General features: G+C 44.4%; 1 protein-coding gene across 4 annotated transcripts; it reads right to left on the bottom strand.

Moving 5' to 3' along the window:
* Positions 1 to 16285: 16285 nt before the first annotated feature.
* On the bottom strand, positions 16286 to 51721 carry elmod3 (ELMO/CED-12 domain containing 3). Of its 4 annotated transcripts, none has more exons than XM_038785245.1 (14): positions 51636 to 51721; positions 43653 to 44399; positions 43002 to 43070; positions 35003 to 35080; positions 34797 to 34866; positions 32751 to 32816; positions 24423 to 24446; positions 23250 to 23338; positions 22655 to 22778; positions 21470 to 21592; positions 20383 to 20513; positions 19041 to 19117; positions 18340 to 18467; positions 16286 to 17908 (listed from the first exon to the last, which is right to left on the bottom strand). In XM_038785245.1, the coding sequence occupies exons 2-14, from the start codon at positions 43692 to 43694 to the stop codon at positions 17673 to 17675; spliced, it is 1257 nt and encodes a 418-aa protein (XP_038641173.1). In that variant the 5' UTR covers positions 43695 to 44399; positions 51636 to 51721; the 3' UTR covers positions 16286 to 17672. The 4 variants fall into 4 exon arrangements, with proteins under 4 accessions (XP_038641173.1, XP_038641171.1, XP_038641172.1 ...); XM_038785243.1 differs by having other exon boundaries at positions 17673 to 17908; positions 43653 to 44396; positions 51636 to 51698; XM_038785244.1 differs by lacking the exon at positions 51636 to 51721 and adding an exon at positions 50970 to 50990 and having other exon boundaries at positions 17673 to 17908.
* Between the last annotated feature and the right edge of the window lie 1004 nt (positions 51722 to 52725).

Here is a 52725-nt window from a genome sequence, read left to right as displayed (position 1 = left end):
AAAAGAAACATACCGTTGTGTTGCTGCCTGAGCCTGTGTTTGATAGAAACGGATGAGCAAACTCATGTGTTGCTCCACAGCTTTTATATTTACCCCACAGATTTTGTTTTGGAATGAGAATGCATTTGCACCCATCAAACCACCTAAAGGCAAGGCAACTGTGATGATGTGCATGAAGCACGTTTGTACATAATGTTATGCATGACCTCTGACCACGAGGTGACGCTGTGGCTGGGGAGTTGGGAGTAGGTTGTGCGAAGCGACATATTTTGCAGCAGCTCTACAGTAGTTAATTAGTGACAGTAGTTTATTATTTTTTCATCACACAGTTGTTCCTTTTTTTTCATAGAATTTACAGTGAAGAATGAGGCCATTCGGCCCATCGAGTCTGCACCGGCTCTTGGAAAGAGCACCCTACCCAAGCCCATACTTCCACCCTATCCCCATAACCCAGTAACCCCACCTAACACTAAGGGCAATTTGGACCCTAAGGGCAATTTATCACGGCCAATCCACCTAACCTGCACATCTTTGGACTGTGGGAGAAATCCGGAGCACCCGGAGGAAACCCACGCACACACGGGGAGAACGTGCAGACGCCACACAGACAGTGACCCAAGCCGGGATTCGAACCTGGGACCCTGGAGCTGTGAAGCATTTGTGCTAGCCACAATACTACCGTGCTGCCCTTAATAAATTCCACAATAAATTATTTAAATTAGATGCTTTGTAGTTCATCGTTTACCTTAGCCAGTCTACAGAACATGACAACAATGACTCCAATTCATGAGGAACCCAAGAAAGTTGGCATCAAAAGAGAGAACAAAGAACAAAGAAAAATATACAGGCCGTAGAGGTGGTGCAGCGGTCGGGGGGGGGGGGGGGGTGCGCATAAATGGAAATGGATTTTTTTTTGTGGGAAAAAATGAATTCTGAATATAAGAAGCCTTTTGGCTGTACTTTTTAATTTTTTGTTTACAAGCTTCATTCCAAAGTATTGAATACAATTAATTTTTCAGTTTTCCCAATAAATGAAAGTGGGCCTTTTGGGAAATCCTTTGAAGAACAAGTCTTCAGCCAAAGTCAAGTCTAGTAGCTCTGCTTCGAAAAAGTGTGAGGAATGGCCCATACAGCAGATTTACAGATCCTCTCAAGGTTGTATGAAGATGGTTCAAGTGGTTATTTGGAAGCTGCCACCCTTGTCCTTCTGGTGTGTGAAGGTCACAGGTTTGGAGGGTGCTGTTCAAGAGCCTTTTTTAATTATTTCAAAGGATGTGGGCAACAGTGAAGGGAAAACAATGTAGCTCCAAGTCAGGATGGTGTGTGAAAAACCTCGGGGGGGGGGGGGGGGTTCATGCAACTGCTGCCCTTGTCCTTCGAGGTGATAAAGGTAGCAGGTTTGGAAGGTGCTGTCAAAGAGGTACTGGCAAGTTGCTGCAATGTAGATGGTACACACTGCTGCCACTGTTCATTGAAGGTGGTGGATAAGGCACCAATCAAGTGGGCTGTTTTTCCTGCTTATTAATGAGTTTCTTGAGTTGTTGAGCTGCACTCATCCAAGCAAGTGTCCCATCACACTTCTGATTTGTGTCTTCTCGCTGGTGAACAGGCTTTGGAGAGTTGGGAGGTGAATTCACTTGCCGCAGAATTCCCAGCCTCTGACCTGCTCTTGTAGCAACAGTATTTATGTGGCTAGTCCAGTTTAGGTGATGATCAATGGTAACCTCTAGGATGTTGATCGTGGAGGATGAATAATGGTAATTCCACTGAATGTCAAGGAAAGATGGTTGGATTCTCTCTTGTTGCAGGTGGTCATTGCCTGGCACCTACCACGTATCGGCACAAATTTGAAGATTGTCGAGGTCTCACTGCACATGTGCATGGACTGCTTCATATCCATGGAGTTGCAAATGCTGCTGCAGAATGTACAATCATCAGCAAACATCCTCACTTTTGACCTTATGATGAAACACCTGAAGATGGTTGGGCCTAGGTTACTACCCTGAGGAACTCCAATGATGCCCTGAGGCTGATGATTGACCTCCAAGAACTCCAACCATCTTTTTTGTGTCAGGCATGGTTCCCACCCGTAGACACTTTGCCCAGATGTCCACTGACTCTTGTTTTGCCGGGGTTCTTTGTCGTCAAATGCTGCCTCATGGTCAAGGACAGCCACACTCACCTCACCTTTGGCGGCCGTCCTTTAGACAGACCAAGACTGGATGTGCCCAGCATTCAGTCGGGTGTCCCAGGTGGTATGGTGCCACCCTGTTCTGCCCAGTGCCCATCAGATGCCTCAGGGATTGGGGGGGGTGCGACAGTCACCAACACGGGCACCATCAACCCCATCTCTCTCATGGTGCCCGATGGTCCCCTGGGCTACTCCTTGGGACAGGGATGCGACTGGAGCTAACCCCTGAGGCTACCCGCTACCTGGTGCTGCCAGTCCTGTAAGCCCACTCCTATCTCGACCAGGAACTCAATGCACACAATGATGGAGCACAGGGATCAGGCCACCTACCTCTGGGACTGTGCCACCTCCCTCTGTGACTGGCTCAGGTTGGCCAGTCCCTGCATCTCCACTCTTGATGGGACCATCCTTTCCAGAAGCCAGAGATCCGTCCAGACGCAGGTAGACCCTGGGTCCGAGCTGCTCTACGGCGGTCCTCCCTCGGAGGTTCCAACCTCCTCCTGATGTACTGTAGAACTTGTGTGCTGCGCAACAACTAGTGCCCCAGGAGCCTCTTCACTAAAGTGCCCAACCCAGGTGAGTGTCTCTGGAGTGGTGGAGGTTATTGGAGACAGCTGACGGGAAGTCCCCGGATTGGTGCTCTGGGGATGTCTCGGGCTGCGGTTTGGGGGCTCCGATCGCTGTCCGTTGCCTCGTCATGGCTGGCATCCAATTTGGGTTGGGGTTGAGGAACACCAAAGGGCTAGCCTCATCCCAGGTGATTCTGCAAGACATAAGGCATGACGTACGATTGGATCAGGCATCAGGATGGTGGTGAGGGGGTGGTGTGGGGTTGGGGCTGTGGAGGTCATCCCACAGGTGCCATAGGGAGCTGCACCTCAGCAGAGTCTCACTTGCTTGCCCGATGCCGACCTCCACCCCACCTCAGCGACTGCCCTCTCTCCAGGCCCACCAACCAAGTCCAGTGCCTGCCGCTCCATGAGGGAGCACAGGCACGGTGGTTCCTTCCTCCGGTCTTCTCTCTTTCCCAGCGATTACACACAGCTCCTGAGAGAGGTGGGGGGACAGACAGGGCAAAGTGTCACACAGTCGGACACATGCAGCACAGGGGGTGGGCAGCTGGTCTCCGTGGCCGGGGTACACGGCCATGCCAGCCAGTGAGGATTGTGGTACAGGGTGGGGAGCTCACCCGGTGGGTGGGTCTGGTCGCCTATGGGTGAGGGATTACTTGTGTGTGGGATGGGGCTTAGTGCCAGGCGCTGCCTACTCACCCTGGTCATCCTGAGATTATGCAGCTGTTTGCGGCATTGCTGTCCGGTCCTGGCAGTGGGACCCATGGCACTCATGACCTGTGCCCAGGCATAGTGTACGGCGGTGGGTGGCAGCCTCCTTCCCACCCCGGGGTACAGGGTAGCCTGCCTCTCCTCCACGGTCTCCAGCTAGGCATCTGCAAACTGGGGTGCTGCTCTCTGTGCTGCCACCTTGTTGGCTGCAATGAGTGTGGAGAGTGGGTGCTAATATGCCGCTGCAGCTTGTCAGCCTCTCGGTTTTCAGTCCCGACCCCGGCGAATCGAACACCGCTTTTCATTGGAATCGCTCGTGTTCCATGTGGCGCCGGTGCTAACAGGTTCATGAATTGATCTAGGGCAGGCACCAACTTTGTTGTCGTAGAAGTCCACCGATTCAGTCAAGGCGTCTACACTTAGAATCTGAAACAGAGAATCCAGCCCATGCAAAATAAAGGGAAAGATTCAGTTCAACATCTTTAGCAACAACTACTTAGTAGTGTTGCAAATATCTAGTTCATGGTTCGTATGCTTTGGAATATACCTTTTAGTCTTAGAATATAACTTGCCGTTTTAAGGATTAAAATTTCAAGTGTGGAAAATGGTGACTGCAACATAAACAAGTTGGGAGGCCATTACACTTTAAATTGAAGAGATAGAGATATAAAACAAAAGGTGGAAAAAGACGAACAATGCATGACCGAACTGAAAATTGGAACTGAAAAGGGAAACATAAAAACCCTCCATGTTTCTAAGGAAACCAAAACTCAACCTAATATTTGGAAACAAAAGCTTCTGGGCAGAATGAAGCTGGTGGAGGCTATATAAAAAGGATGCAGAGCCATCCCAGTAGTTCTTGCAGCTTGATACTGGTGTGTGCAGTTTGAAGCTCACTGAGAAAAGATAGCCAAACTAAATGACAGATAGACCTACACTGCAGGTAGAGTAAAACATTGATATAATAATTGACCATATATAGAGTGTGGGTGAGGTTTAATCTCAATTTGAATTTTGGGAGGGAACATGCTGGAAGATTTTCGAATTTGAAATGAGTGGAAGAATGTACAGTGGTTCCCAGAGAGTCTTGTGTCAAAGGAAGTGTGGTGGTATGATTAGCATAGCTGCCTGCCATTGGTGCAGAACACCGGCTTGCCATTGGCCCTGGTCGGTCATGTGCCTCTCGACCGGTTGGTTGAGACCAGTCATGTGACGGCTCCCCGATTGGTCGAGAGGCTGAGTTAACCCCGCCTCCAGGGCGGGGTATAAATACCCAGTACTCCCGGCAGTCGTCCATTTACTGTAATCGACCGCAGGGCTAACATCTAGCTGATTAAAGCCATACTTTTGTACAGCAACTCGTCTCGCGTTCAATTGATGGTACATCAGGAAGCAACAGGCAGACTAGCTTAGAAAGTATTGGAAAAGTAACCACAACAAAGGACTGAGACATCCACAGTCAAGAGATTGTAAATTGAAGTTTTATCAGTGAGAATAGCTGGAGCTGAGGAGAATCAAAGTAGTCTCCAGAGGACTGCGGCATCCAAAGATATGCAGGTTAGGTGGATTGGCCATGATAAATTGCCCTTAGTGACCAAAAAGTTAGGGGGGGATTTATTGGGTTACGGGGATAGGGTGGAGGTGAGGGCTTCAGTGGGTCGGTGCAGACACGATGGGCCGAATGGCCTCCTGCACTGTATATCTATGTATGTATATGTATGTACTTATGGATGGTCCCTACAGAAGCATCTAACTTTAAGAGAGAGAGCACAGTGAACATTCAGTCTGGATGATTCTTCATCAGCTCTGACAAAGTGTCATGCAGCTGCCTCGCAACAGCAGTAAACTAATTTAACAAAACAAAATACTGCTGGGACAGCAGTATTCAGCAGGCTGCATTGATATGCATATCTCCCAATAATGAGATGAGAAGGCTGTTTCGATAATAATCAGGTGTGAATAGCTTATGACAAGAAACAGTTTACAGACAATTGGGAAAATCAGTGAGCATACCTTATCAATGTATAGGCGGGGAATTGATGTGGACAGACAGCCAAATACACAGAAGGCACATTGAAAGAGGAAGAAACGGACAATTGGCCCGACGATCAGAAGCCAGAGAGACAGTTAACATCTACAGTGAGCCGACAAGCCAGTTTCCAGCCACCAAGTCTGAAACTTAGTTTCCAGCTGGCAGCCGAGAGATCAAGTTTCCATTAAACAAGCCTCCAAGTCTGAGAGCCAAAGTAATGCAGAAAACCATTACAACGGCAATTTCAAATACCTTCGCTGGACCAGGAAAAGGTGTTTCCTCGACTTGAATATCATCCGTAGTGTGGTAACTATAAGCTGCTTATTTAATTTGGATGTTGTTTGCAAAAACAAGGAAGTCTTATGGATCTCAGGTATTGTAGATATATTTTGGAGCAAGGGGGACATTCTATATAAATTGAGTGTGTTTAGTGATTCATTCATTTTTTTTTTAACAATATTTTATTGAGGTATTTGAAATGTTTTATAACAGTAACATAGACAATGACATCAACATGGTAAAATAAACATCCCCCCCCCCCCCCCCCCGACACACCTCAACCAAACATCAATCCGCCCCCACCCCCCTTGGAATACTGCATCTGCTGACATTTTAATTTTCCCCGAGAACGTCGCGAACGGTTGCCACCTCCGGGAGAATCCTAACATTGACCCTCTTAAGGCAAACTTTATCTTCTCGAGACTGAGAAACCCAGCCATGCCACTAACCCAGGTCTCTACACTCGGGGGCTTTGAGTCCCTCCACATTAACAAAATCCGTCTCCGGGCTACCAGGAAGGCAACGGTCAAGACGTCGGCCCCTTTCGCCCCCTGAACTCCCGGATCGTCTGACACTCCAAAGATCGCTACCTCCGGACTTGGCACCACCCGTGTTTTTAGTACCGTGGACATTACCTTTGCAAAATCCGACCAAAACCCTCTTGAGCTTCGGGCATGCCCAAAACATGTGGACATGATTAGCTGGGCTTCCCGCGCACCTCGCACACCTGTCCTCAACCCCGAAAAACTTACTCATCCTGGCCACTGTCATGTGTGCCCGGTGGACTACCTTAAACTGTACCAAATAAGCCTGGCTCATGATGAGGAGGTATTAACCCTGCTTAAGGCATCCGCCCATAGCCCCGCTTCTATCTTTCCTCCTAGTTCGTTCTCCCACTTGCCCTTCAGCTCCTCCACCGGAGTTTCCTCCGCCTCCGAAAGCTCCTGGTAAATATCCAATACCTTCCCCTCTCCCACCCAGGTACTGGAAACTACTCTATCCCGTATCCCCCGTGGCGGCAGCAGCGGAAAGACCGGCACCTGTTTTCTCAGGAAGTCTTGCACCTGCAAATAACTAAACCCATTCCCTGCTGGCAATTTAAATTTATCCTCCAAAGCTTTAAAGCTGAGAAAGCTCCCCCAGCCTTCTAATTCCTGCCCTCTGCCAACTTCGGAACCCACCATCTAGCCTACCAGTTACAAACCTGTGCTTATTTTAAATCGGGGTCCAAATCAATGCTCCCTCCCCTCTCTTATATCTCCTCCATTGCTCCAGATCCTCAGAGCCGCCACTACCACCGGACTTGTGGAGTATCAGGCCGACGAGAACGGCAGAGGTTCTGTTACCAGTGCTCCCAAACTGGTGTCTTTACATGACGCCGCCCTCATCCACTCCCATGCCGATCCCTCCCCCACTACCCACTTCCTAATCATGGCTATATTAGATGCCCAGTAGTAACTGCAGAAGTTCGACAGCGCCAACCCACCCTCCCCCTGACTGCGGTCCAGCAACACTTCACTCACGGGGTTTTACTCGCCCACACAAAGCCCAAAATAATCTTATTCACCCGTTTGAAAAAGGCCTTAGGGATGAAGATGGGGATGCATTGAAAGACAGAAATCTGGAGAGGACCATCATTTTCACGGTCTCTACCTTCCCCACCAGTGATAGCGGGAGCATGTCCCATCTCTTAAAGTCCCCTTCCATTTCTTCTACCAACCAGGATAGGTTAAACTTGTGCAGTGCCTCCCATTCCCAGGCCACCTGGATTCCCAGATATCGAAAGCTCTTCCCTACCATTCTAAGCGGCAGCTCTCCCAGTCTCTCCTGTCCTCTTGCTTGGATCGCAAACATCCGCTTTTGCCCATGTTCAATTTATACCCCGAAAAAATTGCCAAATTCCCCCAAGATTTGCATTACTTCCCCTATCCCCTCCAACGGGTCCGAAATGTACAAGAGCAGGTCATCTGCGTAGAGCGAGATTCGGTGTCCCCCCCCCCCCCCCCCCCCCCCAAACCTGCCCTTTCCAGTTCCTAGAGGCTCTTAACGCCATGGCCAATGGCTCTATGGCCAGAGCAAACAGTAACGGGGAGAGGGGGCACCTTTGCCTCGTCCCTTGGTGTGGTTTAAAAAACCCGACCTTCGCAACACTGGACGAACTGACAGAGAAATTTCGGCTAGCCAGGGGGAACGAGCTACGGTACCTGCAGCTCAAAAACTTCTTACGAAAGGAGACAAAGACGTACCCACAATCGCCACGACAGACACTACTGGAAGACCTACTGGACGCAAGTATCCTAGAGAAAGGGAACTGTAGCGACATGTATGACCGACTGGTAGAAAGGGACGACACCGTACTGGACGCAACAAGAAACAAATGGGAGGATGACCTGGGGATTTAGATAGGGTGGGGACTCTGGAGCGAAGCACTGCATAGGGTCAACTCCACCTCCACGTGCGCAAGGCTCAGCCTGACGCAACTAAAAGTGGTACATAGAGCCCACTTAACAAGAAACCGTATGAGTAGGTTCTTCCCGGAGGTGGAGGACAGATGTGAACGGTGCCAAAGAGGCCCGTCCAACCACGCCCACATGTTCTCGTCTTGCCCCAGAGTTGTGGAGTACTGGACAGCCTTCTTCGAAGCTATGTCCAAAGTGGTGGGGGTGAGGGTGGAGCCATGCCCGATAGTGGCGGTCTTCAGGGTTTCAGACCAGCCAGATCTATTCCTGGGGAGGAGGGTGGACGCCCTTGCCTTTGCCCCCCTGATCGCCCGCCGTAGAATCCTGTTTGGCTGGCGGTCAGCAGCACTGCCCAGAGCTGCAGACTGGCTGCTCGACCTCGCGGAATCTCTCCAAATGGAGAAAATCAAATTCGTCATCCGAGGGTCAGACGACGGCTTCCACAGAACGTGGGAGCCATTCATGCAATTGTTCCGGGACCTGTTTGTGGCCAACGAACAAGAGGAAGAATAGTCGGGTGGCCAAGAATCAGGGGAAAATGGACGGGAATCAGGGAAAGATAGCCGGGGGGGTTCCTTATGGGGGTTTGTTCTCATGGTTTTACGCTTATTTATTTTTCTTGTTAATTTATTGTTTTTGTATTGGAGGGGAGGGGTTACTGTTTTTCTCTATTGTGATAAAATTTGTTGTTGAAGACTTGAATAAAAATTATTCCAAAAAAAAAGGAAGGACAAAGCCGCAAGCGACAGTCTGATGGCAAGCTAAGGCCCAAAACCAAATTGTAAATAAATGCCTATAAACATGTGCCTCGGCCATATTGGGGAATGTAAAATATGTATGCCGGTTAAAGGGGGCGGCCACAGTTATTATTATGAAGATGCTTACCTGTTAATTGTTAATACATGTTAATTTTTGCATGTTTTTTTCTAATAATTTGTAATTTGTTGGATATAAAATATGAAAACTCAATAAAAAACATTTCCAAAAAAAAAAAACCCCGACCTCAGCCGATTCGTACGCACACTTGCTACTGGTGCCTGATAGAGCAACCGCACCCAGTCAATAAAGCCCTCACCAAACCCAAACCTTCCCAGTGGCTCCCACAGGTAATTATTCCACTCCACCCGATCAAAAGCCTTCTCCGCATCCATTGCTGCCACCACCTCCACATCCTCTCCTTCTGAGGGCATCATAATAACATTTAGAAGCCTTTGAAAATTGCCTTGATTTGCCTGCCCTTTATGAAATGAAATGAAATGAAAATTGCTTATTGTCACGAGTAGGCTTCAATGAAGTTACTGTGAAAAGCCCCTAGTCGCCACATTCCGGCACCTGTCCAGGGAGGCTGGTACGGGAATCCAGTACGGGAATCCAGTCTAGTCTTCCCCTATCACCCCCAGGACACAGTCCTCTATCCTTGTGGCCAGTATCTTAGCCAGCAGTTTGGCATCCACATTCAGTAGAGAAATCGGCCTGTATGACTCGTATTGCTCCGGATCTGTCTCCCGTTTCAGGATCAATGAAATCGAGGCCTGCGACATTGTTTGGGGGGGGGGGGGGGAACTCCCTTCTCTCTCGCTTCGTTAAATGTCCTCACCAGCAGTGGGCTCAATACCTCTGAAAACGTTTTATAGAATTCCGCAGGGTAGCCGTCAGGTCCTGGGGCTTTGCCCGACTGCATGTCCTCCAGCCCCTTGATTATTTCCGCCTTGTGGACATGTGAAAAAAAGGAAAACTCCTTCGTCCTCAGCAGTGCAAACCTCCATGGGTCTACTTCCCCCATCTGTTGCATAAAACCCTTCAATTCCTTTGTCGCAGCCGGCCTCCTCCCTGTCCTGGAGTGATTCATTCATCTTAATTGCATGAGAGTAGAGCAGTCCTGATCGTGTGTATTTGTCTTTTCGCTACTTTAATAAATAGTCATTAATAATTGTTACACGATGACTGGATGGTTTATTCTCACTAGGGTTTCACTTGTCTCCTCACACCAAAACAAAATAAAACTGTACACCCCCACGAATCAGTGTTCTAAGTTGGGATACCCTCGCAGGTAACATCAGCATGCTTCGTGACAGAAGAGTCATCCAGGGTGAAACAATAGCTTTGCTCTTCTCCACAGATTCTGTCAGCTTTGCTCAGATTTTCCAGCATTTTCTGTTTTTGTTTCAGATTCCAGTATTTGCATTCTATTCTATTTTATATACCTTTAAGCTTGATGTGTCTTGCAAGATAATTCTTCAGAGAAGTAAGAAGTAAATCTGAGTCCATTACATATCATATTACAAAGCATATTGTTAAGTTAATAATTCTTGTTTTGTTTAAGTCTTTTACATGCAATGTAGTTTGTCTTTTTGTTTAAAAGTGTGAAATTAGGGGAGGCGGAGGCGTGGTGGTATTGTCACTGGACTAGTAAATCAGAGACCCAGAGTAATGCTCTGGGGACCCGGGATCATATCCCGCCACTGCAGATGGTGACATTTGAATGCAATAAAAATCTGGAATTAAAAGTCCAATGATGATCATGAAACCATTGTCAATTGTCACAAAAATCCATCTGGTTCACGAATGTCCTTTAGGGAAGGAAATCTGCGTCCTTACCTGGTCTGGCCTACATGTGACTCCAAACCCAGAGCAATGTGGTTGATTCTTAAATACCCCCATAGGGCAATTAGGGATGGGCAATAAATGCTGGCCCAGCTGGCGACGCTCACATCCCATGAACTAATAAAAAAAATCTTGCAGCAAGGTTCCTTTGTTCAAAACAAGGGGTGGGATTCTCCGTCTCGACAGCCGGCCTATGGGGTTTCCCATTGTGGGCAGCGCCACGCCGTCGGGAAATCCCCAGGCTGCCGGCAAAATGGACAATCCCGACAGCAGAGAATCCAGCCTCAGGTGTTTAGATTCCTCTTTAAATGTTCACGGGCCCTAACTGGATCATAAGAGTGATACTGTTGATACGTTGAGTAAGAGTTGCACAATTTAATTCTTGTTTTTGTAGTCATTTACGATGCTATGTCTACTTTGTATTTTTTACCTGCGCAGCAGATAACATTAAATTGCAGAGGATACAACCAGAAGACAGTCTTTTCAAATATGCCGATCTTGAAACGTTTTTCTTTATTTTGTGACAATAATGCTACTGAAACAGTTAATAGCTGCAGATTCATTTTTATTTTAAAAACATAAAATTTAATGGATGCAAAAATAAAGATGTTTCGTGCTTATACTACCATGACATCCAAATACAGTGTTAATATTACACCCTGAATACAGCCACAGTGCTCGTTGGTGAAATCCTGATGACGATAAACATCAGTTACCCCATTACTTTGTGCAAAGGAATACGACAGGATAACTGAGACTTGTCTGTAAAAAGTCAAACTTTTGAAACAATGCCACATTACCTGCAACCACCTCAACAGCTCAAAGATCAGTTGAAACAATTTGAGTTATTCACAGATTCCCAATACACACTTTGTTTCTACACAACATTGAGAGCGTATTTAGTCTCTACCGGGGCCTTTAGATCCATGTGCAAACTTGTTCAAACACAAAATCTATTTTAATCACTGAACTGACCAAGAGCTCATCTCCCAAAACATGAAGTGTTCTGACCTCACCTCAAATCTGGGCAATTTAAAGAAAGGTGCAGTAAGTAGCCTGCACAACTTCAAATCTCTCATTCTCAAATGGTGCTGTCCCAACTACTCTCAACCTCCTGTGGGCATTTCCAGTGTTGTCACCAAATTTAATTAGTTAATTTTGGTGCCACTGCCCTCCATGAAATTTCATGCAGCCTCTGAATACTTCAACTGTATGCGATAAGCTTTTTGTGGCTGCTATTAATTCCTTGCTTCACTCCGCTAGTGACAGTTCTGTATCTCACAGTTTTTCAATCTCATACAATCAAGCTCAAAACCCTGTCAGCAGTCAAGGCCAAGTTTGGAAGAACAAAATCTGTAATTTTACTGCTGAATGCCTCTTAACATGTCACACAGCTCCAATCACACTTAATAAATTCTTAGTCGTGTTGCTTTTGGTCAGATTGATGTCTCCACATACAAGTATTTCACAAACACTGGAAAATCCACATGATAGAGTTTCTTTTCACCCGTCATGGAGTGCACATTCCCCCCTGCAGGGACACACCCTGTTGAAGTAAATCCAGAGAATTTAAGTGCAGCTTGACCACAGGCTGAGCTTGGGAACCTCTCAGTGTGCACAGGCATATTGCTGGAGTTTAACCAACTCAAAGTTGCTGATTGTCTGGCCAGCATGAAGCTACCCATGAGTATGCTGACTTAAAGGGTTGTTTAGAGCAGTGTTACTGGCTTTTGGGAAGCGGGGACTTGTGGAGTAAGGAGTAGTGGGCTAATGGTTATAAATGTACCACTAAATGCTTCTGGATGTTTGAAAATAAACTGGTTGAAAAGAAACACAATTCTGAGCTTCATTAATCAGGAACTAAAGTACAAAAGCAAGGAAAAGTATGATAGTCCTCAACTGGACTTTTCTTTTGAATTTTAAGCTTTGGGATGTGAAGATATTGGAGAGGGTGCAGAAAAGTATTGCGAGAATGTTTCCAGGGCTGAGGAACTTCAGACATATGGATTGATTGGAGCAGCTCAGGCTGTCCTTCTTGGAGAAGAGAAGACTAAGAGGAGATTTGATAGAAGCGTTCAAAATCATGAGAAGTCTGGAGAGACTGTTACCTTCGGCGGAAGGATTGAGAACCATAGGATATTGACTTGACATGTCGCAAAAGAAGCAATGGGGACAGGGGAAGAAATGTTTTTATACAGCGAGTGGTCAGGATTTGGAATGCAATGCCTGAGAATGCAGGTTAGATGCACTCAAAGCCTTCAAAAGGGAATTGGATAATTATCTTAGAAGAAAAAGGTTATAGGCTATGGGGAAATCAATGGGGAGGTGGGATGAGGTGAGTTGCTCTTGCAGAGAGTTTACAAAGACAAGAGCTAAATGGCCTCCTTCTATGCTATACCATTCTTTGATTCTATGAAAAAAGAATGAAATTCAATACTTAAGAAGAAGAATCATTTAAGTGTTCAAACAATAACTTTGTTTTAGCAATCATTAGATATTGCATATTCCTATTAGACTATTATCATTTTTGGCACACAGACAATACAATAACAGGTAATCTCTGCAATGGTCATCTCCGACAGAGTCTTCTATGTCCATATTTAACAGCAATTTCCAGCTCCGAAAAGAAAATCTTCACACGCATAAGTTAACCAAACAAGTTACATCTTTGCTCCAGTTGATAATGTATAAGTACTCCTGAACCTTTTCTCCCTCCCCTACTTTGTTTGATGTGGAGATGCCGGCGTTGGACTGGGGTGAGCACAGTAAGAAGTCTTACAACACCAGGTTAAAGTCCAACAGGTTTGTTTCAAATCATGAGATTTCAGAGCACTGCTCCTTCCTCAGGTAAATGAAGAGGTAGGTTCCAGAAATATATATATATATAGACAAAGTCATCGATGCAAGACGATACTTTGAATGTGAACATTTGCAGATAATTAAGTCTTTACAGATCCAGAGAGACGAGTAACCCCAGGTTAAAGAGGTGTGAATTGTCTCAAGCCAGGACAGTTGGTAGGATTTCGCAAGCCCAGGCCAAGTTCCACACACATGAGTACAGCCTCAACCGGGACCTTGGATTCATGTCACATTACATTCACCCCCCACCATCTGGCCTGGGCTTGCAAAATCCTACCAACTGTCCTGGTTTGAGACCATTCACACCTCTTTAACCTGGGGTTACCCGTCTCTCTGGATCTGTAAAGACTTAATTATCTGCAAATGTTCACATTCAAAGTATCGTCGTGCATCTCTGACTTTGTCTATGTATATGTTTCTGGAACCTACCTCTTCATTCACCTGAGGAAGGAGCAGTGCTCCGAAAGCTAGTGATTTGAAACAAACCTGTTGGACTATAACCTGGTGTTGTAAGTCTTCTTACTATTTTGTTTGGTCAGTCCTTCTCAACAGGCCTTTCTGCCGGACCAATCCTATCGGTTCTGGCAAAGTGTCCATACCAAAAACATGCTTTTCTTTTTTTTAAAGCGAACAGAGTCATGGTGCAATTCTGCTAACTGCAAACTTTATTTCACATTTCTAAAATACTTGATTTTCATTTAATAACTGGTCTAATAAAGAAATTATGATACACGGCAGCACATTGCTGGTGGATATGCCAAATCCTACCTGATCCACCAGGGAATTACCTTCTGTTTATCTGGATATTGCAACATCACAACATACTACATCACATCAAGATCTCTGAGTTCCGCAAGAAAAACTAAACATTGTGTTGTGCAAGTAACATTCACCAAGGATCCTGTAAGAGCACATTACTGCTGTGTCAGAGAATACGCTTTTGCTAAACTGGCCGAGAATTATGTCATGGAGTTGCACAGTCTAAACATCCCTTCTCACAGGTTAGAGGGCTGTACTCGATGGCACTCTCAGTACGGCTGGCTTGAGATTATTAATGAAGATTTGGTATCTGATCAAAGTGGTGCAATTAGCCGTCACAGCAGACATACCTCTTTTCTTTATCATGACAATCAAGTCTTCACAGAGTCTAGCAATCTTCAACATGTACAATTTTCATTCAACTGATCCATTAACTCACAGGGGTAACAGCCCTAGATAACTACATAATTGCAAGTGAGGAAGGTAAATTAGTTCACCTTCAGTCATTCATTCAGAATGACCCTAAAGTATCCCCTCCAACTGCAACATACACCATTTTTTTAATGGTTCAAGTGCCTTCACCTCCTTTGCGACATCCAGGTTCCATGTGTTGGTTACTCTCTGCGTGAAGAAGCACTTCCTCCATCAATCCTAAATTTTCTTTTTACTGGTCTGAAGTTGTATTCTGTTCTTTTTTTAAAAAATTTTAGAGTACCCAATTATATTTTTTCCAATTAAGGGCAATTTAGCATGGCCAATTGACCTACCCTGCACATCCTTTTAGGTTTGTGGGGTTGAGACCCACGCAGACACGGAGAAAACGTGTGAACTCCACACAGACAGTGACCCGGTGTCTGGATCGAACCCGGGTCCTCGGTGCCGTGAGACAGCAGAGCTAACTACTGTATAGCACACATGCTGTCCTGTATTCCGTTCTTCTATGTTCACAATTGAAAGTAATTTCCAGGAACTACCATTTCTCTACTATTTACTACTTTCAACATCCTCAAGGTCACCATTCAAGTTCCTTCTTTCAAGTCAAATTTCTCCAGTCTTTCCTCATTTCTCAAATTTTCAACACAGAGGTTCTGCCTCGTTAATCGGCAGCCAGAGGCAGTCAAACTAATCACGGCACAAACTGACCATTGCCATCTGATCTCTATTTATTCTGATTTAATTCAATTTTCTATTGACTTTATTGTTTGCTGCTTTCCATTGATGCGGCATGTTCAATGTCAAACGGCATTTCTACTTTTCAATCAACTTTGTGATGCATCGCTCAAGAATGGAATTTTTTGAATGGAAATCTAAGGTGTGTAATGTAGTCTTGATTCAAGCATATTTGAAAAATCTTATAGACTTTTGCAACTCACCGAGGAGCCCATCACCAGACTCTTATGTTCACACATTAGTTAAATGCACCTTCCATACATGGTATTTCAGCATTAAGCTGCAAAAACAGTGAAGAGTATTAATAATTGTCACATGCTTGAATTCCATTTCTGACCTCAGCAAAGGGAGATACGGTGACGCAAAGTCCCTGTGGGAGTAGGTAACTGGAACACCATCATACACTTTGTACAGACAGGCAGACAGCAGTCAAATTGACTTCTTGCCCAAAGAATGACATGGGGTTCACAGGGATCCCAGAGTGACAAAATAGTAACTGTTAATCAACCATCTCACTCTCGAATGAGTCCTGCACTGCTGAGCTTACTCTACATTCGTCAGTACAAGATATCAACTAGCTCCGAACCAGGTTGTACCGCACTGCTGGGAATCGCTAAAATGTAGAATTCGTAACAGTCCTTTTTTTTTCCAGCTATGAATACCACAACCCATCTGTGTTGCTGACATCACCTATGAGAAATATCTGTGCTCCCTGGAGTCAATATTACAGACCGTGAACTGACCAGTAACTACACAGGATAGTGGGCTTACCACTTGGCTGAACATGAGGTTCTTCGAAGTAATTTATTTTTCAATAAAGAGTGTTGAAGGAAGGGAATAACAAGGCCAGTAGTTAAAAACCATTAGTTAAAATACAAGGCACATGAAGGACTAACAATTTGTCCAGGTAGATATCCGAGGAGTGTGTTTTAAAAGGAATCTGAAGGGATCAAATACAATAATATAATCTAAAAATTGGTCTGCGCACAGGACTATTTCTTTTAATGTCACAAGACTGGCATCAGCAGCCAACGATTGGACGTTAACTTTATTAAAAGCTTCAAATTTTTCATGGGTTTTAACAAGTTTTCTGACCATCAGATTCTTCTTCTCTGGCCCAAAGCTTACATTAAGAACAGGTTTTGCAGAATGTGAATTATAACAAAGCCCAGAATTAATCAGGTGCAGTTGAATCATGTCCAAAGACATGCAGGCTAGGTGGATTGACCATGCTAAATTGCCCCTTCGTGTCCAACGGTTAGGTGGGTTTATGGGGATAGATTGGGGCCATGGACTTTTCTGGCATGATCTTTCTGAGGATCGGTGCAGTCTAGGTGGGCCGAATGGCCTACCTCTGCACTGTAGGGATTCTAGAGACTGTCAGATATCATGTGCTTCCTGCATTCTTATATATCGCATAGATAAGAGTCAACTTACATGTGCAGTTAAGTTAAAATCAGGCAGGGAGGAAAATATCCCAAAGGAATTATTTTTCATTCAGCAGAATGACAACAGCCCAAGCCATTTATCCCACTCCCCTGAAAAAAAATAAGAGTGGGAGTGAACCTTTACACTCTCTGTATTGTTGCTCACAACACTAATTCAGAAATAAAGCGAATTGGCATCATTTAAAATGTAGAGTACAACCTATGTCCAGTGCAGACTGCACCACTGCAAAAGGAAACAAATACATTCTCTGCTCCTGAGTAGGGTAGTGAATTCCTGGTGAGAGTTTAGCACGACTGTTTTTAAAAGGTAGCAGAAAGTATTGATATGCAAGCATTATCTGGAAACAGCACTCAAGCTAGAGTAGCACTGAATATTTTGAGCGAGGACAACACGCTTACAACATTGACACATTTGCAAGTCACTGTTATTCGGGAAAGCTGAAGTTCTACAGATGTTGTCGTGTATGGTTTATATTGACATATAATGTCCAGTACTTGTGTAGTGCATGCCACAATCAAGTATCACATCCCTGCTACATGATGACGTTCATTATCTTTCTTTCTTACTTTCCATCACTCACATCAGTTTCAGATTAACTGCACCTCACCCTCAGGTTCTGGCTCCAGCTCACATACTCCCATAAAATTAATCTCTTTGGTGTTTGTGGCAGATGTTTGGTTTGGTCTCATCCCAGCCATAGTGTGATCTGAAGTTGAGGACAGCTTGTCTGCCGGCAAGACCGTTCCATTCTGACGTTCGGACAAGTATGTTTCCAGCCTTTTCAGGAGTTGCTTTGGATTCTTTTTGGCAAACATTTCAACCCCTACAAGGAAACAGGAAAAGTATTTGAAGCAGTCATGCAAGTCATGTGGAAATTGAAATGTAATCCCAAACAGATTTTAAAGGTATATCTAATCTCTTTGGTTCTATTTCAGTCTTGCTGCATCGTAATTGGCAACAATTTTTTTCAGATTTGTACAAAGTCTTCGATCTCGCGCTTGGGTTCTCATCATTTGTTACAAGCAGTTCAAGATTTTACAGTTGATGTCGATGCTTCCGATGTCATGTGGCCATAAGTCTTAGGAGCCAGTCTGAATACATCCATCGGATGCATATATGTAAGTGTTACTTTCAGTATTTTAGGTGTTCAACATAGAATCAAGCAAGTCTGACAATTCCCTTAACCCAGTAACAATGCTGTGTTCAATATAAGTTAAATATATTTCACAGATTACCTCGATCTCAATTTCTCACCTTTAAGAACAAGTCCTGAATCAGAGATGGTTTTGTGCTGTGTTTTCCAAATCTGATGAAGATGCAAGAATGCTGCCACATAGAAATCATTAAGGACTCCAATCACTTGCTGCCTTCGGTTACATTCTCTGCCACAAAACAGACATCACTTACACTATGACAAGAAGTGAACAGGGTCACAGCATTTTTTGGACCACATATTTCCAAAACCTCCAATTCCCTCAGCTCAACTTCACCTTTGTCCTCATTTCTTCCCCGGTGCACCACTCAGGCAGGCAAACATTCTGCCACCTATGTTAATGGAGCAGAGGCTGCTGCCTGTGTCTCCGGGAGTTGTCTGCCTTGCCACATATTTTAAGGATGGCCTGGAGGGCAGGCTTCACATGAACAATACTTTCACTGCAGTTTTCCTCATTCATTGGGCAGAGCTTATCATCCAAATGAACAGTCAACGTGAGACCTCATGAAATGCAATTCTACTGAGAAAAGCTTGAAACATAGTGGGTCTCAATTGACTCACGCAAGGATGTAAACGCTGAACCAAACTGTGCCCACTGGTACATTTTTTTGGAAGATGAAGAAGCATTTCATCTTACTCCCAAAAGTAGTAATATTCTTCTGTTCTCGTGTTTGGCTTCTAAATGCCATCTCATCTGACAGGAACAAATTGACATCAGTCATTCATATTTTATTTCACCTACTTGGATAAACATTCTTCCCTCAATGCCTGGATTGTGATTCTGGTGATGTTAATGGACATCAGACAAAAAGGGAAATTCTGCAACAAAATAAAGAAAATATGGTCAAAGTGAAAGTCAGCACTGTACAGATAAAATACTCATTATACACTGTCTCAGCAAACAGTAGAATCAGTTTAAAACTCTCACCAAAATGAAGTTCAAATTGCATTTAAATGAAAATGATTCAGAAGGTTTTTAAACATATTTTAATCTTACAATAATGTTTGATTTAAAAAAAACAGATGCTGGAAATACAAGAAGGCATACGGCATGCTTGCCTTCATTGGCCGGGGCATTGAGTATAAAAATTGGCAAGTCATGTTGCAGCTGCGTAGAACCGAAGTTAGGCCACACTTGGAGTATAGTTTTCAATTTTCATGTTGTGTGATCAACATGACCACCCACCTTATTTAATAAAGGGCTTTGAACTTGTAAATGTCGCATGTCGTGTTTTCTGTCTGCTTTTAAAAGCAAGAGGCTGTTTGCAGAGTTGCACAAAAAGCCATCAAACAGCCATGGTAATTAACAGCAAATTCCTTGAAAGTGAGAGAGATCCCACAGAGAGTCGTGCTCCTCAACCCCATTCCAGTTTAAGTTCATCTGAGAGCCAACCTCCTACTAATCTGACTACAAAAAAACCTAAAACGCTGCTGGAAATTCTTCACTTTGCAAGAATTAATTTCAATTTTAAAGCATCAACTTGATCTAAGATAGTCCAGGCCTGCCACAAGACAGACTGAGATAATTATAACATGACAGGAGATTATCTTCAACTATATCTCATCTTTGTGTGTGAGACGAATAAAGGAGGAGACCTGAAAATGGGGAGGGAAACCCTCAGCAACCCCATAGTAGGATGTCATCACTTTGGAGGGGTAGGGGGGATAATGCCCCTGTGCGCAGAAGATGACATTGCCCATGGGTGGGGGACCCTCATGCTCACTTCGGGATCGGTGCACCCTTTCAAAATGGTGGCCTGATCTCTGAGGAGCCGGTCTCGCTGGCGGGTTCAGCTCTCTATTACTGAAAATAATTCAAAGTGTGGGCTAGAGAAGGGAGAAACTCCCCAAGGCCCCAAAATATGACTTAAGGATGAATACCAGTGTGGATCTCACCCAAAAAGCTAGCAGGAAAGACCCAGCCAAATACGCCAAAACGGCACACAGAAATGTTTTGGTTAAATTGCTCCCCATATCTCTTACATACAAGCATACCAATCACAGGCAGTGATGAAAACACATAAATTCTGTCCATGACAAGGCTCCATCTTTTGAATTTCAAACCAACTGTTATGTTGACTAACCTGTATTGGATGCTGTGACAATTTGTAGATAGCACGAGCCAAAGGTAAAGTTTGCAAGTCCATCACCATGTACAACGTATGCATCAGCCCCAGGAATCCTGTCCCTCGGAGGTCAGTCCCTGGATCTGTACCTAGTAAGTTCAAAATTCATGAGCAAACATGAAAGTCAAACTTATTCACTATTTTGCCCGTTCACATGCGTACACTTAGGAAAGCACATTACGCAGCACCGCCCAGAGCTGCAGACTGGCTGTCCGACCTCTCGGAATCTCTCCAAATGGAGAAAATCAAATTCGCCATCCGAGGGTCAGACGACGGCTTCCACAGAACGTGGGAGCCATTCATGCAATTGTTCCAGGACCTGTTTGTGGCCAACGAACAAGAGGAAGAATAGTCGGGTGGCCAAGAATCAGGGGAAAATGGACGGGAATCGGGGGAAGGTAGCCCGGGGGGGGGGGGGCTACGGGTTCGTTATGGGGGTTTGATGGCAAGCTAAGGCCCAAAACCAAATTGTAAATAAATGCCTATAAACATGTGCCTCGGCCATATTGGGGAATGTAAAATATGTATGCCGGCTAAAGGGGGCGGCCACAGTTGTTATTATGAAGATGCTTACCTGTAAATATACATGTTAATTTTTGCATGTTTTTTGTTTCTAATAATATGTAATTTGTTGGATATAAAATATGAAAACTCAATAAAAAACATTTCTTAAAAAAGGAAAGCACATTACTGGGTTTTGTTATCTGTCAGACATAATTTGAAGACATTACAGCAGTTTTCTCGATGTAGTACACCTATCAGAATGTAAAACAGCCAGTTTAACAAGCCAACTGAAGTGTATCACTGCTATAACACTGTTCTTTATCCATACTTATTGCTGCCAGATATAACACTCTTGCGGTTGATTTGTTCAACCTCAGTGTAAACTCGCTGAACACACATTTTGCTACATTTCACACATTTAAGAGTGCCAACAAAATACATTTGTTCTTCGATAAAATTCCCTGTTGAACTCCTGCCTGAAAGGCATTTGGATCATTGCAACGTGAATAAACTGTAAAGAAGAATGCTTCCTTGCTCTGACCTTGAAATCCTAATTGTTCCCAATGTGATCCATATCGTGCACAGTCAAACTTCGCCCCAGTCAGTTTCTTGTAAATTGTCTGTAAAACCCGAATGTGAACTTTCTGATCATTGTCCAGGGAGCCTGCGCCAAAAGAACACATCAACATCTTCTACAATTAATGTGTAGCAAGTCATTTTTGTTCTTCATTAGATTTTATTAGAGTTTTTCATTAGATCCTCCAACTATCTTGTGATGTCAACCACCCTGTCTATTCATCCTGAATACCCAGTTATACCTACTAACTCTGTGCACACACTGCTAGCTCATTGAAGTGTCTCATGCAACTCATTACAATGGAGCACAAATTAAACTTTCAAAAAGAAAGACTTGCATTTAAATGGCACTTTTCACGACCACCGGACTTCACAATTGCCTTAGTCATTAAAGTACTTTTTGAAGGGCAGTTCCTTTTCTAATGCAGGACATGTTGCAGCCAATGTGCACAAAGCAAACTCTCACAAAAAATGTGATAATGGTCAGATAATCTGGTTTTGTGATGTTGATTGTGGGACACACATAGGCGGAAACAATGGGGATAACCCGCCTGCTCTTTGAAATAGTTCCATGGCTGAGTTTTCATCTACCCGAGCTAGCAGATGGAGCTTTGGTTAAAGTCATCCGAAAAGCGGCACGCCCAACGGTGTAGAACTCGCTCAGTGATGGAGTGCCAGGTTTGACTTTGGTGCCCAAGTTCTGGAATGGACTTGAACCCGGATCCTTGTGGCTCAGAGTTATATCCATTGAGCCACGACTGAAAGTGACATTGCTTCATGTGGGAAAACGTGAAAGAAATGGTTTCCAGGTAAAAAGAAACAAAAGCAGTGTCAAGTTGAGTGCCACATCCTGATTGTGGTGCAAAACACTGAGAGCAGGATTTTCTGGTCCTTCACGAAGACAGTATATTCCCCGGTCCCGCAGAAGGTGAGCCCCAGGCAGGTTCCCTAACACGGTGCGGGAGGGCAATGCACCCACCATAGACCTCAGCAGAACCGGAAGATACCGCCAGTGGCAAACGGCAAGTTGCCTCCGCTGTCAGAAAATCACAGTCTCAGTGTCTCCCATATGCCTCACAATAAAATGTACAACATATTGAAACAAGATGCAGTCTCACTTCAAATTAAATGAACTGCTTGCCATACTCACACTGGCCAATCGCAAACACCAAGTCCCGCTCCTCCTGTAATTCCTTGTGCAACCGCGGAGGGCCAAAGAGAAAATGAGTGATAGCAGAAAATCCTGTCCTCCGCACAGTTGGCTGGATGTTTTTCTGTAAGTGCAAATAAAAAGCCCGATCAAATCTGGAATGCTATCCACAAACATCCAGATTCTGTCATATCTGGAACACCCTGCCATTTAGTCTACACACTGCTGGCTAAGAATGCTGATTTTCAAATTGCATATACCATCACATATGAAACAATCTGACTTTGTGCTTTCAGATGGATCTGGTCTTGAGGATCCTCCAACAAGTCTCAGACCACCTCACATTGAACCAGTCTGCCAAAAGACCTCTGAAACTGTCACATATTTGAGCATTCTCCCCAAGGAAAATGTTGAGGGCAGCAGTCTGATTTTAGACGGTAGAGCATTCATTCACTCAAACCTATTGCATGACTAATGAGGTTTTGGGACAAATCTGCAAAGAGCACTTTGAGAAGTAATTTTCTTCAACAAACCATCGAAATGAACAAAAACTGAGTGTTGTCCTCTTGGTTTCCTTCTCTTATATTTTGCTTACCCTATATTCACAGAGATCAGCCGTTTGAAAATGCTGAAGTGCTTCATTGAAGGAGATGAGCGGGGTGCTTCCAGTTATGTCATTTGGACCTAGAAGAGAACAACAAATATTAATGGCAATTAATGACAATAACCTCCAGATGACCTTTACGTAAGCAGACAAAATCTCAAACTCTCTACCAGGTTCAGTTTCACTTCAAGTTTTAGAAGTTTATTCACAGCGGCTGTGATTGCAGCATGTTCATTTCACTGCAAAACACATTGTGGGACTGACAAGGTAACCATAACCAGGGTAACTTACTCAAGCCGCACTGAACCATTAATTTCTCAGACCAGTCTTCTGATGGTGAATTTTTGTCAGCTCCAGCACGGAGTTGATCGGGTGCAGGGACATGCTGCCAACTGTACTGGGACATTCTTCTGACGTTTCCATGCTATTTTAACAAGGTAACGAGCATGCTTAGATGTCATTCCAAATGTGTTTGCCATGTTGCTGTGGGGCGCAATTGTCTTCAAGGGTTCTGCTCAAGCGCACAAACATGGAACAGGCGGAACGGCACCCTGGAGTGTCTCCAGGGCCATCGGAGACTCCTGGGTGGCCAGGGTCAGTGCAGGATAGCTCCCTGGCCCTCCCCCTGTAACGCGGGCACCTCAACACTGCCAAGGTGCCTAAATGGCACCATCAAGCTGGCAGGAGCACTGCCTGGGTGCCAGTGCAAGGGTGCCCAGGTGCCAGGGTGTCACTGCCAAGGATCAAGGCCTGAAGGGGGGCCATGCAAATGAAATGAGGTTGGGGGTCGTGGAAGGGAGGGTTGCTGTAGGGGCCTTGTGGGGGACCCACAAGCTCACTTAGAGATCGGGGCACCCTTTCTAAACTGCAGCCCAATCTCTGGGTTCAGCTCCCCAGCGCTAAAAAAAAATTCTAAGTGTAGGCTAAACCGGTGAGAAACTCCCCAGGGCCCGAAAGAGTGACTAAGTGTCATTGAATAGTGGTGGGGAACCCGCCAACAGGAAACTCCCTGAAAAACCCGCCACAAATTAACTTTACATTTTTCTGGAGAATCGCGCCCATGGCATTTATCTTTGGCGATCTGAGCAATTGTGGAGTCACAATGTTGAATGTCATTAGCATACAACATAAGAAAGCCATGTGGCTCTGCAGAGAAATCCTTACCTTCCTGTTCCTCCAACGGAAACTCTGAAAGCAAAGAAAATCACTCAGCCAAAGTTGAAGCAAATACACAAAACTTTACTCATTGAATTAACATGTTGAATTTTCCCATTTATTATTTTTTTTTCATTCATGATCTCCCATTCAATATGTGAGGGAAAGAGAACTTAAAAACATAAGAAACAGGAGCAAATTGTGACCATTTGGCACCTCAAGTCTGCTGTCATTAAATACGATCATGGCCAATCTTTTGCCACAGCTCCTCTTTCCCTCCCACTTTCCGTATGCCTTAATTCCCAGAGACCAAAAATTTGTCTCCCTCTGTCTTCAGTATATTCAACAATGAAGCACAACACTCTGGGGCAAAGAATTCCGTAAATTCACAATACTTTGAATGAATAGGTTTCTCCTCATCCTATTCCGAAATGATTGGTCCCTTATTTTGAGACTACATCCCCACGTTCTAGATTCCCTCGCCACGGTGAAAAATAATTCTCAATGCCCCATCAAGTCCCTTCAGTGTCTCATGTTTCAATAAGATCACCCCTCATTAGTCTAAACTGCAGAGAATAAAGGTCCAATTTACTCAGTCTCTCATTGTAGAACACTCTCATTCCAAGAACTTACCGAGTGACCCTTCACTGTACCACCTCTCATGCAGTAAATGAATCAAAGATGGAGACCAAAACTTTACCTGGTACCATGGCACATTGGTTAGAACTGCTGCCTCACAGGGCCAAGGACCCGGGCTCAATTCCGGCCATGTGCGACTGTCTATGTGGAATTCCCACTTTCTCCCAGTGTCTGCTTGCGTTTCCTCTGGGTGCTCTGGTTTCCTCCCAAAGTCCAAAGATGTACAGGTTAGGTGGATTGGCGCATGGTAAAACTGCCCCGTAGTGTCGAGGAATCTGCAGGTTAGGTGGGGTGATGAGGAAAGGGCGGAGGAGTAGGCCTAGATGAATTGCTCTTTCAGAGGGTTGAAGCAGACTCGATGGGCCGAATGACTTCCTTCCGCACTGTAGAGATTCTATGATTCTGGGTGTGGTCTTTTGGGGGTCAGTTAGCTCAGTTGGCTGGATGGCTGGTTCATGATGTGGAGCAATGCCAACAATGTGGATTCAATTCCCATACTGGCTGAGGATATTCATGAAGGCCCCACTTTCTCATTGAGGTATGGTAACCGCCAGGTTAAAATGAGTCAGCTCTCAAAGGGGGGAGCAGCCTATGGTCCTCCGGGACTGTGGCAACATTTACTCACCAAAGCCCTGTGCAATGATAGCAAGACTTCCTTAATCGTGCACTCTCATCCTCGTGCAATGAAGGCCAACATGCAATTTGCTTTCCTAATCGATTTAGTGTTAATTGCACAAGTATATGCAAGTCTCTGAACAGCAAGATGTATAAGATTTCATCTTTTAAAAAAAGTTTTGCTATTCTATTCTGTAGAGTACACAATTCATTTTTTTCCAATTAAGGGGTAATTTAGAGTGACCAATCCACCTACCCTGCACATCCTTGGGCTGTGGGGGCAAAACCCGCGCAAACACGGGGAGAGTGTGCAAACTCCACACAGACAGTGACCCAGAGCCGGGTTCGAACGTGTGATCTCAGCACCGTGAGGCAGCAATGCTAACTACTGCGCCACCGTGCTGCCCTTGCTATTCTGTTCTGACTACCAAAATGAACAACCTCGTACTTTCCCGCATTATACTTCATCTTCCATCCCTCTTACCCATTTATCTCACCTGTCTATATCTCGGCATCAGAATTTGCAAATTAATTTCCGGGGCAGTTAAGCGTCAACCACATTGTTGTAGGTCTGGGGTCACACCGAGGACAGACGGCAGATTTCCTCAAGGATATCAGTGAACTAGATTTTTAGTGAATGTAAATTTCACCATCCACCCTGGTGCATTACCCTAGGTCTCTGGATTACCAGTCCAGTAACAATACCACTGTGCCACCTTCTCCCTTATGAGATGGGATGTGGGTATTGCTGGCTAAGCTAGCGTCTATTGCTATCTGTAATTGCCCTTGAGAAGATGGTAGTGAACTGCCTTCTTGAACTGCTGCAGTCCATATGGTGTAGGTAAACCCACAGTTAGCGAGGGAGTTCCATGATTTTGACCCAGCGATAGGGAAAAAAACAGCGATATCTTTCTAAGGGTGTTGAGTGGCTTGGAGGGTGATGGTGTTCCGAAATACATGCTGCCCTTGTCAAGCAGTCGTGGGTTTGGAAGGTACTGTCTGAGGAGCTTTGGTGAGTTGCTGCAGTGCATCTTATGGTACACGTTGCTGCCACTGTGCATCGATGGTGAAAGGAGTGAATGTTTCTGGGTGGGGTGCCAAACAGGTGGTCTGCTTTGTCCTGGATGGTGTCAGGTTTCTTGAGTGTTGTTGGAGCTGCACTCATCCAGCGGAGTCCTGACTTGTGCCTTCTAAATGGTGAACATGCTTTGAGGTGTAAGGAGGTGAGTTATTCGCCGCAGGATTACTTGTCTCTGATTTGCTCTTGCACCGCAGTATTTATATGCTAATCCAGTCACTCCCTGGTCAATGGTAATCACCAGGATGTTGATCTCAGCCCCACTGTTCCCGTTTAAGGAAACAAAATTAATATGAAGTCTCCTTCAGGCCAACAACTATCTTAGTAACCTGCAATTAACTATGTAATCAGTTGCCTTTACTGTCTACCATCGCCATTAAAGGCATCATGCAGACAAAAATCATTGTGGGTCACAAAGTCCAAAGATGTGCGGGTTAGGTGGATTGGCCATGCTAAATTGCCCGTAGTGTCCTAATAAAGTAAGGTTAAGGGGGGGTTATTGGGTTACGGGTATAGGGTGGTTACGTGGGTTTGAGTAGGGTGATCATGGCTCGGCACAACATCGAGGGCCGAAGGGCCTGTTCTGTGCTGTACTGTTCTATGTTCTATGTAAAATGCATGCGGAACAGAAAAAAGAGCATCATCATTATGCAATGTCACTGATGGTGAACTTCCTCTTGGGAGGGTTGGGTGGGGTGTGACGAGGTTCAACAGATGACAGCAAATCCTCACTAGCCAAATAAGATTGGGCTCGACAGGGCAGAAACTGAGAGGTTGTTTCCCCTTGTTGAAGAATCTAGAGTATGGGGCACAGTCATTCCAAGGTATGTGAAGCCAGGATATCTGTAATCCCAGTCAGCACTCGGATTTCTTTTTTGTGTAGGCACAACTAGAGAGCCAGTGAATTACTTGTAATTCCAAATCTTTCAATTAAGTCCTTTATTTTCTTTGTTTGTATATCAGCCTGAATGCATTCTGCAAAGTTCCCATCTTTCCTGATCTGGCTGTTTATTTTTCTCTGAATCTACTTGCATTCTGTGGACCATATGTGAATTGTGAGCTTTCTCTATTATGACCATCTGCAAAGCAGAGAACTCAAATATTCACTCCACTGGTACAAAAAGATCATCAGTTTGGTTAAGCAGGAACAAATTACACATACAAACACTAAAAAAGAGCCACGTTTTGTTTAAACAAATGTTAGGTGGTTCTTAAAGTGGAATAAGGCCACTGTGATATTGGACTGATGAGGTGACAACTTCACTGGCTCTGCAGCCATGTGTAAACATGATACCACTGCAAAGCTGAGTTCACTAGTCAATAAAATGAACTGAAAAACATTTTGTTAATGACTTGGGTGCGTAGTCAATAAAAAGAATGGCCCAGCCAAGAACTTCCTGTTGGCTGAAGAATAATTCAGAGAATTATTGACCCAACTCTAATTTTTTCACAACACACACACTGGACTTTGTAGAATGGGCCTCATTTAAAAAAAGACTGGCAATGAACTGGAGTTATTAATGTCTAACTCCAACAATCCTGGAGCTGAGTTGACACGCAGAGTGCTGATGACTGTGGTTCCACCCCTCCCCAGTGAATTCTCTCAGCTTATAAATAACCGGACATTTCTTTCTGCTGAACTGTAACTGGGAGCACAATTGAATCTGAATATTCAAACTCATCTGTGCCCACTGCAAGTTGCATAAAATGATAAGAAATAGGAGCAGAAGATTATTGGCCCTGCTCAACCAAGCAGTATGATCAATGCTGATCTGACTGTGGCTTTAACTCCACTTTATAGCGGACCACCACCCACCCACACTAGTAACCACCCTCCACCCCCAGAACCTTTAACTTATTTGTCAATCAAAAATGATCTAACTCAGCCTTTAATATATAAATTAATCCAGCCTCAGCTTCTAATTGGGAAAGAGGATTCCAAAGACTGACGACCCTCTGAGAGAGGAAATTCCTCCTCATCTCCATTTTAATTGCAAAACTTCCTGGGTTCAATTTTCTGCGGTCGGGACTCTCCGTTTTGCCGGCACCCTGAGGTTTCCCAGCGGCCTGGGCTGCCCCACAATGGGAAACCCCAATGACCAGTCGGCGAAACGGAAAATCCCGAAGGCGTGCTGAACCAGAAATGTGGTGCGGCAGGACGGAGAAACCTGCCCCTTATTTTTAAACCATGCCCACTAGTTCTAGATTCTACCAAGAGGAGAAACATCCACTTTGCAGCTACCCTGCCAAGCCTCCTCAGAATTTTATTTATTTAAATAAAATTACCTCTCATTCTTCTAAATTCTGTCATGTGAATGTCCCTTTCAGAAATATTTTTGTCTTATCATATGACTTCAATGACGTCATTGTGTGGGTGGAGCTGGGCTGTGGCTCTGTGAGTTTTTACTTTTGTTGTGGGTTGGGAGCTGGCTGTGGCTCTGAGTTTTACTTTCGCTTTGAGTTTGGACTGGTTTTGTACTGCACAGGTTGAAAAGAAGTATTTCTCTAACTTCATTTTAAAAACTGTTTCCAGATTACCTGATAGCTTAAAAGAAATAACTGCTTCCGGAAGGAATTCAAACCTCATGTTTTGAAAAGGGGAACAAAGTATCAATATCAAGTCTTAAAGACAGTAAGAATGCTGTGTGCTGGGCTACACCTTTGAAAAGGTTTTTTTTTGGCTTATGTGATCTTTTTATTGAGTTGGAACAGTTAAAGGGGGAATTTATTAAGGGTTATACATAAAGGGTTACTGGAGCTTTATGCTTGTAGTTGATAAAAATGTTTACTGTGTGCGTTTATAAAAATGTTAACTAAATTCGTAGAATAAAGTTTGTTTTTTGATTAAAAGACCTCTGTTGAATAATTGGATTGGATTGGATTTGTTTATTGTCACGTGTACCGAGGTACAGTGAAAAGTATTTTTCTGCAAGCAGCTCAACAGATCATTACGTACATGGGAAGAAAAGGGAATAAAAGAAAATACATATTAGGGCAACACAAGATATACAATGTAACCACATTAGCACCGGCATCGGATGAAGCATACTGCTTCATACAGAATAACACCTGAAAGGCAGGCTCTTGTGGTCCGTAACCAAAATCAATAAACAGTTGTAGGTCAGGTGAAACCATGATATACTTTGGAGTTTTCTAAACCCTGGCCCATAACAATTCCAATGAGTAGAGGCTCTCCCTGCTCAACCTTTCATCCTAAGACAACTGCTTCATCCCAGGAATCAGCTTAGTAAAGCTTTTCTGGCTTGCTTCCAATGGAACTATATTCCATTTAAGCACAGAGTACTATAGATGAGGTCTCACCAATGCCCTCTCCAGTTGTGGTGATACTTCCTGACTTTATTGCAAGGGGCATGAAGCACACAAGACCAACATTCCATTTTCCTTCCTGATTAGTTGCTAAGTCTGCTTACTATTGCTTTGTAATTCATGTTCAGGGACATTCAGATCCTTCTGTATAGAAGCAATATTCAGTATCTCGCTATTTATACAATATTCTGCCAATTTTATCACCCACTCACTTCACCTATCCATATCCCTTTGTCCCTTTGTACCCTTCTCACAACTTGCTTTCCGATCTATTTTTGTATCATCAGCAAATTAGCTAAAATACAGTTTGCCATTCATTCAACTCATTTATAAAGATCGTGGATAGTCAAAGCCTTTGCATTGATTCCTGCAGCACTGCCAAACTGAAAATTATCCTTTTTCCCAACCCTTTGTTTTCTGTCAGTCAGCCAATCCTCTGTCCATGATCATATTCATCCCCAACAACACGAGCTCTCATCTTGTGCAGCAATCAAATGTCTGATCAAAATCCAACACCTACTGGTTCTCCTTTATACACCCTAATTGTTATATTCTCAAATAACAATTATAAATTAGTCAAAATTTCACTCTGCCTTATTGTGTTATGATTTTCAAAATGCCCTGCCACTATCTCTTTAAGAATTAGTTATAGCATATTCCTCATGACAAATGTAGACTAAATGGCCTGTAATTTCCTGCTTTCTGTCTCTTTCCTTTCTTGAATAGCAGTGTTACATTTGTAGTTTTCCAATCCGCAAGGACTGTTCCAGATTCGAGGGAATTTTGGAGAATTACAAAAATGCATATACCATCTCTTGTGCCACTTCTTCAGAGATCCTCGAGTGAAGGCCATTAAACTCCAGGGAATTTATTTCATTAATTTTCCTGGTACTTTTTTTCCAGTGATCATGATTGTTTTAAGTCAGTGGTGAGCACTGCTGCTTCACAGCACCAGGGACCCTGGTTCGATTCTCGGCTTGAGTCACTGTCTGTGCAGAGCCTGCATGTTCTCCCCGTGTCTGCGTGGGTTTCCTCCGGGTGCTCCGGTTTCCTCCAAAGATGTACAGGTTAGGTGGATTGGTCACGCTAAATTGCCCCTTAGTGTCCAAATGTCAGGTGGAGTTGCTGTGTTACGGGGATAGGATGGAAGTGTGGGCTTAGGTAGGAGTGCTCTTTAAGGTGTAGACTCGATGGGTCAAATGGCCTCCTTCTGCACTGTAAATTCTATGAATTCGATGATACTTCCCTCCCTTTTGTCTCTTGATTTCCTACTATTCTTCAGATGCTTTTAGTGTCTTCTCACGTGAAGACAGTTACAAAATACTTGTCCAAAGTCTTTGCCATTTCCTTGTTTCCCATTATCAATTCCCAATCTCACCCCCCCCACGGGACTAATACTTACTTTAGCCAATCTTTACGTTCTCATATCCTTCTAAAAGCTTTCACTTCATAGCTTACTCTCAGCCTCAATTTTCTCCCTCTTTATTATCTTTTTGGTAACCTTTTGTTATTTTTAAAAATGTTTCCAAGCTACTGGCCAACCACTAATTGTTGCAGCATTGTACATATTTTACTTCAATTTGATACAATGGGAGGGTTTCACTGGACGTTCACGCCAGCGGGATATTCCAGTCCCACGCTGGTGCAGAGTATTCCTGGCGACAAAGGGTGCAGCCAACGGGAAATACCGTTCACAACAGTGGGACCAGTAAATCCCGCTGGCAGGCCCCTCCCCCCACCGAAAAACATGCAGTGGGTTGGTCGGTAAATCCCGCCCAATATTTTCCTTAAAAGGCTAGTGCATCCTTCTCATAGTGTCTTATTCTCTCAGCGGAGTTTATCTTTGTTGAGAGTTTTGAAATATCTCATGAAATTTCTGCCATAATCTCTCTAACATCTTAACTTTTCAGTTATTTTCCCATTTCACTGCAGCTAACTCTTTCTTCATGTCCTTGCGATTATCTTTATTTACGTTTAAGACATTAGTTTCCAAGGGCGGCACAGTGTTGGAGTGGTTAGCATTACTGCCTCATGCGCCGAGGACCCAGGTTTGATCTCGGCCCCGGGTCAATGCCCGTGTGGAGTTTGCACATTCTTCCTGTGTGCGTGAGTCTCACTCCCACAACCCTTAAAGATGTGCAGCGTAGGTGAATTAGCCACACTAAATTGCCCCTTAATTGGAAATAAAAGGATTGGGTACTCTGAATTTATATTTTAGAAAAGAGACTAGTTTCAGATCCAAATATCTCACCCTGAAACTAAAAAATTAATTTGATCATGTTTTGTTCACTCTGACCTGAAAGATCCTTTACAATTCAGTCATTAACCAATCCTGTCTCATTATACATTGCCACGTCTAAAATGATCATATCAAGGTTCTTCTTAATACCTATTCTTTAGCATCACACTATGTGAGGAGAGACACTACTGACTGCAACATCTAACGTTTGGTGACTTTTGAGATTGCAAGTCTCTGTTGCCCAAATCTTTAATTTAAATCACAATGAAAGCAATTTATGACAGGATGTGGGATCCAACAGAAGCAAGTATTTTTGATTGAACATGTTAAGGATAAAGAGTTAAACATTATTGATCAGCCAGTGATATGGACTGACAGATACTGTGTATATCTACTGTCTAATTTAAAAATAGCAGAACCTGAAAGATTAATATCTCACCTCTGTGAACTGTTTCCAAAGCCTCCCATTCTGCCTCTGCCTGCAACACCTCCAAAGTTACCTCGACTGCATAAATAAAAAAGAACACTCAGTTTATTAAGGTTTACAAATTCCTTCTTTTCACAGCTCAAAATCTTCTCTTTAATTACACAGAGGCAGCTATCTTCCTAATTCAGATTTTACACTTGCTCCTCAGACTTAAACTTGTTTTCAGCAGATTATCTAAAATAAATTACTTTTCCGTCTCCTGTTATCATCTAATAAGAACAAAATAACGGCATATTGTGGTACTTCAAACTGCTTTTGCCTTAACTAATGACTCTTGTCCACCAACATAATTCTTGCTTGCATCAAATTCTTTGATATCCATAAATTATTGCAGTAATAACATTGAAGATGTACCATCATAAGAAAATGGCAGACAGGAGAAGACTCACTGATCCATTCAGCCGAACCCTCACAACTCCAATGCCTTTTTAACCACAATATATGAAAAAATCCTACCTTGCCCACAATCCAGATAATAATCTGGGGAGGTGAGAAAGCAGATGGAAACCCTGGCCAATTAGGAAAAAACATGGGAAAAATTCCCATTTGACCCCTTTAGACAGCAATACTAGTCCAGGAGACCATCTGGCTCTCATTGATGGCATACTATACCTGTGTTTATTTGAGCTGATCTCCACCTCTACCATACAGGTGCAGCTCCTATTTGAAGGATTTAAGTATTCAGCACACATGACAGCAGCCTGTTCCAAGTGTCCACTCTTCTCTTAAATGTACCAACATCAAACCTAGTTCATATTTATATACTTTAGATTATAAACTTTGATAAAATACCCAAGAACGCTTATTTTCCTGAAGTGTTGAGTCCGTACTGTTTTGAAGAGGTTGGTTTGCTCAGTTAGCTAGAAGGGTGGAATGTGGTACAGAATAATAGCAACACACAGGTTCAATCCCTGTACCAGCTGTGGTCGTTCATGGAAGGCTGCCTCTGTTTTGCCCTGTGGTTGATGCAGAGTGGCGTCACTTAAGCCAGATAAACATTGGTCTCTTTCTAACAGAAAGGGATGCCTGCAGTCCCTCATGGACTGTGGTTAATTACTTTACCCAGTTTTCTTAGCCTACCTTTGCAACTAAAATACATTTAACTGAATATTAATCTTTTGACTTTGCTCTTTGCTGCTGACAGTATTACCCAGCATTTTAAGAGACCAATACCAGACACTGTATTTTAAATCTCCCAACAAAAGTCTTGTGCAAGCTCAGATTAATAATCAGTGAATCTATAAATACACTCTATTCTCTCCAACAATCACTTCATGGCATTGGGCACAAACATTTTGTGATCTTTGGAGGAGAACACCCAAATCTCTTTTCTTTTCCAACAGCTTAAATACTTTTCATTTCCATGTTTCTAATTCATACTGCTGACTTGCAAATGGTGCACTTTTTTAAAGTTAAACAACATGTCTCACTTTTCTGAAATACCAACTAGCCCACCTCCATTCTGATCATTCCTCAAGCTTTCACCCACAATGTGTTAAAAGAATATCACTTGGGTGAAGTGCAGTTTCTGCAGAAATCAATCGTTTTTTAAAAAATAATTTTTATTCAAATTTTTCAACAACAAATTTTCTCCCAACAGTTAAAGTAAACAAGGTGTAAAACTAAACAGAAACAGAGAAAGAAATCCCCCCAATACAAAGTAATAAATTAATAACTAATAACAATACAAGAAAGAAAAAAATAGCAAACACACCGTCGCAAAAACAAACCCCCTTAACAAACCCCCCCCCCAGGTTGCTGCTGAGACTGACCACCCTCTACCCCTCCGCCAGGAAATAGAGAAAAGGCTGCCACCGCCGGAAGAACCCTTGTACCAGGTTCCCGCTCAGGGCAAACTTAATCTTTTCCAGCCTGATGAACCCGGCCATGTCATTGATCCAGGCCTCCGGGCTCGTGAGCTTCGCGTCCCTCCGCTGTAAGGCAGAAATCAATCTTTACATAAACTAAAACGTGCCCACACTCTGAAAACAGACTCACCTTCATGTTTATTTTCATCCGCTCCAGCTGTAAGAGATTGTAAAATGCCATTTTGCTTCAATGTAGAAATCTGGAAAGAAACCAACATTGATTCAAAAACCAAAACCTTGCAGAGCTCCTAATGTGAGCATTTACAGTTGAAATACTCACATATCTGATGGACTCTAATACTTTCACTATTAATCGGCAAGGTTCTTACTACTCACAGGTATTGATTTCAGCACTGCATTCCCATTGCAAGCATCGTCGGTCACATGTGGGCGCAGACACATACCAAGTAAACCCTGAAAAGCAGTACAACGGAGAACATCATTGACTGCAGAAACAGTCCAGCACAGAGAGAGATGAGGTAGCTGCTCTACCAAACAGCAAATTTCATTCATTCACATTCATCTCCTATGACTTTCTTATCAAAAGTATTTTATAAAAGGTGATGTGGAATCCATGCAGCACAACACTCATCTTGCATCAAAGCTAACAGGCCTCTTGTTAAACTTAACAGAAACCCAGGCAAAGAATAGACATCCTTTTTAAAATTAAGAAATCAGTCGCTTGATATAGCCACGGCATTGCGCCTGCTGCAGATCTGGGCACGCCGGTTAAATAGTGGGAAGGCCAAAATCAAGATTTACGCCCAGTTGGCCATCTAACCGGCTCGCTCCTGATGACAAATTCCGGACCTCGCCCAAAAATGGTGAGCACATCATTAGTTCCAATTTGCATTGATTACCATCTCATTAGTGAGATTAATGTCATAGAGTTTGACAGCACAAAAAAATGCCCTTCAGCCCATCGTGTCTGTGCTGGCCATTGAGCACCTTTCTTATCTATTGTCCAGCACTTGGTCCAGAATCTTGTATGCTTTGATATTTCAATGCTCATCTCAATGCTTCTTAAATGTTGTCAAACCTTTTCTTTTTTAATAGCTATAGAAACTCTTAGTATGTCTTTATTTCTAGCGATCTTTCCCTCATTCTCTAATTTTTCCTCCTTATTAATTTTTGTGTAATTTTTTGCTATTTTTTTAATATTTTGCCCAATCTTCTGACCTGCCACTAAGCTGTGCACAATTATTAGCTTTTACTTGAAGTTTGATACTATCTTTAATTTTTTTAGTTAACCACGGGTGGTGGGACCTCCCCTTGGAATTTTTCTTTCTCAATGGAATGTATCTATGCTGTGTATTCTGAAATACCTCCTTAAATGTCTGCAACTGCATTCCGATTGGTCGAGTGTAATGGCCTCCCGGAAATTAACTGGCTCCCCAGCGAGAAATCACATGGACATCGTTTAGTACACCTTTTTGAAACCGTGCAGCTGGCGCAATGGCTGCTGAGGAGAACTGAAGTGGTGAGTAGTTACTTCCATTTTTGGCCATTCAACTCAAGGGCACAGGAGCTGTGTCCCAGTGCTCGGGGAAGGTGGGGATCCCTTAGGGGGGATAGCCTTGGTCAGGGACTGAAGCATACCAGGGCAGGGGTCACCCCTGGCACAGGGAGGGGTGGTAAGTGGCTTTCCATCTGTGAGGCATTAAAGTCATCTTTAAATATTGTGGATACCCATAACAGGGGCAGCTACAGCTGCTGCCTGTCTGTCCAACCAAACACTTCCAGGGCCGAGCACTGTTCTTGGTTAGATGCTCACAGTCACTTTAACAGCCTTTGACTTTGAGCAGCCTCTAGCTTCACAGTTGAAGGCTATTGCTAATAAGGAATTAGCCTTATTAGTTGTGAAAGCACTTCACAGCTGCAGGTTGCGTTTTCTGCTTGTTCCTGCTGGTGGTAGAAAATGCCTGGAGGCTGCTGTTGCTGTTTTCTTCCTTTTCTGCAACCAGAAAGAAGGAAAATATTTTCTTAAGATACCCGGGACCTTGAACACCGGACTCAGGGGTACGTATTAGTCCAGAAGACAGTCCGGTTTGAAGCACCAAAATGGCGCAGGAACTGGTGAACAACATTGATCCAAATGGGCCACCTGATGATACCACTGGAGAACTGATTTTGCAGATTGCTGATGCTTTTGCTGCTGGTGTACTGAGTGCTGCATGTAATTGGTACGTCACCACGGGTTAAACACGCCGCAAGTCGAGGATGTTGAACTGCACCTTAAGCGCCAATGGACTATCTGGATGCCAGGATTTGGTTCCAGTGAGATTGGGCAGTATCGGAAGGCCTGCAGAGCTGTGGCTCCTGGATGGAGAATGGCATTGATATGTGGAACAAAGCATTGATGGAAAGATAGCACTGGACATGATAGCACATTCACAGGCTTATCCTCCATTTCTGTTCAGGACCTGCGAGGAGTAATACCGTGTGTTTGTATTTCTTTGTGAAAATGAGTCGTTATAGCTTTGAATTGTTCCAATATGGAATGATGACATTTCATTTTGTTCAATGGTTAGTGTGATATGTGGAATATTAAGTAGTTGATTTTAAAATCTTTGTTACTGTTGACCATTTAATAAATTAAATATTCTCAAATCGTGCCACAAGTGCTGTCTGTTGATTGCTCCTGCTTGTAACTGCAAATGCCTGAAAGTTGTGTTATTTGGTGCCGCCTCTTTTCTTTCGATGGTCTGGTGTAAGGAAAGGTAAGTGCGCATTCAGGACTCTGACCTTCCTGTTGCTTGCCATTTTAACAAAAGATCCTGCTCCCATGCCCACATGTCTGTTCTTGGCCTGCTGCAATGTTCCAGTGAAGCTCAACGCAAACTGGAGGAACAACATCTCATCTTCCGGTTAGGCACCCGACAGCCTTCCGGCCTGAACATCGAATTCAACAACTTCAGATGATCAGCTGTACCGTACCTCGACCCATTTGTTTTCATCCCATCTCAGTTTAACTTTCTTTTACTATTTTTTTCTTTCTTAATATATATTTAATTCCCTCCCCCCCCCCCCCCCCCGCCATCTTATCCACCTTTCCTTAACCATTCTCCTCTTTGCTTCCCCTGTCCCTCCCCCCACATCTACAGTTCATCCTCTGATGTGTTTCCCTGCTGTTTGACCTTTCACATCTTTGTTCTCTCTGGGGTTTGCCATTAGCACTCTTTCCCCTTGGTTTCTGTGGCCATTAGCGGTTTCCCTGGGTTTCTGTGGCTATACTTATCTTTCATTCTCACTCCACAGTATAAATACTTCCCACTTTCTCTGTTTGTTAGATTTTACAAAGAGTCGTCAGACTCGAAACATTAGCTCTTTTCTCTCCCTACAGATGCTGCCAGACCTGCTGAGATTTTCCAGCATTTTCTCTTTCATAAGGAAAGGGAAGATGTAATGTGACCTGCTGCCGGTGTTGGAGAGGGGGAAGGATTGCTCATTCTTCCTTCTGGCGTGCCTTTCCGGTTTGGCTTCCACTGTTGCGAGTCTAATACTGGGAGCTGCAGGAGGGAGAGAGCGGTGGATTGATCCAAATGCAGCTGCAGCTGCCTGGAGGCTCTGTGTTTATTTGTTGCCAACGCCTTTGCGTTTGTTGCCTGGAGTAAGGAAAAAGAGGTTGTAAGGTGACCTGCTGCCAGCGCCGGAGAAGGGGAAGAGGAGTCTTTTTCCCTTCTGCGGTGTGACTTTCTGGTGCTCGTGACCCCGAGAGACTTTCCACTGTTGAGAGTCTACTGCTGGGAGCTGTGGGAAATGGAGGGAGAGGGGCAACCTGATGAAGGTGTTGAAGAAATACTTTTGCAGATTGCTGGTGATCCTATTGTACTGTTGATTGTTTAATAGTTATGTGAACTGCTGTATCTTTGTGTTTGTACCAATATTCTGAAGTGAAAAGGTACTTGTGTGTATGGCACAGTGCCTTTTCCCTTTTGGTTAATTGTTAGTATGATTATGGACTGTTAGGTAGTTTGTCGTCGCTTTTTTGTATCATGGTACAGTTGACCGGTTAATAAACAAAATATTCTCAGGTGGATTCCGACGTGTACATGTCTCAGATGATGATTATTGCATTACTTTTCAATTAAACTTTGAAGCCTGAACAGTTTGCCTGACCTCGAGAAGTGTCAGCATCATAGAAATAGCAGCCAACAGTCAAAGAGTTGGGCTTCAGCACTGCGGATATCCTTGCAACCATGGGAAAAGTGTGAGGATCAGGGGAGGCCACCTGAGCAGTGTCTCCCTAATGTGAGTGTCTCCCTAATGTGTCCGGCAGGCGTCTGGGATCTAGGGGCTCCTGATGTGGCCGGGGTGAGTATGCAGAGCGAGGTTCTCCAGCACAACTAGCTCGCTGAATGGCACTCTGAGAGAAGGTGGGACACGTTAGGTGAGGGAGACTTGGGGGATTTGAGGGTCCTGGGGTGGAAGCCCGAACTGATTGTCAGTCCCTCTCCTTCTCCAATTCCTTACAGATACCAAAATGGATGGTGTCAGTCCCACAGAGGAAAGACGGCAAAGACGGCAGCAGCGTCGACACAGGCTGTAGGTGGCACCTCATGTGCAGTGAGCCAACGTACACCCTGAAGACCTGGCTGCCAATCAGACCGTGGAGGAACCCAGAGGGGGACACCAATGCTAGCCTAAGGTGTACATATGTCATTGGCCTTTCAAGAGGATGGAAAGCATGAGCCACAGGAGACTCTGTCTCAACAAAGAGACAGTGCGGCATCTGTGCCATGTCCTCGCGGACTTAGCACTTTGTGGAGGACACCCACTTCTGGTGGTCGTGAAGGTCACCGCAGCCCTGTACTTCTATGCCACCAGTTCATTCCAGGGCTCGAGTGGGGACATGCGAGGCACTTCACAAGCTACAGCCCACAAATGCATCCTTGAGGTCACGGACGCACTGTGTTCCCAAACATCAGAATTTATCAACTTTGACCTGGACCAAGCCCATCAAGGTGTCCGGCTGCAGTATTCTCCGCCTTCGCCGGAATGCCCCAGGTCCATGGGGCATTTGATGGCACGCATGTCGCCTTGCGTGCACGGGGGCATCAGGAAGTGCCCTTCAATAACAGGAAGGGGTTCCACTCCCTGATCAACTCCTGTACAGCCACCAACTCCGGATAATGCATGTGTGTACATGCTTCCCAGGGAGTATGGATGACAGATGCATCGTGGGACACTTAGAGATCCCTGCCGTTTTCGAGGACTACCCCAGGATGACAGGTTGGCTCTTGGGGTTGTAGCTGATGATACCAGTGCAGGGGCCACAGACCGAGGTGGAGATCCAATATGTCGAGGCCCATGTTGCCAGCCTTGCTGTCATTGAGTGGTGCTCAAGATGCAGTTTCAATTCCTGGATTGGTCTGGTGATGCACTGCAGTACACGCCCCAGACAATCTCCCGCATTGTGATTGTCTGCTGTGCCCTCCACAACCTGGCACAGTAGCAGGGAGACATGCTGGAGGAGGACAAGGAGGAGGATCTTCCGGCCTAATCTGAGGAGGAAATGGAGCAGGAGACGGTGGAGGACGGGCCCGTGGAGTATATGCAAGAGGAGCAGGAGGATGGAGAATAGGCGGCTGCAAGGGTCTGGCATGGCCAGATGACCAGGGAGGTTGTCATCCTCACCCAATTCTCACAGGACAAGGCATTGTCCAGCAGCTCACCACCCCCAACCCATTCCCTTCCATCCCCTCCTTCCTCCCCCCTCAGCTCCCCCCCCCCCCCCACAACCCTTGCCACTCTCCCAGGGTATGTGCATCATCACCCCAGGGTCTGTGTCAGCACTGTCATTGGGTCAAAATACAAGGGAGTAGAGTGACGATAATGCAGTGTCAGGTAAGCTCTGGTGCTTCTCAGTTTATGTTAAAAGTCTGACTCCTGTCTTTCTACTGACAGCGCGCTCACACCCATCCTCTGAATGGGATCTGCATTGGGTGCGTTTGATCTTGGACCACTGTGCCCTTGGGGCGGGGAGCGGAGGAAGGTGGCAGGGAGGCCTGCTGTGAAGATGTACGTGACAGAGGCTTCACATGTATCACATGTATATGTTTAATTGTGAACATTTGTCAGTTCTATTTCCCCTAGCTACAGATCGTGATGTCACACCCCACTCCCGCCCCATGCACAATCAGTGATCCTCAATCTTCATGACCTTATCTGGTCTACTGCTACGTCTAGCTATATTCCTGAGATGCACATCGAGACAGCCTGCTACTTTTCATGCCTTGTGGCCTTTGATACCCTTCGTAGACGTTCTCTGGAAGGCCTGGAGCCAGAGGGCCCCGGCAAACTTACCAGTGTCACTGGCTTCGCCGTGCCACCCTCTTCTTCCCGCTGCCCTTGAGATGCGCTGGAGTCAGCAAGGGAGGGATTCGGAGAACTGGAGATCACCGTTGTCTTTTTGGCAGCAGGCTCCGGGTTAACCTCATAGTCCCATGTTACGGCCCTGTGGGTCCTCATGGGATGGAGGGGCAGCTGGAGTGAGCTTCAGAGGTCTCTGTGTCATCTTGCTCTACCAGCCCTGGCCCCCTCCCCGTTATCTGCACCATGGTTTTGACACCCTCCGCGATGCTCCTCAGTGAATGGGCCACACTTTGCAGTGCCACGGCAATGTCCACCTGGATCCGGGACATGATCTTCAGCAACTGGAACATCATGTTGAGGCCCTCAGCCATGATCGTCACAGATTGAGCCATGCTTTGGACACCACCATTCAAGGCGATGACCTTGTGTTGCAGGCTTTCCACTGCGGTCACCACCCTAGCAGTATTGGCCTCGGTGTCACACATTGTTGGCATCATTTCCTGCGCAGTAGTCTTTAGGAATCCGCCAATCAGCTATGTACTTATTGGAATGTCGCTGACATCCCCTCCTGAATCTCACGGCCGTGTCCTAGCATTTGCATCAGCTCTGGAATAACCTTGTCCAGAGACTTGGCACCTGACTGAGACTCAGCTGAGCTCGGCGATCCAGCTAACGTCCCCGACCGTTGGTTCCTTGGATGTTCCTGCCTCAACATAATGTGCATCAGCAACTGTGTGGTGCTCACCAGATTGTGCCTCAGAAGCCTGCCCACTAATGTCGCCTATTACTGTCTGCACTGGTGGAAGATGTGGATGACAACTGTGACACCTCGATGGTGGTCTCGTCGGAGAACTCCTCCGAGGTCATCCCTTGGGTGGCAGAGGGAGGATGACTCCAGATGGCCCGGCTGCATTAGATGCAGATCCTGCGAGCAAATGGACATGTGGTCAGTGAGATGGAAGAATTACTTTGACATGAACAAATCAATTGAGACAGCTCATCTGATTGAAGGGGCAGTAGATCCTCACCTCCGCAGCACAGGCCAACCTCGCTGTCGGTGACTGCTCTCTCCTCTGCCAACCCCACAATTTCCAGGGTCCGTCCTGAATAAGGGGAAAGGACTCAGATTTATGGCAGTCCACCCCTGTCTATTTTTGCTTATTATAGGCTATCTTCTCTGCGGGGACAAACAGAGGTCATTGTGAGACATGCACTTGATGGATCAGGGTGGGGAGGGAGGCTATAACAGGTGGCATATATGGATACCGTAACTGGACATGAAGGGGCTATGCTGGTGGATGCCGGGGGTTCTGAGGAACAAGAATGGAGATCAGATGTGAGGAGGGTGCGAGGTGTCAGCCAGTGACTTCACGTAACTCAATTGCATAAACTTCCATTCAATTTTCCCTTGTGCTGTTCGAGTCTTCCCTTAAATGCATCCATGACTGTAATGTGGCAGCAAGTTCTGTATTCTAATCAGTCTTTGGTGAAAAAGTTTCTTCTGGAATCCCGATTCATTTGTTAGTGATTATCATGACCCCTACTTTTGGAGTTCTTTGGAATCATAAATGTTGTACCAATCAAAATTGTCAACATGTCTCCGCCATCAATTAGGTTACTCCTTCCCCTTCTCTTTTTGACAGAAAATAACTCCAGCTTTTTTAGTCTTTCCTGATAGTTGTAATCTCTCAGTTCTGGCCTCAAATTTGTGGATCTTTTCCATTTCCTTCAGTGACTCAAGAAGTTTTGTGATATATTTTTGTCACTTGCTCGTGTTTAGTTTAAGAAATGACTAATACTTTTGTTCTGAAACACAGGAGGTTTTATAAGTTCAGTTACTGGATGCCTATCTTACAACGACAACTGTACGTACCTTCAGAGACAAAGGCCAACAACCTAAATCATTCCCGTTGCATTCAGTCTTTCGTAACCTATTCACAGTCTCAGCTGAAGACATTTTCACTGAAAAACCCCTCCCCCTACTACCAGCTGTGTTAAGGTGCAGAAATGTAAAACGTACATTTTTGTAACTATGCTGTTCTTGAAGGGTCCCAGGAGCACAATTTCCGATGCCAGGAAAGTTCAACACCTGCACAGAAAACATGTACTGTTACAACAGGACTCAGTAATTCATGTTACCTGGTCACGACAAAATTGGGGCAGATGGCTGGAATTTCAAGGCTCACCAGCTTCAGTAGCTGGTGTGGCAAAAATCTCCTCTTTTTGGCTTGTTTTGCTAAATTTCATTTATTTTCCAACAAAACAATATTGGGTACCATAACAATATGGACTACACCATTGGAACAGGAAAAATTAAAATATTGAATATGCAAGAACACGTGTTAATGGTGCAGGATATTCCAACAACGCAGGCAAGCAGGGTAGGTCATCGATGCAAGTCACTGAATTACAGAAAACCACAGTTGATGTACCCGCAGAATGGGACATACGCACAGCATGAGGTGCACTCACACGTAGGACACACTAACAGCATAGTGTACTGTGCCAGTATTAGCTCATACAACAGTCTCACTGTAGGATAGTGTAAGTTTAAGTTTATATCTACTCTAGAAATAAAATGGCAGGAGGTTTTACTATGAAATATTTGCACACAAAGCAGAACTGAAGCCAGTCATTGCCTTAGTCCAATTCACTTGTTTGTTTCACATACCTTCTCCTTCACCTCAGTTCTACAGTACTGGTCCCCATCCATTGTTTTTCACAAGTTCCAATGGCAATTGGTGTTGCTTCTTTTCAGGGATTCTGGGTAGGTGTTCAAACCATATGCTCCTCACTGAAACGCAGGTTGAAATCGGGAATATTTTAAGTCTTCAAATCCCTCAAGTGCTTAGGGTTCAGGGTGGCAGCTGAGCAGTACTGAGCAAAACCAAAACTCCACAATAACCGAGGTTTGGATTTGAGCCCAGATCAATTTGCACAACATCTTCACAGCCAAATGGTCCTGAGTCTTGTACAAGAAAGCACTATGATGCTTATGTGGAATGTTATTAACTGTATTAAGTGACGTTCTCCTGTTCAGTGGCTGTATCGTTAAGGAAGGTGCAGCTGGAGTTCCTGTTGCGTGTGCAGTGATGATAAGCACTGGCCAGCTCATATACAGCACAGGAAGCTGACAATGAATTTATTATAAAATGCAGCCATTTAATTTGATGTGTATAGTACAAAGGGAAATCTCTGTTGCAGTTGTGTGAGAAACACTATTCTTTGTATGCCAGCCATTGAGCCGCAAAATCTGGTACAAACATTTTTTTCGATGATGTTCAAAGCTGCACAGCTTGTGGCCTTACATTAATTGCTTTGTGCCAAAAGATTGAAGGATTCCTTAGTACACAGAGATTTTCAAGGAAGTGCTTATGCTTTCGAACATCGAGATGAAATTCAACGGAAGCAGAGTCTTCTGGGGAGGAAAATGGCACAAAAATATGAAAACTAGATTGAATAACAAACTTTTTTTCCCTGTTTGGCCTCTCCTGCTCCTTGTAATTCAGGAAAGAAGGATTAATCCATAAAATTATTCATGTTCCTCACCTTTTTTCTCCATTTCACCCACATGCACTTGGACACATTGGCAAGATAAGAGTTGCATGGGCACTACTCACACATTGACATTTCAAACAGCTGTTCAGCATTTGGGCAGTTACTAAATGTTCACAGGCAATCTGACCTCCGATATCGTAGACAAGTCAGATCTTGTCCTCAGACAATATCCACCCAAACTCTCCAATATGTGAGTAGGTGGTAATCGGGAGCAGAAAACATGGCTGAGATCCTTTGGGGATCTTTTCATTGACAATGGTCCCAGGAACTGAGTCCTGTTCATTCAATAACAACAGTTCAGCATGTAATCACTTGACAGGAAATGGATATTTTATAGTTTTTGAGTAAAAGGGCTCAATCAATAATGGGACAAAGCAATAAGAAAGATTTTATTGGGAAAGCATGTCTTTGCTGAAGAATTTCTGTCTTCTCAACAGCATGAGGGAGGTGGGAGTGGAATCACCACTTTTATGTGATTAAACAATGGAGACTCTTTTTTTCTACAACCACTAGCAGCTATTCAATTCCCATTAAACCCTCTGCTGTTCATGTCAAACTGGACTATGTCACAAAATAGAGGTACACAACAAGTCAATCGCTCCCTGAAAGAGAAAAGACAGGTTAGTGGTTCAGATAGACTCTTCCAAAGAACACTCTCAAAAGCCGCACATTCGCAAAACGATATTCTTTTCCAAGTGGTGTCATACCCAGAACTTACCATTGCTGGTATTTATTCCAATATTGGACTCAGAACCTGAATAGCAGATAGTAACTGGATACGACTCTCAGTCAAAGCACACTCTGTCTGACAGCAAGTCTCACACTCCACAACAATGAACTCCAAGAAACTCTCATTAAAATTTCACCATGACATGATTAACCTCAATGGAGAAGGAAATAAAATCTTAAGTATCCAGTTGAATCAAAGCTTTCATAAATAAAACAACTGTGGCTCTCACAGAGCCTGTTTGATTCATTTTCATAGTCTCGCATGTCTTCAGTACTGGACTCGATTCTTTTAAATTTCAGCCAAATTTCCAGAATCCTTCATTCTCAGCAAGTCACAGAAAAGTACTAGGAGAGCCCCTCGGCCTTCCTTCTCATCTGGGTCACAGTACACAACAGGTTGCAAAAGATAAAATTATCATGCTTTTATGAATATCATATCACACTTTATCAGACTGTTCCTATTGCAGAATTATGAGGAGGCAATGATGAAGTGAATGGGGAGGCTGGACTAGTAATTCAGAGACCCAGCGTAATGATCTGGCGACCCGGGCTCAATTTCCACAACAGCAGAATTTGAATTCAATACAAATCTGGAACTAGAAGTCCAATGATGATGTTGATTGGCGTACTAACATGGGAGAAGTTGCCCTGGAAGTCCCCAACATTGACTCTAGATCCCATAAAGTCTCATAGCATCAGTGAATACATAGGGAAGGAAACCTCCTACTGATTAACACGTACCGTTCTCCTCACCCCCAGCTCCCTCTCCCCCAGTTGACGAATCAGTATTCCTCCGTATTCAACACCACTTGGAGGAAGCACTGAGTGTGGCAAGAGAGGATTTCAATGTCTATCACTAAGAATGGCTTGGTAGCACCACCACAGACCTGACTGAGGCTTAAAGGACATAGCTGCTAGACGGAGTCTGTGGCAGATGGAGGGGAAACCAACAAGAGGGAAAAACATACTTGACTTTGTCTGAGCATCTGCCTGCTGTATAAACATCTGCCCATGACAGTATCAGTAGAGTGCCTACCACACAGTCCTTGTGGAGACAAAGTCCGTCTTCACAGTGAGGATACGTATCTTTTTGCCCACCCCTCCCCCCTATCATTTTGTGTGGCACCGTCACATGCTAAATGGGGGAGATTTTGACCACATCTAGCAACTCAAGAATGGACATCCCATGGGGCACTGTGGTCCATCAGCAGCAGCAGAATTGTACTCAACCACAATCTGTAACCTCATTATCCGCCATATCCCTAATTCTACCATCACCACCAATCCAGGGAATCAACCCAGGTTCAATGAAGAATGCAGGAGGGCATGCCAGGTGCAGCACCAGGCATAACTAAAAAGGAGGTGTCAACCTGATGTAGCTACAACACAGGATAGCATGCATGCCAAAGAAAATATACAGCAATTGATAGTACAGAGCTAAGCAATCTCAAAACCAACAGATCAGATCTACCTTCTGGAGTCCTGCCACATGCAGTCATGAATGGTAATGAACGACTAAACAACTCACTGGAGGAGGCTCCACAAATATTGCCATCTTAAGTGATGGAGTGGCCCAGCACACCAGTGCAAAAGAAAAGGCAGAGAAACTCACAACATTCTTCAGCCAGGTGGTTGACCCATCTCTGCCTCCTATCGAGGTTCCCAGCATCACTGATGCCAGTCTTCAGCCAATTCAATTCACTCCACTCAAGAAATGGCTGATGGTGCTAGATACTGCAACGGCTATGGACCCTGACAATATTCTGGCAACAGTACTGAAGACTTGTGCTCCACACCTTGTTGCATCCCTAGCCTAGCTGATGTGCTATAACTACAACACTGGTGTATGCCTGGCAATGTGGAAAATTGACCAGATATATCCAGTACACAAAAAGTAGACAATTCGAACACAGCTATTTACCACCCTATCAGTCTACTCCTGATCATCAGTTAAGTAATAGAAGTGGTCATCCACAGTATTATCAAGCAGCACTTAGTATTAACCTGCTCACTGATGCTCAGTTTGGGTTCTGCCAGAGTCACTCAGCTTCTGATGTCATTCCTGCTTTGGTTCAAAAATGGACAAAAGAGCTGAACTCCAGATGTGAGGTGAGAGTTACTGCCCTTGACATCAAGACAGCACTTGGCCCTGTGTAGCATCAAGGAGACCGAGCAAAATTGGCATCAATGGGATTTTTCATAGAATTTACAGTGCAGAAGGAGGCCATTCAGCCCATCGAGTCTGCACCAGCTCCTGGAAAGAGCACCCTACCCAAGGTTAACACCTCCACTCTATCCCCATAACCCAGTAACCCCACCCAACACTAAGGGCAATTTTTGACACTAAGGGCAATTTAGCATGGCCAATCCACCTAACCTGCACATCTTTGTGACTGTGGGAGGAAACCGGAGCACCCGGAGGAAACCCACGCACACACGGGGAGGATGTGCAGACTCCGCACAGACAGTGACCTAAGCCGGAATCGAACCTGGGACCCTGGAGCTGTGAAGGGATTGTGCTATCCACAATGCTACCGTGCTCCCTTTTTTTTTCTTGAATTCTGTTTAATTCCCTTTTCTTCCCATGTACTGAATGATCTGTTGAGCTGCTTGCAGAAAAATACTTTTCACTGTACCTCGGTACACGTGACAATAAACAAATCCATTCTGGGGGGGAATTCTCGGCTGTTTAGAGTCATAGCTAGAACAAACAAAGATGGATGTGGCTGTTCAAGGTCAATCATCTCTGTTCCAGGCCATCATGCAAAGGTTCCTCAGGGTACTGTCCGAGGCCCAACCATCTTCTGCTGTTTCATCAGTGGCCTACTTTCATCATAAGGTCAGAAGTGGGATGTTTGCTGATGATTGCACATTGAAAGTGTTGCAGGTCGAGTCAGTGTGGGAGTAGGGAGGAGAATTGAAAAAACAGGGAACCAAAACCTCTAGGTCATGTTTGTGGGTAAAACAGATGTGTTCAGCAAAATGGTCACCAAAATGCGTCTGGTTTCCCAAATTTGAGAAAGATCACATCATGAGCAGCAAATACAGTGCACAAACTCAAAATAAATACATCAAAACAGCTGCTTCAAATGGAAGGAGTATTAGGGCACTGGAGGATGGGAATGGAAAATTTAAAAGGGCTCATGTTGCATTCCCTGCAGTATGGGGGAGAGGGTGTTCAGGATGATTGAACAGTGACTAGGTGTGTGGAGGGAAGAATGCCATGCTGAAAGGGATGGGGAAGATGTGTTGGGTGCTGACATCTTGCTGGAGTTGGAGGATGACCGAATGAAGGTGAAGGTTGTTGTGGTGGAAGATGAGTCAAGGAGAACCCTGTTGGTACGAAGGCAGAGGTGCAGGAAATGGAATGCACATGGTCAAGGGCCTAGTTAGTCATGGTGGAAAGAATCCTCATTTGAGGAAAAAGGGAGACACATCCAAAGCACTGGTATGAAAAGTCACCATCAGAATACACCTGCAGGTAAGAGGACTAAATGGCACTGAAAGAGTCATCACAGCTGGAAAATGATGTCAGGGAAGGAACCAAAAGAATGTTCCACATACCCCTCAAAAAGGCAGGCATAGCTAGGACACTTCCGGTTTCCCAAAAAACATCTTTTTCTTTTTATAAATTTAGTGTACCCAATTCATTTTTTTCAATTAAGGGGAAAATTAGCATGGCCAATCCACCTACCCTGCACATCTTTGGGTTGTGGGGGCGAAACCCACGCAAACACGGGGAGAATGTGCAAACTTCACATGGGCAGTGACCCAGAGCCAGGATCGAACCTGGGACCCGGCGCCTGGAGGCTTCAGGGCTAACCCACTGCACCACTATGCTGCCCTCCAAAAAACACCTTTTACTGAGACAAAGTCAGGCAAAGAAGGGTTATGGTGGATGAGTCTCTGTTCAAGGTAGAAAGGAAGGGCCCTCAGAGTGTTCTGGTGGTGGACAAAGTCAAAATAATTTGGACATTCATGGTGAAAAGGAGATGGTTAGGGCAGGGCAATCAAAGTGGCAGAAGACATTGAAAGAGTCGAGGATGTGGGTGGGAAAAGAAAGGTTAAAGGGAGAAAAATAGAATTGAGATAGGAAAAAAATTAGTTCCATCGGGAAAAGACTAAAACAATGGGTCTAACAGGGCAGTCTTTGTGGATTAGGATCTGGTTTAGCACAGTGGGCTAAACAGCTGGCTTATAATGCAGAACAAAGCCAGCAACGCGGGTTCAATTCCCGTACCGGCCTCCCCGAACAGGCGCCAGAATGTGGCAAATAGGGGCTTTTCACAGTACCTTCGTGAAGCCTACTTATGACAATAAGTAATTATTATTATTTTAGGAAGGAGGCCAACGCATGCTATTCAGGATTGGGGGACTCTTAAGGTTGAATGTCACAGAAAGAAGGTTCAATGAGTCTTTGAAATGCTAGCTTCATAGTTGGTAATGGGGTTATTGTGAGATATCGGTCCTCTTGTGCATCCCGTATTTCATTCATTCCATCACTTGTGGCCGCACCTTCAGTTAGCTAGGCCCAAAGTTCTGGAATAACCTCAAAGCAATTCTTTGCCTCTCTATCTCACTTCAGTGCTTTCTTCAATACACTTGCCTCTTTGACCAAGCGTTTGGTCATCTGACCTAACATCTCTGTGTCACACTTTGTTATAAACAGTGGAGTGCCTTGGTACGCCTCATTATGTTAAAGGTGCCATATGAGTTGTTGTTGTCATTTTCCAGGGGACAGTCAGTCGAGCTTTCAGAGAGCTGGCCTCCACGAGATAGAGATCAAGTTTGACAGAGAACCACGGTACCGTGCCCTTGTCAGTAGGTTTAGTGAAAATGTTAGGGTTGCACCTCAGAAATGGAGTTCTGAAAGTTCAGAGAGAGAGGTAGATTACAGTGTGTTGGGCACAGATTCCCATCTGGGGAACAATGTCAGTATTGGGAAACTGAAAATTGTAGCTGAAAACAGATTTCCTTTTTAAAAGTGCGAGGTATGTTCAATAGCAGTGTGCCTAAACCTGATTTTGATGCAAGTCTTTTTTTCCCTGCAACAAATGTTTGTGGATTTCCTCAATTCTATGCTTTCCTGTCATACTATGAAGATTTCCTTTTCAGTTTGGTTTATATCAATCCGTTCCATGTTATTGTGACATTGTCACTCTGCTGTCTCTATTGTACTGTTCATCTTCCACTTTCATTGTTGTGACTTCAATATCACTGTTAACACAGCAATTATGCTATGGTCACCAAGTTTGCACTATTATGCTGTCATACAATTACTGTTACATTTATCACCACTGTTACACAATCATTCATTCCCTTGATCCAGCACACTTCCACAGGATCATGTCTATAATGAAAAAGCATTGAATCATCATTAACCAATCAAGACAAAACTATGAGATCACAAAAGTCAGTTTGATAATGACCTTTCTGCCCAACAAATACATGCTCAATTAGCTTCCTGCTAATGAGGATTAATGTTATATTTAATTCCTGCATGGTGCTTACGGGAAAATATATTACGTCAGCAACACAATAAGTCAGGCAACAACAGGTCTGGGAAAATTAACTCGGGTGTATTTCCTCTTTTCACACACTGACACAGGGAAAAGCCTATTTGCGTCAACCAGCCCTGTCAACTGCCAGGAAAGGAAATGGTGCAGGAGAGAAAATAAAACACCAAAAGGGAGATATATACCTGCCATTCTTCAGAAACAATAGTCGAGTACCGTGATACCACTGCCCCCAGTTTATCTCAATCTAGTAAATGCAATCCTTTTCCAAATACACTTTAACTAATCTGATACCACCCCTTCCAGCAACCCAGATGATGATGCCAGGCCCCCTCCTGTGCATTTCTAACCCATTTGGTCCCATTAACCCCAGTGCAATTAACCCAGCTGCTGCCATCTTTCTCCAGTGTGCCTCCTGTTAAGTAAGGTCTGACTCATGGTTGAGACCTGATGGCTGGTTACTCCCCAGGGTGAGCCTGGACAGTAACTGTCATTGAGGCCGAGTTCAATAACTTTGGGGGAACGGCACTGATAAAAGGCCAGACTGGCTTCAGTAGTCCCCCCAAGAGTGTGAGGCAGACCCAGGTACAACAATAAGGCAATAAAAATGGAAATGCAAGAAATGGTGATGTAAAACTGAGCCAATGCAACATCATCTGCACAATAATTTATACTTCACCCTATATAATTTCAATGTGTCAGATTTAATGACGGTATCTCGAGGTTTGTGAACTCCTTGTGATAAGCTACTGATTTATCGGACTGTGTTGCTGTTCGCGTCTTATCAAACGGAAATGGATTATATTTTGAATATTTTTTCCCTCAGATTATTTTTACAATGTTTCCTTTACCTCCGCTCGAGCTCTCGCTTCAATCTCAGCCGCTATTTCAGAGTCGCACGCCATCTGCGCGTGCGCCAGACTCGCAGGGCAGACCGGGGATTGTAGTCGTTTTGCTGGCTTTTCCAATGGAGCACCAGATCAAAGAGACTACATTTCCCAAGAGGCAGAGCGATGCTCAACCCCCCCACACCCCACCCCCGCCTCCACGGAGTCCAGCCCCGAAACAGAGCTCACCGAGACTGCCTTACAGGAAGGCGGAGGAGACAGGAAGGACGACAACGCGAAACTCAAAAGACCAAGCACCAAGTACAAAATATGACTCATGGACATGAATGCAAACAATCATATTTCATTTTTTTCCGCCAAAGTTTGGCAGACAGTCAAATGTATATTTCCGTCAGTTATAATCATTCTCATGCACAATGAAATGAAAAGCAGACTTGGCATTTTTAACTGGCCCAAATGACTGCATGTAAAATGTAAAAAATGGCCAGCAGTCTTGGCTGCCTGTTTGTCCTCTCTCCTTTCTACCCTAAATATTACTTAACGTTTCCGACGACCTGAAAGATTACTTTTGTTCATCTCTCCACAAATGCTGCCTGACCTGCTGAATATTTCTCGCATTTTCTGTTTTCATTATTGTTCACTTTTAAAGTTACCCACTCTGGTTTGATTCCTGGAGGTATTGCTATTGGACCATCAGAGAATAGTGCTCTTGATTTCATAACTGACAAACAACAAGTGTGCAAAAACAAAAGAAAAATACTTTCAATTTCTTCAATGCCTGCGTAGATTTTCTCCTGGCTCACTCAGCAATGATTATATTGGAAATTTAACAGCAATTCCTGGAGACTCCGTCTCAATACAATACTTACACGAGGAGTTTGTGGAGAAAATCCACTTTAGCTACAACTCAATCCTCTTGTCCCTCTTCAGGCTCATTAGTTTGGCAACTTTCCAAAATGTACATTCACAGATTGAGATCTCGTCACATTTTAACAATCTGCATCACATAGACAAAAGGGAAAAGGGCTTGTATTTAAAAAGCACTTCTGATGTGCACTGGATATTGTTGCTTGTTATGCTTTTACTTAATTGC

The sequence above is a fragment of the Scyliorhinus canicula genome, chromosome 26 (genome assembly GCF_902713615.1).
Source record: "Scyliorhinus canicula chromosome 26, sScyCan1.1, whole genome shotgun sequence".
Lineage (NCBI taxonomy): Eukaryota > Metazoa > Chordata > Chondrichthyes > Carcharhiniformes > Scyliorhinidae > Scyliorhinus > Scyliorhinus canicula.
The sequence above is the reverse complement of the archived record's forward strand: the minus strand, read 5'-3'. Positions and strand labels throughout refer to the sequence as shown.

Excerpts from the sequence above, each read along its gene's own strand:
- elmod3 (XM_038785245.1), bottom strand. The coding sequence starts at position 43,694 with ATGGATGGGGACCAGTACTGTAGAACTGAGGTGAAGGAGAAG. Across the intron at positions 24,447-32,750 it reads TTTGGAAACAGTTCACAGAG|AGTTTCCGTTGGAGGAACAG; the intron begins GTGAGATATTAA and ends CTTTGCTTTCAG. Across the intron at positions 19,118-20,382 it reads TGTCACAGCATCCAATACAG|AATTTCCCTTTTTGTCTGAT; the intron begins GTTAGTCAACAT and ends ATTTTGTTGCAG.